Here is a 55911-nt window from a genome sequence, read left to right as displayed (position 1 = left end):
ATCTAATCCAATAACGTGTGCAGAGCATTCCCCTGAATCAGGATGCTTATTCTGCAGTGCCCACTGCTGCAGTCCGAAGCCGATCGGTTGTCCCGCCTGCTGAAGACAGTAGGCATGCACTACACCTGGCCATAGTCTGAATGACAATATTCAGGGGGAGCGAGGTTGAAGCATCAGTTTAGAGATGAGGACGTTACACTTGGAAAATCCCTAGTGATAGGAAGGCAAGCCATCCTTTGGATGCCAGCCAGACCGGCCACCGCCATCTTGGTCTCTGTTTTGGTGACTAAACAACAGCATAACACATTAATGCAGGTCTGGTCACAGAGACATACAGCAAATACAAAAGTCTCGGCTTAAGTCCCCAAGACCCACCTGAATTAAAGACCATTCTCCTTTGCCAATAGCCCTTTCCAGAAGTGGTCCCCAGTTCAGGACCATATCAAGGATTACCCCCTGGTACTTAACCTCGGACTTTAACTCTATGAAAGAACCTCTCAGTGAGAATGGACCAATACCCTCCAACACACGCCTCCTATAACGCAATGCAACTACGGCAGCCGTGACTGGGTTGACACTTAGGCCCACCCTTTCATACCAGTTCCCACCAAGTTCAGAGCAGCATTTACCAGTTCCGTGACTGTTGCGTTGAATTTTCCAATCACAAGAATCACAATGTCATCTGCGTTCCCCTGTGAAAAGACACACTGCTGTTCAAAGACACGCGCAGGTCGTCCACAAGAAGAGGAGAAAGGATGCTACTCTGGGGACTGCCCATAGCAGTCCTTGCACTGCTACTTGCCCCCATAAGAGTGGAAGTAACCATTCTGTTTGTGAGTAAGGCCATTATCCAGTCACATATTTGACCGCCAATGCCTCGTCTCGAGACCGCATTGGCAATTTCCAGAGTGACTTTTTGTCAAAAGCTCCTCCGATGTCCAGAATGACACATATGGCTACTTCTTTCGCTGCCAGTGTCTTCTCAATCTTGCATACCAGTTGATGCAGGGCTAAACCGCATGAGGAGTCTTCCTGGAGTTTGGGCATGCCGATTGGGATGTAGAGGACACTCTAAGAGAGATCCTTCCCAGCCATATCTAGAAATCATCTTCTCCGCGGTTTAAGAAGAAATGAGAACAGACAACTCGGCCTACGGGACTTATGTAGATCCAGGCTAGACTTCACTTGATTCGGTACACATACTACCCTGGATACTCTCCAGGATGAAGGAATGTATCTGACGGTAACAGAGGCCCTGAACAGCCTGTACAGCAGGAGAAGAAGGATATCTAACCCTGCTCCAAGCACACCGGTCTCACTCCGTCTCCCCTAGGAGCTTTATATGGACTAAACGAGTTAACCGTCCACTCAATACATAACACGCCCTATTGTGAGTGAGTGGTGCACCCTGTAGGTACCCATCCCCATCCACAGCTGAGTGGTTGATTCTTGATATATAAAGTGTGTTCCCGTCATAACTTTTAGACCTCTCTCCTTCAGTAATATATCTACCTTGATAGCCCCTGAGACCACTAAGCGGCGAAATGGGATTTTCTATCTATCTATTCTCTTTCTATTAGCTTCCGAAGCCTTGCACAATCCTGCACACTGTCAATGTCAGTGCAGAGTTTCTTCCAGGCTAGTATCTTAGTCTTACGAACCTTACGGTTTTACAGTGCAAGAGCCTCATGGTGCGTCTCCCAAGTACTCCAAGTTTTTGCTCTTCCTTAAAGAAGCCAGTTCAGAGCTACCTTAAACCCCTCTTGTTAATAACAGGACAACTGAGATAAAATGAACCCACAATCGCAGAGGTCAGACTGTTGGCAGATTTGTCCAGCTGTACAGTACAGTGTTATGAATCCGTTTCCTGTTACTACCGTCGGATTGTAGTTGTACCCTTAAGCCTTCCTTGTATGACGCCTAGTGTACATGTTTGGATTTCTATACTGAACTTTTACAAGTTATAGGTCTCCGATTTTAAAGCAGATATGAGCATGATCAGAGAGAATAGGCTCGCCTGACACATGCTAACCCTGTATCAGATAAACCATACCCTCCGTCAGCATTGTCACATCTATCACCTCCCTATGTATTCGTTTGCAAAACGTAGGGTCATTACTACGTTTGTGATCACTAGAGTTCGCCTTTACATACTCACAGACATTATATATTCAAGACGCGACTTACTTCTGCTGTTTGTGTTGGTGCTACCCCACGCCTCACTATGCGAGTTAGCATCGCAGCCAATAATTAACAATACAACACCACTCCTCCCACTATGATTCACCAAAGCTGCCATCTCTCTTGAGGGTGTAGAAACCTCATCATCATATGGAAGATATGATGATGAAGTCATCAGGGTTCCTCCAGTGCCAGCCCCAATCAGCCTAATAGTGGAAAGATCCCTGGTACAAACTTTCAGGACAGGAATGCTGTTCATCTTTCTTGCCCTGCGCCATGCATTCCTTAGGCACGGGTTGCTTTACACCGTGGGATTGGTGGCCCTCAATCAGTACAAAACCATGTGTGTGGGACGATTCCGGACAGTCCAGTCGAGTCCAGACCTGGAACCACTGCTGCGTGGCGCTGCAAAGGGCAGCAACCGGCACAGAGTGTACAATCGGGATATTAACCTAGATCCTGGGGTTCAGTTTACAACAGCACTATCTCATACAGGACGCGTTACAAGCGTTCATCCCACTCCGACATACCATTGGTTGGGTTCGGATTCCCCATTGGTCTTAAGCGGCACTAGACAGTGTCATCCCGGGGGAGTTACTTTCCCAGTTCATCGGGGATCACCCGAACAAAGAGATCAGCCCATCCCTAGACTCCACATATCCCATACTGAATATTGATAGGATGTCTCAACAAGGTTTAAACTACTAGTAGTTCAGTTTCATTTATTGATGAATGCTTATCACCAGATGTATATTTCTAATGAACACAAGAAATTCATTCCATTCGAAGCTACAGGCAAGTTATACCATTTTACCAGTATTTCCTTCGATGTCACAAATGGGGTACATAACTGTTCCTCCACCCACGCTGCCCTGGTGACTGGTGACTCCCACATAATTAGATTAGAGAGTTTGAGGACAGACTTAGAAGTACGGTGTAGAGACGACATATTTAAATGACGTCATGACAGTGTGCAGGGGCAGTGGCAGGGGGCGCACGACACGCAGACCCCGCAACGAGCCATCGACAAGATGAGTTTACCTCAACGATTTCACTGTGTGTAGAAAAGATAAAAACGATCACGAATATAATTAAGCTGTAGAATAACTCTTATCAGCTGTAGAGAAGCTAGGCTTTGTAATTAATAAAGTAAAAAGCATATTCGATTTGGTACATCCATTAACATACTTGGTATTAGGTCTTGCACAACTCTATCAAGCTCGACCCATTACGTTTCACTCCACTATTAAACTCTTAAATATGCCACTTTCCTAGAACTCTTGTTCATTAACCCTTTGTTTCCCAAATATAGTAAAGATGTTTTAAAATGTGATTCAGTGTTATTTTTCTATTTACCACTCATCAAAGGTAAATAATATATATATTTTTTTATTTAATTCATGGCTACATACATATTTTGTATATGGTACTGGTAAGTACCGTTGGGCTATGAGACAAGTAGGCTTAATTTTGTATATGGTACTGGTAAGTACCGTTGGGCTATGAGACAAGTAGGCTTACAAACAAACTTACAATGTCAAAGACTAAGAACTTTATTAGGTAAATACAATTTAATTAGTCATGAAAACATAAGGAAAATGTACTTTACTGTCTTTATATTCAGTACTTTATATTCAGTTTAGGTTACAAATGTAACCCATGATATTCAGAGAAGCAGTTTTTTTGTCGTTGCAACATAAATAAACGCCACAGTGACTGCACTTTGAATAAGGACGGGATTGGATTTTTTTCAAAGCACACATTTCACATCTTCCTCTAACTCCTTCAGTGAATGTTGGCCAGTGCACTCCTAAGTTACGTAATCTCACATCATTGTACACAGATGGCTCCTTGCCCCGTCGCTTGTTTGATGGTTGTTGAGGTGATTTGCTGGTGCGCTTCAAACTTCCCTTCTTACAGTTTACTTCACATTTGGACATAAGGCCCAGAGCGACATTTCGCCGAAAATCAAGTAATGGAGGCTTCTCACCCGAGATGCGACAATAGACCACTAAGCTATTCACAAAAGCTATGTCCAAGATACCCCAAAAAATCCTTTGCTACCATTTCTTGGATCGCCGATGAGCACCATAACTTGCTCGTAGTTGGTCAGCATGGTCTACACCCCCCATGAACTGGTTATAATCCTTGATTACTGTTGGAGCAGTTATTTTGTGAGTTTTCCCTTTATCATCCTTTCTATCTACCAATGTAATTTCACTTCCGTGGTAGTTTGATGCTAAGAAAACACTCTTTGTGTCCCGCCATTTGAAGAATGTGATACCATTACATGAAGTTCTATGGTCCATGTCTCCTCTTTTGAGCTTCTTATCCTCAAGGATGTTTTCAGGCAGTCCTTTTCTATTGGAGCGTATAGTCCCACAGGCTAGTGTTTTCTCAGATTTCAACTTTTCCAACAATGGTAAACTGTTGAAGTAGTTATCGAAAAACAACATCTTGAACTTTCCTCGTTCGTCCTCTGTCAGTGCTAATACTACTCGCTCACCAAGACTGCAATTCTCATATTTTGCTTCCCAAGTTTCATTCTTCCCTTGGTAAATGCTAAATTGTTTTATATAACCAAATTGGTCAGCTAAACACCATAGCTTGTAGCCTCGTTTGATCGGTTTTAGTGGGTTATACTGCTTCATAGTACTTCGCCCTTTGAACAAAATCATTGATTCGTCAATATACAGTTGTCGTGTTCCATGGTAGGATTACTTGAATTTTGTATTCAAAGACTCAATTAGTGGGTTCAATAATTTATCTTTGTTATTTGCAGAGATTTGATGGTTATCGTTTACATGTAAACAAGATAGTATGAAATCAAAACGGTTTCGTGACATTGATCTCTGAACAATTTTCACTCCTAAATCCTCTGACATGTTCCAGTAATGCTTCCAACTAGGCAACTTATGGTAGCCCATCATGAAATTGATTCCAATAAAAACTAAGAGCTCGTGTTCTTTTAGGTTCAGAGTTTTTCCTTTTTGTGTACCATATAAATTAGACTGATAGACTACTCCTCTCAAAGCACTTGATACGAATTTCAAAAAATAATCTGTGTGAGTCTGGCAGTCATCAAAAATACCCTCTACCACTCCTTCATCTAAATGGAATTCAGGGATTTGAATTGTTACATCTACCTTTTTCCACTTCCTGTTTGGTAAAGGTAATTTTGTTTTTACAGTACACATATTGGTCCCACTAGTACTAGGTATTGAATTTGTAAGGCAATCATTACTTACGTTAACAATGTCTTGAACATTAGGCCTACTTTCTTCTTCTGAGCAAATTACAGTATCATTATTTGATTCCTCTTCAACACTTCCTTCTTCAATCAAATTTTGGAAATTTGCTTCAAAAACGTCGTCAAATAAGTTACCAGTAGCCTTACGGTGTTCATCACGTTCTAAAACCTCAGAAAGATCCTCATCATCCGATTCAAGATCTGTGTCTTGATTATTGTCCAAAGGCAAAAGTTCCTCCAACACAGTAATTATTTCTCTGTCACTGAACAAATATTCAGCCATTGCGTTATTAGTATTTAAGTTTTTAATAGTCTACTAGTAACATTACAAAATAATACAACACACAAAACTGTCAATTACCACAATAAACATTAGCACAGTACATATTATCAAACATAACCTCAAATTAATGTAAGCAACAAGAGCGTTGGACAGCCCAACGGTACTTACGAGTACCACTCACTATTTTGCATATAGCAATCTGTTCAATTAAAAAAACTGTGAAATGAACGTTTTTACATCATTATAAATACATTATCAATCACTAAAAAAAAAAGAACTGAGAAAAGTAAACAAATAAAGGCCTGGGATGGATAAAGAAATTGGGTTGCTAAGTACTGGTCAAAACACATGCACGAGTCACTTTGTTTCACTGTCAGTCAGGTTAGCCACAACATATATTGCCTGGAAACCAAATTCCCTGTTCTTTAGAAGGTACTTGTGAGTACCAATGGGCTGCTGAACGTACAAACCCATTAATAACATTCACACATTGAGAAAAAAATACTGGTACTTGCAAGTACCGTCGCGTCGGTCAACAAAGGGAGCGTGCTCTAGGAGTTGTTGCTCACCACTCAAAATGGATACCACGTTTTCCAGAAAGAATTATAAAACTTTTTGACTGCACTTCATTTGACTTTGGGGTTACTACTGATATCGAAACCCCCAATTAAAAAAAAAAAAACAGAATGTTGAATAACAACTGTCAACAACGAATTTTCTTTGGTGGTGTGCATAAATAAATGCATCTGGCTTGGTGTGTTTTAATGTTAGTGTAATGTATATTGCTGTAGCTTTTACGGTACCTGATGTTTCAATGTATTAGTATTATTAGTCGCCACAAAATCTACTTGTTTCCGGTGAGCCAAAGGGTTTCTTTTACCAATAATTATGTATAGTAGTTTGCGTTCATTATACAGGGTGATTCATAAAGTTCTCCCCCCACTTCTACAGCACATTGTACTAGTAAAAATAATAAAAAAATGATATATAAACATAGGTCCGAAAACGCTTCGTTAGCGAGTTACAGCTAACGAAAGATTTCACCTGAATTCCTGGGTAAAGAGTAAAATAAAGCCGTACTGAACTTTTGGAAAGGTTAATTAAGTAAGAAATATCGTGGATTCTTATGTATTTTTACCTGATAAAGCTAATAAAATAGGTTTCAGAACTGTACCTGTAGTAGTTTTTGAGGGATTCAGGGTTAAATGCAAAACATTGGGGCACGAAACAATGTTTTTTTAAGTTTGATGTACAATAACTTTTTTTAATTGGTAATAAATACATAAAATCAACAAACATTAATTGTAGAGAATTTAATTCTGAGAAAATTGATATAATCAAAGTCTAAAATAAAAAAGAAATAAGTACCAAAAAATCGATTTTATTCAGTATAATACATTACTAGCTGTAAAGAAATGCAATTTTTCTGTGAGTTATAATTCGATTGTTTATTCAGCGAAAAAATGCCTTACTTATTTACATCAGAGGAATACGCTGATATGGTTTTTATTTTGGGTTACTGTAATGGTAATGCTAGAGCTGCTGTAGAATAATATGAACTACGTTACCCTAATATGAGGATTCCAGATACCAAAACAATTTCAGGAACTTTTCGTACTCTTCGGGAAACAGGATCACTACCAAGTACTAGAACCAATTATGAACGAGCTGTCCAACTTGATGATGATGTTGTTATTAATGCTGTTCATCGCAGTCCAGGTGTAAGTACACGACGTATTTCTAGGCGGATAGGAGTTTCGCAGTCAACGGTATGGAGATCACTTAATCGAAACAAATTTTATCCGTTTCATAAACAAAAGGTTCAACATCTACAGCTAGGGGATGGTCCGCTTCGCTTGGAGTTTTGCAACTTTTTGAATATTAATAATCAACTCTACAAACGTATTTTGTTTACGGATGAGGCACAATTCACTCGGGATGGTGTCAATAACACAATGAACACTCATGGTAAAAATCCACATAAGGTAGTGGAACAGAACTTTCAACACCGATTTAGCGTCAATGTCTGGTGTGGCCTTTTGCACAATCGGCTGATTGGACCTTTCATATTACCTGGACGCCTAAATGCTGAGTTCTATTTGCATTTCCTTCAAGAAGAGTTGCCGCAGCTGTTAGAGAATGTTCCTTTACATCTCAGACAAAATTTGTACTTCCAGCATGACGGAGCACCTCCCCGCTTTTCACGTGCCGTTTCTGCTTACTTAAATCATCAATTTCCTGGACACTGGATTGGTCGTGGAGGGCCTCACCCTTGGCCACCAAGATCACCAGATCTATCTCCATTGGATTATTGCATCTGGGGATGGATGAAAGACATTGTATACAAGACAAAAGTGAATTCTCGTGATGAATTAATTGCCCGTATTATGGATTCGGCTGTGCAGATACAGGGAAGTCCTGAAAAATTAAGAAACGCAACAAAAGCAATACACAAACATGCTGCAAAATGTATTGATAATGATGGCCTCATTTTCGAACATCTATTATAAAAATGTGCGTACGGTTGGCCCAACCTGATTAATTTTGCTTAAAACTAGTAATGTATTATACTGAATAAAATCGATTTTTTGGTACTTATTTCTTTTTTATTTTAGACTTTGATTATATCAATTTTCTCAGAATTAAATTCTCTACAATTAATGTTTGTTGATTTTATGTATTTATTACCAATTAAAAAAAGTTATTGTACATCAAACTTAAAAAAACATTGTTTCGTGCCCCAATGTTTTGCATTTAACCCTGAATCCCTCAAAAACTACTACAGGTACAGTTCTGAAACCTATTTTATTAGCTTTATCAGGTAAAAATACATAAGAATCCACGATATTTCTTACTTAATTAACCTTTCCAAAAGTTCAGTATGGCTTTATTTTACTCTTTACCCAGGAATTCAGGCGAAATCTTTCGCTAGCTGTAACTCGCTAACGAAGCGTTTTCGGACCTATGTTTATATAACATTTTTTTATTATTTTTACTAGTACAATGTGCTGTAGAAGTGGGGGGAGAACTTCATGAATCACCCTGTATACAGTAATAACTTTGTAATTTATTTCAAAATAAATAATTTTGTACATTGAAATATCTATGCCGTTGAAATAAATTAGTCAATAACATATCGTGTATATATAGTATATACGTTTACTATTTCTGAGAAACGTATTTGTTTATAGTTCAGTATGTATAGTGAACTCTGAACTTGAGTATTGGAGCTGTTGGCAGCTCTGTTTTGTGACTTGAGTGACTTAAGTTAGCACTGTTAGCAGATCCCAGTTCACGTAACAAGCAGAAAACTTGTTAAGTGCTTGACAGGGCTGTTAAATTTGATATTGGAGTGTTGTATGTGTTGTGTATGGATAATCAGAGTTTTCCTTGTGTTTTGTTCATGTTATTAAAATAGAAAAAGTAGAGCTAATCGGTTGGGTTTCTCCATACAGCCGTATGTTTTCTTCACTAAACAATCATTCTTTGAAGTAAACATGGCGGTCGCTTTTAATGGGTGTTTACATGGTTGGTGCATTTTTGTTGAATTAGAACACAGAAACAGTCTGCATTTATGAAAATATTCAATACAATGGGTCCACCAGGTCTGTGCATTATTATGAATACTTTTTATTTCTAATTTTTGCTAGTAGTTAATGAACTTCAGTCCCAAATTTGACTTTGGAATAAGAAAATTGTCCTAGCAATTCTGGAGATATATAACTAATTAAAAAAAGGATTTAGAAAATGTCCAATATTAGTTCACACAGTTAATATGAAATATAACAGATAAGCTATATATTTATGTCAAATAACAGTTTTTATAGGTGTACTTGACGAACGTTGCTCTAGTTTACAAATTCAAACTAAGAAGTTGCCTAGGTCTATGCTTGTAAGTTGTCTATCCTAATTACTACTTGATCTCAAATTGATATATAGACATTGTGATCTACTATCAGGTAAGTATATTGAATTCTGTTACATATCTTGTGATTGATCAATTTTCATAGCCTAGGCTACATAAGTTTACAACTGGATACCTCACCATAAAGTCATTTTAAGTCCTACATGAAATGTTTTCTTTCTGCCTAACAATTTATTTTCAGTTAAATTGCTGTATTTTCTCATATAATGTCAGTAAGCAGCCCACTCATTAATTGAATATGCTAGGCAAAATTCCCACTTGGACATAGACTAGTAAGCTACAGTTACTTGAACGGTACTTGTAAAAGTAAGTATAATATATTTGATTGCTTATTTTCATGTAGGTACAATGATGTGCTAAACATTAATATGGCAGTCTTTCTGAAAATCCCTAAAATACCAAATTTCCCAAATCAAGTGTTTTATATAGAAATCCTTCTGTTGATATTTTTTTATTAAGTTTACTATGCTGAACTATGTTAATTGTTCTATGTTTTGTTGATAAATTGAATAATTAATGTTAGTGTCTTTTATGTAGTTATAGGTAAGCACTTACAGGTTAAAGTTTTATTTAATAGACATATTCATTCTTGATAAAATTAATTTTAATGTTTGGCCCCTTTCAGAAAAGAAGTAAATTTGAAAGAAATGTGTCTTCTATTGGTTTAGTGAGCTCTAAAGTGTTGAAAAAGCGATATCAGAACCTTGAATGAAGGGCTCCAGGCAATACTTTAATAAGAGGCCAACACCACAATAGAATCATATAGTATATTCTTAAAAATAGTAAAAGGTTACTAACTGTTTTGTTTGTTACATTTTGTAGATACTCAACATAGATTGTTTTTATGTAACGTAATTCGTTTCAACATTTTTGTTTCTATAGTGTAGATAATCATAAATTTAATATGATTCTATTGTGGTGGTGGCCTCATATCATACTGCAGCCCCTTAAAGTGTGCATCAGCTGTGTGGTCTGTGATAATAGTCAGCATCACAGAGGCTATTTCTATTAATGTTCGGGTGCTATGTCTCGCTTCTTTTTCTACTTACTTCACTGAACCCCATTCTATTTGGATTTTCTCTTTGTATGTCCAGTAATGAACCCAAGCCTAGTGACATTCAGAATGGTAATCTGTTGTATGGATAATCTGCTTATGTTGTCACCTATAGACTTCAACTTCAAATGTGACATATTGAATTCTTAAGCATGGCATATGGATATATGTCAGTGCTATTGAAATAAATCAAATTGCGGTATTTAGTGTAGATAGATTTGTACTTAGTTATTTTAGTTTATTGTGTTCATTATAATTCTCAAAACTGCTGGGAATGTGCAATAATGTGTGTCATGTTGACAATAAATCAATATCTAAGGTTGTTATCTATTCATAACCGTTTTTGTGATGTGTGGTGTGGCATGTGAATATAGGCGTAAAGGAACAACCATTGTCATAGCTGAGCTTTTATGAAAAAGTATTGTTTTGTTTTTTATTACATGCTCTAAATAAAAGAAAATTAATCTAATTTTTATAACAATAAAATTTAAAAAAATACTAAGTGAATGCAACTGTTTTCAGGCCATATTTTGTTGAGCAATTAAAGATTGTCTTTCCCCCCCTCGTGTTCCACTTAATTTTTATAATTTAAAAGAATGTCACTTAGAGATTTAAAACTCTAAAACAGACACTAAAAAAGACGAAGAATATATTTTGTTGGTTTTGATTATGCTCCAGTCTTAAATGTTTGCCAGTACTTATAATAGTGTATTAATGATGGCTTAGAAAACTTTAATGATTTTTGATTAAAGCTTTCTTCAAATGATAAAACTACATCATTTGGAGGTTGAAGTTGGGTCTGGAGTTGAATTGGAAATTTCGTTCATTTTCTGGTGATAGGATCAGTAACTTGCTGTTACATAAAATATAGTGTGTTTTGAAAAAAATGTAGTAAATAGGCCTATTTGTCTAGTCCTGTAACTAGCAAGAAGAATGTTGTATTCAAGATAATTTCAATTTCTTGGCTAACAGACTATGAATGACTGACTTATTCTAAAATTATTGTTGGAGTGTCCTGTCAGTATGGCTTACTTTTTTGTAAAAGCATTTTCCGTATTACTAATGTGGGAAATTATTTAGTCTCTCTGAAACAAATGAAAAATCTTTAGCAGCACAATTCTTCTCAGTATCATGTAAAAAGTATTTTGTAAAATAAATCATTTTTAAAAGCACTTTTTTATGGTAGTGAAAACATTATACTTTTTGGACATAAGTAGATCTGCAAGGAAGTCAATAAGTGTCTGGTATTTAAATATTAAGGCTATAGAAAAATTCAACAATTTTATTGAAATTACTTTTTTATAAGGTTTTTCATATTTAAAAATTAAAGATTCAAGGTTAGAAGCAATGTGTTGTAACTTATCTGTTAAATGACAGGGAATTTAGCCTGTATAACAAGTATTGATTACAAAACAGTTGTTATGTAAACCTAATATTACACATCTAAATTAGGTTTAACTTATATAGGACTCTAAAATAAGTGTTCTGTTTATCTGAAAATAATTTGTTAAATGATTTTTTAAATTATACAGAAATAACATACAGAAAAAGTACATTAACTAATACAACTCACTATCACAGTACTTAACAAAACGTAATAAAATAGGTAACGAACAGACAGATGGATGGACTTAATGAGCATAAAATCAATAAACTCCTCCTTGGACCAAGAGGAACTCATGTACCATGTTTCAAGTCTGTAGGATCTTCCTGTCAGGTGTTATCACATTAATAGGTGGGCAGACAGACAGATAAACAGACTACCATTTGACCTTAAAATTAATAAGTATATCTTTGGACCATGAAGAACCCAAGTACTAACTTTCAAAATCTAAGACTTATTTATGAGGAGTTATCACACAGATAGGCAGGTAGACAGACAGACTGTACTTTCTCTTTTTTACCTCAAAATCAATTATTATGTTCTTCCTTGGACCAAGGCAACCAAGTTTGAAGTTTCTAGGATCTTTCTATCAAGAGTAATCCATCATAAAGACAAGACAGACAAAAACTCGATTTTAAGGAGAATATGTTGAATCTTTTATTAAATTTGTGAATTTGAGAGCTCAAATTTGAGTAATCCTTTAAAAACTTACAGCCTCTAAACAATAACTCAAAAACAAAATAGAAAACTAGTTTGCACAGGTTCTATATAGGACTGATCCATTTCAAATTATCAAAATTTATAACTCCATTTATTCAACTTTGTAGAATAGTAATGTTACTATAGTGTTTATTTAACTTGATCAATGTACTGACAAACTACTAATTCTGTAAAATACACAAATTAAAAACTTATGACTTTAATTGGAACAGTGCAAAGCAAAATTTACCTGAAATAATAGCATACAAATAATATAATATTTGAAATGTTTGAAAATTCATTTCAATATGCCATCAACTTCAATACATTTTCTGCTTATTTATATATTGCTCATGTTGTTTTACTGTACAAACATGTCCATAATAAACTGGTATATTGGTATATCCAATTACCCTGTACGACAGAACATAAGAAAAGAGGTAGTACATAGACGGACTGCTCTTTTACTATTTTATCATAAAATTAATGATAAAAACTTTCTAGGATAAAGAGGAACTTTTATACTAAGTTTCAAGTCTCAGGGACCTTTCGATCAAGAGTTATCAAACAGACAGACATACGGCCGGACTGTCGTTTGACATTTAGACTTCAAAATCAAAGGGTTCTCTCACGGATCATGAGGAACTTATGAATCAACATTCAAGTTTTGAAGATCTTTCTAACAGGAGCTTTCTCAACGACTTGCAGATGTACAGACAGACAGATTGCCCTAAGACCTTTTGACCTTAAAACCAATAGGGTTCTTTCTTTGATCATGATGAACGTATTACCCAAGATTGAAGTCTCTAGTATTTTTCCATCAAAAGTTATCACACAGACAATGACACGATTTCAATAAAGCACTATTGGGTCCTTAATGGAAGCTAGAAATTATTAATGTGGTATAAAACTACATTAATTTATTTATGCTTTATAAACATTTTTCTTGTCATCTCCATAAGCAGTGTATAGGACCCTAAAATTATTTAACTTATTCATTATTTCTGATTTAAGTATGTAGAAATGTTGTTACAAGAGTTTTGTGTTGCAATGTATAGAAGAACCACTAATGAATGAAACTGTAAATAATCTCTATCATGTGAAACAAATGATTCAATCAATTAATCATAATTAATTCCACACCATACCACTAATGCTAAATCATTATTGAAAGTTACTTTGATCATCACGCTAGAATTTACATCTAACCATATGTGTTAGTTTTTAAACTGTTAACATCGTCCATGATTAATTGTTACTACTTTTTGATAAATACTATTTACATGAAAAGTTTTGTAATTGATTTATAATCAAATTAAATTTAAACTTTCATTATAGAATAGAATGATTTTTATTGTATACTTTCAGTTTATGCTAAGGATAAACATGTTATTAAGTGTCCGTATTTCATATTCTGTCACATCAAATCATTATAAAAAACTCCTTATACTAATATTTGGAATAATGTTCTCATTTACATAAATATTACACTGGCTATAGTGGATACTTAGGATGTGATTTCCTATTGTATATAAAATGCCACACTAGTAGTTCTTGTATTTATAATTTCGTTAATATTGTTGATATTCTTCCTAATCAACGTAGCACGTCTTTACAAATGCCTTACTCTTTAGTCAAGAAACAGGGCAATCTCTTGAACTATTAGAAAGGTAACAAAAAAACACTAGCTATAAAGGTTCAATGTTCTTTACTTAAACTTATTCAACGAAATCAAAGTTGAAAAATATAATGCACTGTTCTTAGGAAAATTAAAACCTGGAGAGTAAACCTTTTTACTCATTAGAGGAATTTAATGAATGTAATCATTGTTTAGTGTCAATAATAACTTATTTTTAATAAGTTTTACTGTGATACTACCTTGTAAATAATTTAACCTGTGACCACTATGCATCTGTATCTTGTGTTAAGGTTTGTGAATAAATATATTACGGTTAATTATTGATTGATTGATAAATAAACACTATACCAGAATATTTTTCAATTAAAAATAAATAGATATATCATTATAATTTTTTACATCAATATGAAACAAAATGTCTACTATATAGCATTACTGTACACAGTATATGAATTTAATTATGAGAGCATGGACTGTGCTCAATATAGTAAGCTCCTATAGTAATTCAAAAAGAAAAAACTATTGCTGGACAGCTGTTATTGTATTTTCAACTTGCAAATTTCAAGTTTATCAAAAAAATATCAATATGTTTCTAAGAAGTAAAGTCTTGGAGTATTTTAATAGATTTTGAATACATTAGAATCATTGTACTGCATATATGTGTTATTTATTCTGCTATTCAAGTCCAAGTCGTCAGTATGTCAAATTTCTTGTTGGTACTCTAATAGTATCACATTTAAATGATTTTTTGAACCAGTCCATAATATGAAAATCCTCATATCAGTATCAGAATTGGCCCAAACATTAGGATTTTTAGGTAATAATTATCATTATAACATTGCTTTAGATTATTGTGAAGCTCATTAGTATTTCATTATAAAAGATTTAAATATATTAAGGTGGATGATTGAAATCTAAAATTAAAGACAATTTCTAATAAATAGCAAAAGTATGTGTAAATTAAAGTATGTCTTCTCATTTAAAATGTTTCAAATACAAGAGCAAACATGTGACTGAGTAATAAATTAGTCCCAGTAAATAACATGTTTATTTTCTGTAGCAGTTCTAAGTCTCGCAGACAGGGTTCTTCAAATAATCAGTAATTAATTTTTGATATGTCTTGAACTAAACATGTTTGATAAGTGCACCAATGTAATACACTAGTAGTGTACATGTTGCTTAGGTAAAAAGTTGATATTTAAAGTTTTAAACATTTAATTTTATTTTGTGATTTTTAATGCTCGAAGTAAAGTGTTGAATTTTTATTATAGTGAATGGTGTGATTGTTAGTTCTATGCTGCATTCTATAAACATAGTTTTTAGTGTTCTTCATGTGTTCTGTTGTGATATTAATCAATATTTTGTTTACTTTTTTTGTAAATTCCCATTTATAATTTAAATTATTTCATTGCTACTTGCATTTTTACATGGTTGCTATTCTCAGTAAATATATAGTTCACTTGACTGTCCATGCAGACAATCTCTCGATTGCAATTAACACGATCATCCCCAGTGAAAGTAGAAGGGTGTTACTACCCTAAAGGTCACCTTCGTTAGTTGTGCAGTCGACATATACACAGTTTATGTTATTCTTCTAGTAGATATTTTCTACGTACACCATATTTGGTGTGTGCTTTTTGTAGCATCTCAAATGTCTCAGTAATTTCTCAAGCAGTGCACACAGACTTTTATATTATTACATAAAAAAAATTATGGAATTCTCATGAATAAATAGACAGGCCTGTCATAAAATATTATTAAATTAATATTATTCTTGGGCTTACAGAAGTTAAATGTATGACTATTGTATTCATTTAGTGGTAAATCTGATATTGATATAAGGATTCTTGTATTGGAACAGTAAGCTTTTAAATACGATACCACAAGGCTACCATCAGGAAATTTAAGGATTAGCTCCACTGGTTTTATTAGAAAATCTATAATCTCAAGATAATGAGCCACATGCAATGACTTTTCTTATCAATGCATGCCACCTCATACTGTCTTAACCTAGAAGTAGTGTATCCACCAATTTTTTTGAGGATACAACCATTACCTACGATGTCACTTATTGTACTGTGAGGAAATGTTTGAGAACCATTGGCTAATAGCTAGTGTTGTATAAAATAACAGTTATTGATGTGTATAATTTTGTTTCAGCTATGCTGGTGAAGTGGTAATGAACATTTTTGGAGCTCTGATCCCGTGTGCACTACAGCGGGGCTGCTGGTCTAGCGATGAGCGCATGACGGATAGAATGGGAGCTGCGACGTCCACACCTCCTGGGGAAACTCCACCCCCTCACCCTCCCATCATGCCTTCTTCTACTTCTGACCAACTCTCTGTAGTTGTCAGGTAACATTATACTCCGTCATCTTTATTATAAAACTCCACAAATTAATGTATTTAATTTTATTAGGATTACATTTATGTATAAGTAATTGAAAAGTGTTGTCTAAGAATTAAAAAACATGCTTAAGACCAATCCAGAATAATGGATTTGAGATTGAATTATATAAATTTTTTAACTGCCACGAACCGATTTAATCAGCTTTGCAGTTTATTTCGGAAACCGCCAAGGGCCTATATTATCAGCCATCAAATTTGATTTGAAGTCTGCCATGGACCGATGTACTTGGCTCATGCATTCAGGCCAAGAAGTGCCATGATTAGATAGGTTTTGTGTATTTTGTGTTTTGTGTATAGGTTTCTAAACAGTTATGTTATATTGATAAACGTAAAATTTACGGTAAAGTATAGATAAAAAATCATTCTAAATAGTTGCTTTGTGTAAAATTACAAAATTAATGTATCTAAGAGTGATATAACAAAAGATTCAAGTACATCATGACGTGCTAACTTTATGCTTAAGTCAGTCGTTTACCATCGTTTGAAATTATGTTTAAATATAATTGGAAATAATTTTTTTAAATTTTTATTCCTTCAGTGTTTTAAGTATGAAGAATAATTTTTGTACAAAGGTTAATTACATTTTGTTTTTCTTTACTTACAATTTTTATATATGAATATCGTAATTGTTGCTATATTCTCCTAAGATAATATAGATTATAATTATAAAATATATAGTTAAAATGTAATACAAATTATAAATACACTTTTTTAATAATACAATTTTAAAATAAAAAGTTTAACCCATTGCGGATCACTGACGAGCTGGGCTCGTCACGCAGCGGCCGGGCCTAACGGCACGATGACAAGCTTAGGTCGCTTCTGCTTTTAAGTTTCCCTCCAAATAGTTCTATTAGTGTCTGATAGATCGGGCAATCGTCTTCATTTGTCAACTAAGAGTGTTTAACAATGGTCTATGTTTAGAGTTTTCAAAAGTTTTATAAATATCCTACAGATCGCAGTTGTATGTCGAAGTTGAAAAATCATTCATATGAGTTTACTCTCTGCTTTTTAGCACTTCTGATTGGGTGTTTTCCTCAGTTGTTATTATAATACTTTTGAGGTTAGTGACACAACTAATCGATGCAGACGTACATGTTGGCGGGTTTAGTCTAGACAATGGCCCGGATGTTGTAATCGCTTCGCCCGAGCCACTTTATTTAGATTATGATTCAGACATCATCCCTGCCACCCCGGAACCTTGCTCGCATGTTATCGTTCCTACATCATGGATACCCCAGTAGGCCCATGTTCCATCTGAACGAATACCTTCACAGCTGAATTTTCTAGTATACAATAGCGAGCGATACGATGTGGCGCACCATTGCTGTTCGTGCGGCCGCTGCTGTAAATTAATTTGTGCCCGCGCGCCAAAACAATACGATCCGCAATGGGTTAAGGAAGATTGTTTAAACTTTTGATTATTTAAGATTAATAAAATTAAAAAGCAAGAATAAGCTTTTAAAACTGTCCAAATAAATTTAGAAGAATTACAGATGAACAACATGAAACAAAAATTATGGCTAGGATAAGCAGATCTATAATCATTTTCAAAAGATGTCAATAAATAAGTGAATTTCTCCATAGCATTTTTCAGGTGTAGCTTGAGTTGTCAGTTCAGCAATGTTTAGTCAGTCAGCTGACGTAGCACTTTACGATTATCACGTGCCTAGCTGCATACGTCTGTGGTGGTAAAAATGTTAAATGACAGTCATAGGATAGCACATGAATTTTATTATCATTCAACCAAGCATATCCATAGAATGGTAATAAAAAATGTAACAAATAATGTTTATGAAACCCTATTATATATCCCATTGTACAGCTTACTATATACATATGTCCTACAGTTTTGTATTATTATGATTTGTTCACATGAAGATATTTAAAAATGTATTTATTTTTTTCTGGTTAATTAATTGCCTTTTAAATTCATAATTTCTACATTTTGAGACATAGTAATTAATTTAAGTAGGATAAACAGCAAGTTTGAATTATTCTGACATCACAGGGATCGGAAGAGAATAAGGGTTGCTGGATTTGCAACCTTAAGGAAGAAATTCATTAGAAAAAGGCGCTCCTCGAAAGCGATGGATCATGGACGGGTTATAAGAGAAGTGGTTTCTGATTGGAGTCCCTTGGAGGTTAGTTCTAGTCATAGATATTTACATTATTCCTAACATTAATTGAGTAACATTATTTTTTTTACCAGTTATTTTAAATATGTAGACTATATTTGTTGCAATATTCTCAAAACATTTCATCAAAGTGCATTTAACATTATACAAATTCTTGGTGCTTGTCAAGCATATATTTAATTACTCATTATTGAGAGAACATACATTAGTAACTCTTGACAGAGTAATGGCTCATGACTCCAGTAAAGTGCTCATTATTGTAGAAAATACTAACAGGTCAGTAATTGTGATCAAAAATACATTAGCATTATGATGGATAACATGGAATATACATACATGTATTATATATGCAGGATGTATGTTCTTTAGAATCTTTAGTCTCAGTTTGAAACCAGAATTTCAAATATACAAACTGATTATGTGCCTACTAAAGTTTTGATTGGTTAAGCAGTTAAATCTACGTAAGTAGTATAGTATACAAAATGAGTCCGCTATATAATTTAATATTGGCAGGGTAACTAAAATATCAATTTGTTATGCTATTAAATTTATTGTTGTTCCTACATTAGATGTAATACAAACATATTTACATTTGTGATAGGTGGCAGCACTGCTGGAAGAATATGAAGCATTGGCAAGCCTGAAAGATTTGTCGATGCAAGCCGAGCTGGCTCGACCACCCGCTGCCACTTTTAAGCAGGACTTGTCCACGTTATATGACTTTAAGTACTGTACAGATGTGGATCTGATATTTCGTGGTGCATGTTTCCCCGTTCATAGAGCTATTCTGTCTGCCCGGTGTCCTTACTTCCGCGACCTGTTAGCTGGCTGCCCTGGGTGAGTAGTGTTGCAGCTAAACCGAAATTTGGTTACACTTGCATGCACTTTGCTAAATCTCAGAATATATAATCGTAAGCTAGTATAAAGAGCTCTAAAGTATTTTTAGAAATAAGTAAAATTTGACTACTAAGCCTAATATATGATGCTCCGCTTGATTAATCCAAATTGATAGATTTCACAAATATGTATATTATATTATATAGAATATTACTAGATCCAAATTTGAATAATTTGTTGAGTATAACTTATATCTTTTGTATTACTTCTTTTACTATGAAGTTCCAATTATATGACCTAATTACTGCTTTTATGTTAGTCTATAAAAAATGAACTACAAGGAAATGAAGAATACACAAACATTAATGCATAAAGTTGGTGTGAAATGTTACATGATATTTAATAAAGTTAGGCAAATAGTTGCAATGAAAGAGAACCTAGTGATGTTACAGTGCTTCCAAATGGTTTTTATACAAAATGGTCTATTCTATTTTTTCCAAAAACTTTAAATTATTGACTGTACTGTTCTATTTTGTACCATACTCTACTTGTTCGACTAATATGAGAATGAATTTACCACAGGTATGGAGCCAGAATTTGTTTGGAGCTTCGCACACCAGGTGTGGACGTTGAAATGTTTTCCGCACTTCTCCGGTACCTGTACACAGGCGATATTAGTCCTAGAGACGGCAACATAGATTTAGCTTTACTTCGTAGACTAGGTGAGGAGTTTGGTACGCCAAATCCCCTGGAATCGGACCTGCGTTACCTGCTGGAAACCGGGGACTACGCGGACGCAGCACTAGTGTTCACCTCAGACTCAAGTGGTCATTCGGATTACCACCGTCCCGACTCGGCAAGCTCCGAGTACGGTTTCCGGCCTAAGCTGGAGCTGCCGTGCCATAAGGCCATCCTGAGTGCGAGGTCTCCCTTCTTTCGCAACCTCATCCAGAGACGCACCAGATCTGGTGAGGACCATACGGAACGTGCTCTCCACATTCCCACCAGGTACTTAAACATTGCAAACATCAACTACTAATGCTGTTCTTTCCTGAAAGTGTCCCCATCAGCGTACAAGAGAAAAGTATCAAATTGAGAGGGAATCATTTGCTAGAAGAATCTATAGGCAGAAATTAATCTTTACTCATTATCTCGCTGGTGAAAGAGGCAGTTATAAAGGGTACATCAGTTCTTCATGGAGTGCTATCCACTCTGTCAATATCCTACTTGTAAAACAGTATCCATATGCTTGTATTAATATTTGAGCTGTTTGAAATATTTTACAAAATATCCTTAAATAAATATTTTTTTCTCTGTCTTCTTAATTTTTCAACAATTTGTTTTTAAACTATCAGTTTTAGAAAGTTTTCGAAACACTGCTGCACCATTCAAAAACGTCTTATTTCTGGATAGCCCTTGTATGTGATAACTCAATAAGTATCATAAATATTCAGTCTTACATGGGTTATGAAGTAAATAAATTCTTTTCTCTTGTAATGATAATTATTGATTGAGACTACAAAAAATTCATCATAAACCACCGATAATCTGGTGACTGGAATACAGGTATCTTTTAATGGCTGTTCTTATTTTTGCTAGGATATTGTGTTCTTCAACTTAGCTTGAAGCGATGTGATAAATGGATCCAGTCTTTAGCTTTAGGTTATTCATAATAGGAGAAAATCATATTGATATTATACATATAATCTAATATGAATATTGCTTAAGTATTGTTTACACAAACTCATTACACAGACTCATATAATTAATTCAACCATACAATAGCAATAATTCTAAAAATGCTTAAAGAAGGAGAAAATTAGATATACAATAAATATATTTTGATTTTATAATAAATAGTTGATATTAAAAGTGAAATAGTTCATATTGCATTGATACAATAAGAAACATCAATATTTGTATACACATGGATTCTGTATATTCGTATTTAAATTTCTATTCCACTAAAGCTATAGTCAGCATTAACTGGTAGATAGCAGTCCAATGTAAATGAACATCACTGTGTCATTTGAAGTCCATTTTCCAAAATAGACTATATATAACCAGATTGGAATTCATCTCTTGTTATTGTGGACTATCACTGTAAACATAACTGACACAGGATTGTCCTGGACGAGAGTGTGATACCCAAGAGATACGCCAGAGTGCTGCTCCACGCAGTGTACCTGGACACTGTTGACCTGTCCTTGATACTGCGGGGCAGCGGCTGCGGGACCAGTGCTGGCAGTCTTGGGGAGGTTGGTTCACTGGCATAGTTAAGAATCACCCCTTAGTATAAAGAATTGGCACTTTTGTTTTCAATTTATTATTTGAATTAAAATGTGTTTCATTTACAGGTAGAAGAAGCATTTAATTCAAATCTGTAAACTTGTGTCATAAATAACACATTTTACAAAATAATGTACATAAACTAATCAAAACATTATGTTATTCCAAAAATAACATTCTTCACAGGTATTACAACATTAGGCATATGGTATAAATAAACAAAATGTTTGTATTCTTAGATACTTTTCAAAATTACTATATTTATGGTGAGTGAGAAAATGGAATTTCACCTAAAAAATTTTAGAATGTTTTTTTTTTACTAGATAATATTTTAGTCTTAGCTTGAATTTACAGTCCTGTTTTTCTCTGAAAAAACTGAGTTCAATTATTCAGTAATTTAATTTAAAGTGAGTACTTTCTTGGTATTAGGTTTAATTACCTCAAAATTGTGCTGACTGCAATTTCTCCCCCTCACCTGGTAATATAAATATTTAACATCGTAAATAATCTCTCTTTTTACTGGGTACAAACAACCCAGAAGCACTGAAGGCTTGGGACATAAGTACTTTGTATTTGTAGAAAAAAGAATTAGAAACATAATAGGTAACAAAAATAGAAATAGCAGACTTGTCCACTGGCTTTAAAAGAAACATTTGTTGTGACAGGTGGAGGCCCTGACACACACAGGACGGGTGCGGCCCAGTCCGCTGGAGGAGGCAATGGAACTGTATCAGATAGGCCGTTTCCTGGAGTTGGACATTGTATCGCAGGGCTGTGAGGATGTCATTCTGGAGTGGCTCACCATCGAGAGTCTTCCCGGAGTGTTACGTTGGGGATCACAACCTCACGGCTCGGCCTGGGTCCATCGGCAGGTTGGTCAACTTTGGAAATCTAGTTAACTTGGGTTTGCTCTTATCTATCAACACTAATAATTAATTATGAACAAAATGTGAATGAACAGCTGATGTTAGTAAATACCAACTTATTGGAAGTATTGAATTAGACTACACTGAAATATAAGATTTTTAAAACCATACATTATACTAATTGTTTTGAGCAAAGTCAGTTGACATGCTTTGTTGTTAATCTGTAACTAATAAGAGTGAGCTGTAGCTAGAGCTTCAATTATGTAAAGTAACTGGTCTCTATATCCTACATGGTTTCTGTACCATCAGTCAAGACATTTTTAACCCTTTGAGTGCCACAGCGTCGCTAATTTTGACGGTACGAAAAGTGCATAAAGTGCCAGCGTCGCCAATTTTGACGTTTCGTATTTCGATAATATTTTATATAGTACAAGATTATTTTGGCCAAATAATCAGACGGCTGTATTCAATAGGTTCCAAACTATCAATAAATATGAGTTTTATGTTGTTTCTCTACTATTTTATCTGTGAAACTTATGTTGTTTGGGTACTTATCAAGAAGTCACTATTTTTGGACGAGTTTTCCTTATCAGGGACAAAATAAATTACAGTATTAAAAACAACTGACTTTATTTAACCTATTTTGGAATTTACAAGTTATTACGACAATCAATTCAATCAAAAACTATAAGAACCACGTTTCATTATTCGAAAATGTCAGGTCATTCGTGTGTCTATTTGGAGACGATTTGGAGATAGGAACTATGACTCATCGAGTATTTTTCGATTCATTATGGAAGAAGGAACATATAATGAAGTTTATTTTGATCTCTGATAAGGAAAACTCGTCCAAAAATAGTGGGCTGTGATAACACCAAAGTATCTGTGCGATGATTCTGTCTTCCAGTCACGCGGCGTAGCGGATGAGTACCGTGTTGCGTAACGGCCTTTCTTGTTGTTTATGTGCCGATAACCAAGCATTTGAGTAAATACAAAATAAAATAGTAACTTATACAGTATTTACTGCATTTCTTTACAAAAGTAATGTGTGATTTGAGTTGTGTTCAAGCGAAAAACGTGAATTTTCAGTGTAAATATTATTAGGGTTATTATTTAGTAAATGTAAACTTTTATGTAAATATGTTAGCAAGTATTTGTTTCTAAATGTACTAACCATATTTATTTGTGTTGTATTAATGTTTTATTAGATTTATTGGGAAAACTACATCATTACTAAGTAATTTCTAAACTCTGACAAATGAAGTACAGTTTATAAAATGTTGGTACCAGGCAGCATTTTGTTAATACATATAATGCCATGTTTTTAAAATTCTAGAATAAGATATTACACATGGGTTTTATTTAGAATCATATGGCCTTTATCATGGTATAAAGAAAAAAAATCTTTAAAAATACCGTATACACACAAATTAGGTCGAAACTTAACTTTTTATACAAAAGTAAAAAACTTTTTTTATAAATACTGAAATTTTTATATTTTTATAAATCAAATTTTATTTTTAACGATATGTATCATATTCTGCATTTAATAAGAAAAAAAAACAACAACAAAATGATAGAAATCTGTTTGGTAGTTATTTTACAACAGCTTTTTTCCCAAAAGCTTACAAATACGCGAAAAACAGCATGGCACTTTATGCATATGCCTTCGGGAAATACCCGTGGCACTCAAAGGGTTAATAACACAATAAAAAAAAGTACAAAAAGTATTTCTGTACTGATTTTCACATTGACTTTTGGACAATTGACACTTAATGAAGAGTTGATGGCTGCTATGGCTTTATTTTCATTTTCTATTGTGTAAAGTAAACATTAAAGAAATAATATGAGTACTTGTAATGTTTTACATTGTGCTCTATAGTTGGACTCGATTAAACGCTGTACTATTCTTTTTTATGTTATCTGTATGCAAACTCTGCTTTTATGATTGCTCCCTCAATATAATATTGACTACAACAGAGTAGAAATATCAGTAAAATACTATTTTAATGATATATTACATAGTGTAAACACATGACAGCAAGGTAGAGTTGCAACTGTAACATATTCTGTATTTAAAGTAAATAATAATTGTTCATTATATTAATCTCAGAAAAGTTAACCCTTAGAACACTAAATATATATATAGTTATGTATTTCCTCCTAGTGTGCTAAAAATAATTAGTTTAAAGTTCTATTTTAAATAAGGTTTCTAAAGTTAATGTAGTACAAAAAATATAAGACCTGGATGTTTTAAAGATTTGTATATTTTTGTATATGTTTTATAATGTTACTGATGAATTGATAAAAGTTTTCAACATCTGGTTAGCCATTTTTATAGTTTAGTATAGTATAAAACCAAAAGAAATTTACTGCAAACACAAATACAATCATAAAGAAATGAAACTCCTATCAGTAGAAAGGAACAAAGCTTAAACTGACGGTTTTAAGAGTTGCACTGCCACTGTTCCCATATGGAAAACTTGTTAAACACGCCAGCTTACAGTCCAAAATGGCTGTTACAATACAGCTACAAAAACCAATATTGTAAAGCACCATTCCCAATGTCACTACTAAGCAAGCAAAATTAAAATCTACTCTCTTCCTCAGTTGTAAAAACTTAATACATAAACATGTACATAGAACCTACAATGTGTGGCAGTGGATTAGCACTCAAAAATATATGTGTCATACCTGACAACAGTTTGAAGTCCAGATAAATGAAACAACCCAGGTGTTGTCACTGCACAGAAGTCAAGAGTGCAAACAACATGTCACATCTGCACCAGTGGAATTGGAACACTAATGGGAAAATGAATGTCAAAATTTCTTATGGTATCATGCCACGTTATCTGAAACAATCAGACAGGAAGGTGATCGGGAGGGGGAAGGGTAAAAGCCATCTGTTTCGGTTGTAAACCTCAGAAATCAATGTTGATATAATTATGTCCTTTTGCAGGCGAAACACTTTCTGAGAGAAGAATTCACACAGATTGCCCAGTCCAGTGTGCTACACCAGTTGGACAAAGGTCACCTCATAGAGGCGCTCAACTCTCACTTTCTCCAGGCTAGTGAGCTGGAGGTACTGCAAGCTGTGTTGAAGTGGGGAGAACAGGAGTTGGTCAGGCGAATGGAGGATAGAGGTGTGTACCTATTGTTTGTACTATGGGAGCAAAAACCTGTTAAGGTCAGAAGAATTTGTCTGTACTAGTCTAATTTTATTGCAACAAGCAATAGGATTTTAAATTTTTCTATAATTGTTTTGTAATAAAAATATATTAATCCATTTAATAAGGCATAATACAGGTGACAATTGTTCAATAATACGTAAGTGGCATGATATTATGGAAATTGTTACATAACAATAACTTTTTTCTTAAATTCTCATTGGAAATAAATATTGATCTATATATTTAAATTGAACATTTATTTGGTTACCATTCAAATTATGATTACTTACAGAGCCGAACTTGCTAAGCCATACGGCACACTCAGTGACACGCAAGGGGGTGAAGAAGCGAGATCTGAGTGACGTAGAACTGCGTGAGATATTGTCTGAGCTGCTGCCCCTAGTCAGGATGGATCACGTAGCTCCCACATCATCGGAGACTCTGGGACAGGCCATCCGGCGGGGGTTGGTGTCTACTCCCCCGAGCCACATGATAGGCTCAGATACACGGGACAGTGTACGTCTCAATGCTTGGGTCCGTACCAGCCCCAATAGCAATGGTCTGTTTGTCAGGCCCAGACTCTTTATGCCTTATTATGAAGAGATCAAGGTACGCACTGTAAAGATTTATAGGTTTTAAATTGTTATAGTATAGAATCCTATTTAAGTGAAAATTATAAGTTGGCTACAAGCTTAACCCTTTTAGCCCCGGCGTCCGATATATCGTCTCGAGAATTTAATGTAACTGGCTAATAATATGTATAAATGCCATCAGTTTCGGTATAGTGGTCGGTGAAGAAACGGGCTACATGCAAAAACAATAAACCTTCCAATTGGCATCATATTTCGTCGTTGTTGAGCGTAGTTTATTTGTCGATGTCAGCTGTCAGACGACTTCAGTTGCATTTGTTGTATGCTGAGTTATAACCTCAATTAGTTTGCGTGATTGTAAGCGGTTGTTTTTCGTGTAATTTATTGTATTATTAGTAAAAAAACATAGAGTAAACGTCTTAGAGAAAAGTTACCAGTGAGTGAAAACACTTTGATAAACAATATTATTAGTGGTGAAGGTGCTATTTTTGAAGACAATGAACTGAGTTGTTCATATAAAATGTATATATTGTAAATATTGTATTATTTTTTTTACTTTTTTGAAACATTAAACAAGTTTTAGTGTTACAATTACAATTAGTTTGTGTTATTTTACAATTGTTATTATTTCAAAAGTGCAAAAACAAGTATACATATCTGTATACTTTTACTGACGTGTATGTGGAAATATATGAAGAAGTGCTTATGCAGCAATACAATGAATTGGATATATCTCCTGTAATTTATCTAATTTATCAAGGAAAGTTCTTCAAATTTTGTGTGTGTAGTAAGAAATATGTGTACAACAAAATTGCTTCATTTTTCAGGGGCTACAATTTTTTTTTCTACCCTTTATTTATGTCCAAACTATAAAAAATAAAAAAATAATTTTTTTTTATGTATATATACGCTAGAAAAAACAAATCATTCTGTAAAAGTACTTTTTAACTATTACATCTAAAAGTACACTTATTTGTGAACAATTATCTTCAAAAATAAGAAAACTAGATGTATTTTCCCTCAATTCTGCACTACGGTCCCTTATCACCATGGGCTTTCTGGCAAGTCCATGGAAAAATGGCTGGGGTTAAAAGGGTTAAAAATTTTGATTTGTTTGGTTAGAATTTTGAACATAAAGAATGCTCAAATTAGAAATTTGAAAATTTAACAGCTCAATAAAAAAATACTCTATTAGTGTTCCTTCCCACACTACAAAATATTTCCCTTTACAATTGTCTAGCTGACAAATATGCGTCCCACACGTTTTTTTCTCCACAAACCAGCTACACAATATGAGCTGGTTGGTATTATCAAAATCGACCAGTGACAAAAATGTATAATATCAGTACAGTAACTTAGTATAAAATTATTTTGGTTTGATGTATGATGAAGATTTGAATTTTTATATATGGTTTATATAGATGTATGACACACTTGTGTGGCACTTAGTTCTTGGTTGCATTATGTTGAAACTTGTTAGTTGATACTACTGTTATAAACATTGTACCGACAACTAAAATGACACTCAACCCTCCACACACCACTAATAAATCCATTAACTTTCCTATAACGCCAAAACAAGTAAAGAAATTTTGTTTCTTTAAGTTTAAAGCTAATTTTTACTATGGCTAAAATTATAAAAGGTAAAAGCCAAAAGAGTGTAAAACAGAGCATTTGACTTAAAATAAGGTATTTATTGAAAAAAAAAAAAAAAAAAAAAAAAAAAAAAAAAAAAAAAAAAACTATTTACAAAACTGTTTATTTTAAATACATTTCTAATTTCATTGTAAAAACACAACACTACCACACGATGAAGATTAATAACGGGAAACGTAGTAGACCTTTGTGCTCGTGACAACCGAGAAAGCAGCGATACACGCCACAGATTTGTTTGGTTACGACTCTGTAGGAGACATAGAACTGACAAGCAGGTGGTCGTAGCTAGACAAAAGGCGCCTGCAGAGTGAAGGCTGTTTATAAATACTTCCTTGGCAAACGCAATAAGCATGGAACATGCACGAGCATTTCAAAGGCCTTTTGTGAACTAAAAAACTCTCCACGAGACGTAATCTATAATATCAGATAACTGTATTTGGCTTTTTGGCCAAAGTCTACCATTCTGATGTATCCTTCTACGGCGTGGGAAGGGTTAATATCCTTTGTCTATGTTCATGCATCACAGCACGTTTATTTACAGACAACATCTGATCAACTTAAATAAACTATTGACCATTAAAATGTGTTTTGTCACAATTAGTATATACAAATCAATATGTAATATATAAATTAAGTAACAAAGTATCAAGGTTTTTGTTGATGATATTTGACTTGCAGTTTATATTTTCCATGTTGCTGCATCACTGTTTGTCCTCACCTCCATGTATCTGTTGTCTCTATGTAAACAAATAGTTATTGTTAATTTTTAATAATTTTACTTTGTTAAATTGTGTATAAATGTAGCCTCCATATAAGAAATATGTATTTTTAAATCTAAATAACTTTTATCATAGAGAGAGGGGTGTGAAATTTTTTGGAAATGAAAACCTATTTTGAAAACTCATTTTGTGATGTACAAAGCAGAAGATTCAGGATTTTATTCATTGTTTATCAAATATAACTATTACATGAAACTTTGATAAATAATTTTAAATAAGGTATTATAAACATTTTGCTAAATCTAGCTATGTACAGTGTTGATGAATTTATAGTCTATTAGACAAAACCAGTTGGCTGTAAATGAATGACTATTCACAGTAGATTGTCCAAGTTGGAACTGTTTATAAATTAAGAACTGTGACAATGCTATGTATGTTATTGATTTGTAATGGCTATAAAGATTCTGAATAATAATTTCCATTTCTAAAGTAATAATTCCTTTATTATTTCTTTGTTAAAGGTTTTTATTGTGTATGTTTCCAAACAATAAAATATACTTCCGTAATTGGAAATATTTTTATTTTATTCAGTCATTATTATGTTATTTATCTTTGATGACATAAAATATAACAAATATTTATATAATTTTTGACTTTAAGAAAATATAGCAGCAAGATATTTTACTGTGTCGGCTCAAAACATCAACAGAATTAGTTGAGCTTTATTATCAGGTTAACCCTTTTATTTATTTGGCATAGGAATGCCCTGCACTATTTCTACTGCTATAAGTCTTGTGCTGAGTATTAAAAACTAAAACCTGCTCTACTGGATATATTGCAAATATTATTTACATATATTCTTTTTTGACATAAAAACTCTTGATACAGGCACTAGTAGAAGATCAGTTGGTGCAAGAGGTCGAGTTGTTGAGGTTAAGACGGGTGCGGTATATACCAGACATACCAGACACTCTGTACATGGTACAAGACAAGCCAAGACCTCTGGGGGTTGATGTGCTGGCTGCATCCATCCCAGGTAAGTGTTACGTCCACTAGTAGATCCGTAAGTATTGAGGTTATGACTGTTGCGTTAACAAGCCAAGATGTCCGGTGACATTGCTTGTCTGAAATATTGCTGGTCTGTACACTTTGTTAAAGAGGTCTTGTTAGCCGAGTTTTTTCATTGCATGTTGGGGGGATATTTTCTCTTCATCATCTGGTAGCCTAAGAAGTCCTTCATCTATATAACTATCCATTAGACTATCTGCACATTTTTTATCTCATCTAAGTGGAGTTAAATGTCATATCCCTCCTATTTGTATTTTGTTGCTGATTATTTGTAAATAGGCTTTCAACAGCTTTTGATTCATTGATTCAGTAGATGCATCCATACTTACACACAGGTTAGTTTTAGGTGCTTGTAATTTATTTGAAAATCTGTTAACAAAAATTAACCATAACATGAGGAAAAATAATAATCACAATACAAATCTAAAATTGTTTTCATTCATTTGAAACATCACTATGCAATGTAACTACATTAAGCAATAATGTAAACAATATTAACTCATTGTCATGATCTAGTATTTTTCCCCTGCAGTGTAAATTTAGGAAATCAGTTGTCAACAAATTGTCAATTTTAGTCATTACACAAATTCACTGTGAACAACACACTGATGTAAACAAACTAAAATAATATTTGGCAGCTAGCTATCGAATGTCAGTATGACAGGAAAAGAGTGTTATCGGAGATGTGAAGGCAAGCAATGCCAATTGTGTTATTTGTACTTTCTTACTCTGTTGCAGATTGAATCGTTTCTGAAATAAACGGCATTAACAATATAAAAACTATTAATAGGGTTGGGATAGAAATTTGCCTAAACACAAGTAAATTAATAGTCTTTTATCACTTGACCTAAACATTGATATATCTTTCTTTAGTTGTCCTTAAATAGGTTAAACAACTATTAATAGAAGTGGTTAGCCTTGTTAATCTAATTAAATATTCTTAGAACTAAATCAGTGAATCATGAATTGTTAAACTTCTTGTATATTGTTAACTATATTGTAAATATGTTAACTAAGTAAATTAGTGATTTCTTGGATAATCTTTAATTGTTAAGCAAAGGAGGGCATGAGAGACTGCAGAAATTTTTTCTCTGATACAAATTTAATATTAGCCAAGGTTGCATTGTTCTGTTGCTAACACCTCAAATAAGATGTTAAAACGAAGGGAATGAGCACGAGTCCAAAGAATAGTACGAAACAGAACTGCAAGGGAGATTCTCTTACGTGATCCAGAAGCAGAAAAGCTCCTTCTGTAACTATGATGACAGAGTATTGGGGTCCATTCTTATTGTTGACTAAGATTACACATTATCTCAGTAGTTTTACCCATTGCTTGGAAGACATGACATTTCTTCTTCCAAGATCTGGTGATATGTGAGGAGATTCTGGCTGTTAAGATATTATCTCTACCAGGAACATCACCAGGGATAAAAGAAAAGTATTATCTTTGAAGAAACACGGCTAGCTTCGTATTGGTTCTTGAGGTTTAGGTTTCACAAATTCCTTTGATAGTCTGAGTCGTATGTGCTATTACGAATGCTCTACTGTGTTAGTAAGGTTTCAAAAGAACATCTTTGAGTAGTATAGTTCCATGGTGTTTGGATTGGAGGTCTAATCATCACACATATGTGGTTCTGAGGAACATATTCCAAGATGTGGAATTAAAAATCCAAAGTCAGACATTTTTTGGCCTTTACTGATGGTACTCTCTTGTTCCATCATGCCATAGTGGGGATTTCAGACAAGACTGAACTGAGTGGAGCAGACATCATCAGCTCAAGGATTTTCCTTTAATCTAGTCAATGCTCTTTCTCTCTGTGATTGACTTGACAAAGTGCCAAATGTGTATTAAACCAAGGGTGGGATTCTTACATAACAACTCATCTGTTCAGTGGAATCACCACAAGGTTTTTCCAATGCAGTTGTATTATCATAGACAGTTATTCTATCCATTTATGGAAGTTTGGTAAACAGTGGTCAGTATTTTAGATAGCAGTGTTCATATCAGTCCTCTTCTTTCATAATTATTTGTAGAGTACTTAATGTAGAGTTATTACTCAGTAAAACTCCTATTTATGCACTTGGCTTTAACTAAGAAATTAATTGTGTTATACTTCTATGAAGATGCCCCCAATGTTGTAAATTATGTTTTTATTCTTCTTTTATCATGTAAACAAATTTAATCAAATTGTTGATTTCTAGTGTTTATATTCACTTTCAGACTGATATTCTATTTTTTTGAAGTAGACTGATTTATTTAAATTTTGTGTAAATTTGGGTTTTTCATCAACCAGAATTGTTCTTTTAACATTGTCAATTGCAAAATTGTAGAAAGCCAAAATATTTTCATTTATACAATTTTTTTATAGCAAGCAACCTTAATAATAAATCAAATTTGTACTAGTTTTGAGCACTAATAAACAAAAGAAAACAAAGTCACTATCTAAAAAATTGTTGTTCAGGAATGCAAAAATTATGTTTTTATGGCTTTATGATGCTTAATGCTATAATAGTTGGTCTATTTATGATTTGTCTGTGAACCTTTGGTTACAAATTGACTTGTCAAAATAAATAAATTATGGTTTTAAACTAAATTTTAATAAATAGAAACGGCTTTCGTAAAACTTATCCCTTAGTAATACCAAATTTCTTGCTACTATTTGTTACATTTTATGGCTTGAGAATTTCTTTGATTGTCAAGTATGGTTGTAAAATTACATGAATTGTAATTTTAAAAAATTGTATTGTACCGATTGTATTAAATAATAATTCTGGGGTAACTGGATTACCGGCGGAAGGAGTAGGCCCAGATGAATGATAAGGACTGGACTGTACAAAAGAGGCTGCTATCGGCGAGGCGCGCATCGCAGATGGCAGTGTTCGATAACGAAATTGAGAGGTGGGGTGAGGTAGACGTACCGTACCTCCATCTCAGTTCATCAGAAGTGATTGTAACGAGTAGAGTAAATAGTGCTTAGAGTAAATCTTTTTGCTAATTGTCATCGAACCTGCGGGTAAGTGAACCTTTTAGCTGGAGTCCATCAATATTCATTCTTAGTTATTTTGGAATAATTTTGGGAAAGAAATATTGTAAAAATTAAATTTAATGGGAATTTAGGAACTTGTCCTTTTGATCTGTGCAGTATAAAACTTGTTGGTGCAGTGAGCACATGTATATAAAAATTTATGTAAAAATACTAAAAGAGTTTTGTGGTTGTTACAGATGCTTTCAACAATATTTTTTTATTTATTAAATCTCTAACACTGAAGAATTTTTTTATTTTTAAATCTTTAACACTGAAGAATTTTTTTTTATTGTCTCTAACACTGAAGAATTTTTTGATTTATTAAATCTCTAACACTGAAGAATTTTTTTATTTTAAATCTCTAACACTGAAGAATACTTTTAAAGTAAAGTAAAGAAAATTAGTAACAAATATAATTGAATTTTGAAGATAAATTAAAGTGAAGAATTGCCAGATCAGATTAGAGTGTGAATGTTTGAATTTTGAAAATTGAATAAAAGACAAGCTGTAAGAACTTTGTACATTTTTGGGAGTGAAGAATATATTACAAGTTTGAATTTAAAAGTCATCAAGAAGTTTTAATTTTAATTCCAATAATTATTTTTTAAGAAGTTTTATTTTAGTTTGAACTTTATTTATTTCAGAAGATTTACTTTTATTTTTAAACCTTCACAAAAATTTCTTTTAAATTTCAAAGCTAACCCCTCATGTGCCAGTAAAACGGTACAGTATGATTATGTAAATAAGTACATTGTGAAATTGTCTGTTGCCAGTACCAGACCCAGCGACTATGACTGCCATGCTGAAGAGAGAACAGAAGTTGCGTCAGTCACCAAGCTGTCAGCGAGCCCTAGCCTTGCCACTGTCTTCCAGACACGAGGTCCTGCGTCAGATCAGACTCAGGGTTGTCCGAGAGTTCAACCTGCCTGATCCTGTCGCTGATCTTTTAGAGGTGAGCAAACAGGTTGGTTGTTAAACACTATTACTAATCATCTACATAAATAAATGTGAAAAGTTGCAAGCACATTATTTGAAAAAGTCTGGACCATTTTGGCTATTTTTTGTTTTTAAATGTTCCAAGTAATCCCAATTATGTTTTTAGGAAAGAAAAATTGGAAAAGTTGTAAATATATATATATATATATATATATTTGATTCAATTAATTCGATCATATGCGCACGCGCACACACGAGTGTGTACACATTAATTAAATTTATATGAATGGCAATAGCCTAATACATTGAATCACAAAAAGTACTTGTTCCGTTGGGACTCGAACCCTAGGATCTATGGATTGCAGATAATTGTAACAAAATTTATATCTAGTAATTTAAATAGATGTTGAGTATTGAAAACTTTACAGGGATTAAACCACTAGTCACAAAACTATTGCTGAGAATTCAAAACTTTGAAGATTGTTTTCTGCAATTTATAGCTTATAAAAGCTGTAACATTTTAATGAATTTTAAAATTTCAAAAGTTCAAAAATCAATTATATATTAATCAATCAGTAATTTAATATGGAATATTTTCTCACCTGCTTTTGAAACAGTCTACTATTACTTGTGTAGTTGTAAAATATTTTGTAATGTTGCATGAATTTATCCCTGCAGTATTGTGTGTGAAATTAATGACAATGCAGTTAACACATTAGTGGCAGCATATGCCTTACAATGCTGTCAGTGGGAGACTGGTTTGTCTCATTCAGTATAGAGCGGCAGATCATTTACAACATGTGTCTGGTATGTGTAGAACGCTGCATGTTACTGTGCCGAGGAGGAGGAGGAGGCTGTAGGAGGAGGATACGGCCGCAGTGGATTGCCCTATGCTAGAGTCCCTGTGCCTCCTGGTCCTGGACCCCCGCACAGACCTGACCTGCCTGCCATTATCACCGAAGGGGACCTGTACAGAAGCCACCCTCCCACACAGGTACCACACTACAACTCAAGTTGTGTTATGAATATGGTGCGTTAAAATAAAAATAACTCAGTTGGAGATATGTAATATTGTATTCTTATTCAAGTTTTGAGAAATGTAATGTATGTGACAAGTCATACCTTGGAGATACAGTAGATATGTAATTATTCAGCTTAGTAACATTTAGTAATGTATTATAATTTAAAGTTCAAAAATAACCGTAGGTAAGTAACAAAAGAAAAAATATGGTGTTCATATCTGTGTTTATGCATCCTTGCACCTGTGTGCGGGGATGAGAACTAATTGGCAGTAAAAAACCAAACGATTACTAAAATGTGGTTTTGTTATATTTTGTTTCAACATAGCCATCACATAAATTTAGTCACCATAGCAGTGTTTTGAAATTACAGTGTTATAAAATTCTGCCACCTAATATTTCAACCAGTTAGTCACACCCTCCTGCAGTTCCATGTTGTCATCAAAGCGCTGTGTTGCAAGCCAGGTCTTCATTTGTAGAAACAGGTAGTTGTCGCTGGGTGCTAGACTGAATTATAAGGCAGATGTGGAACACCTCCCATTTAAAAACGTCCAGGACTTCTCGAGTCCGATTTGCTGTTTGTCGATTTTCGGTACCCATCTTACACAAAATTTATGGTTCTCTCATTAATACGTAACAATTTCATGCCAAAACTCCTTGAAATTTGAGGAAAACTAAGTGAGCATTCTGGTATTGTGAATCAGCGGTCGTTTTTAATCTTCTCATCGACTTTAGAATCAGTTTAATCAGTCACAATGCTTGGCCATCCACTTCGTTCGTCATCATATTAAATATTTTTAAACCTAATGCATCACTGACACACTTTACCTTCAGTAATCTCATCGTTCCCATAATCTTCACAGAGTTGTGATAAATCTCAATTAGTTTATTATACTTAGCCAACAAAAATCATTTTACTGACTGTACTTCACAACTCACGGGATTCTTGATTGCGTCACACATTTATGGCTACAGATCAAAACGTAATCCTCTTTCTGGATAGCCCTCATACTTTCCAAAAACTTCCAAATTTACATTAACATTATAAGTAATAAATATATACCTATATCATTATCAAGTAAAATAAATATATTTAGGAAGGCCATTTTATTATCTATTAAATAAAAGAAAAAAGATGTCACATGTAGTTCCTAAAACATAGCCAATTCCCTGAAACTTTAAACCACTTTAAAATATAGCCAGGTATTTTCAGTTTATTTTACCTAATAGTCTGAAAAGGGAACTATCAGTCCAAAATAATTGCCACAGCTTGTGAGCCAAGACAAGCTTTATTTTAAGCAGTTTACTGAAAGTTATATGTTCATTTAGTTTTATAAAGACAACAGTTTGACTAAGAATGATGGTCCAATACATAAATATTGGTTCCAAAATTATTTATGATATGCTGTCTTGTGTAAAGATCGTTAAAGTCAACATTTAATAATATATTTGATTGATTATAGATTATTAATACAGATAATTAGTTATGAAGATTTACAGCGTAATGTAATATTGTGTTGGTATTGTTTGCAGTGCTGCCTGCCGGCTGACAACGATGGTCACCTGTCAGACATCATGCCAGATGTGGCGATGGCCACCGCCTCCTTGAGTCAGCTACAGCTGCAGGACCAGCACCTGGTGGAGTTGGAGCTGGACCTGGGCGATGGAACCACTCACCCCCACCTGGTGCCCCCGTTTCGCCGAGCATATGCTCCTCCACCTTACCATCGGCCCCACCCTCCTCCACCTCACCGCTTTATATAGCAGTGGAACAGCTGCTGAGGTCCACTCCCTTCAGGTGAGTGAGTGCTTATTCTACAAGATACTTTCAGATATCATCCATCTGATGAATTTCACTACGGAAAGAAACATGGTTTATACCTGCCAGTAGAATTTACACTGGATACATTCATTTATCTTATGTTTACTGTATTGCTCACTAAGTGTGTATTCAATGTTTAACCTGATCTTCATTCATACGCTTATGTGGTTAGTGTCATGACTATATCCAGGTTTTCCCATTTACATTGCACAGAAAAATTACTAATATTATTCTAATATGAATGTTGAGTTTAACTACATCACCTTCCACTTAATGCAGCGTCTAAAGTCTGATGCTCTCACAGTTTTAAGTCCTGGAATCAGTTTGGAGCCACGTTGGTCTGAAGAGATCCAAAAAAAGTTGGCGACAAAGAATTTCAAAGGAACCCTTTGCATCGTTTTGACATCAGAGACACCTAGATTAAAAAATCAGATGTAATCTAGGTAAAGAGGTGTTCTTATTGTTTCATCAGATGCACAACTGAGTGCATTACAATGTGTTAGACACAATCCCAAAGCATAGTGGAGCAATCGAGTTTTCTACATGTAACGTAGCCTCTCTGTAGAGAAACATTTTCAGCATTGTAATTTGGACTAACGTTGATTGAAGGTAAGCCTCCCCAACAAAGCTGAAATGTTTCAAGATTTGTAAAGTGTTAGTAATTTTTCATGATGGTGTGAATGGGAAATCTTAGATGATAGTTTAAGCTGATGTTCAGTTAAAGCCAACAGCCGGTACTGATAGCCATCCTCATTTTGGGACAAACTAGTAATAAAAAGATGTTGGGTCCCGTCTGGTTAATAACTGTGGCATATTTATATTAAAATCCATAAAACAGATACATTTAGTTTCTGAAAGTAATAACTTAATCCTTAATTGGCATACACTATTTTAATATGATCATTTGTGATGTTGAATTTTTAAATTGGTTGTGGTGCATCAAGTTGCTTCTTTGTTGAGCTGGTGTCTTATTTTCTATTCATTGCAACTTTGTTGAGACTTGATAGTTCATGTTACATTAAGTTACACCAATTTGTTAAGAGCCTTTACATTATTATTTTATTTCAAAGAAGTTACTTTATGTCAAAGAAGCATAAACAGATGTATATTTGTGCAGTGCAGTGTTTTTTCAAAACCTAGTGTCTGCAGTATTCTTAGACTTGTAAAACTAAGATTTGTTCATGATCCCTTCTACAATTTCAACTATTTTGTTCATACTTTTAATTAACATCTGTGTCTGTTGTCTTTTTGTTAAGTTTGTTAATACTCTAGTGTTTTTTCAGGTGAAAGAGCTCCGACAACTGCCAAGAGGTGTTGTGCGCTAATGTTACAAGTGTTATGTGCACAAACATTCTGTACTTAACGTATGCTCTGCTGTATATACTATTTATACATTGTTCTATATATGTTGTATAGCTCAGAAACTATTATGCAATCCTGTGATGTAAGGATGTCGCAAGATGGGGACCTTCAGTTCCTTTATTGTATTCTTAGTAGCAATTTATAATTTCTCAAAATCTATTTAGATTTCTTGGGGATTTTATTTATTTGTCTGCTCAATTATTTTTTTTGCTTTATACAATCACTTGTAAAGTTTGATTAAGTTTATTGAATACGTTGTTGATATATATAAATATATATTATTTAAGATGGTTTTTTTGAGAGTTAGATATATTTGAGTATTATTCACTCAACATTACATTCCATCTCTTTTTGCCAAGATATTGATCTTATGATCGATTGGCTGTTATTTAGTCTTTATTAATTTATGGTGTTTTAAGGAAAGTAAAAGCTTTAAATAATTTTAGGAGACGTTTAATTTTTCTCAAAATGAATCTTATTAATATATTTAATATAATTTTTGAGATACCGCTTGAATTTTTATTTCAAATTGAACTCATAGATGTTGACTCATACATAATATATCTGTAGATGAATTATATCTCTAAGATGTCAGTGGGTTTGAATTTTTGTTTGAAACAACAATTTTTAAGTAATTGGAGTCGGAAATATAGGTGTAAGTAATAAAAATAAGTGTAAAAAGTAGAATAATATATTTTGAGAACTAGAATCTGTCCTCCTTCAGGTGTCAAAAGAATACCCTTTGAACTTGGATTTGAAATTATGTGATTGTATTCTCAGCTTGTGGAGGTCACTCTTTAATGGCCCTTGCTGTTACGGCTGTTCAGCTCATCACACCACTACATGTTGCTCTGTATTTGCGCAGTTATAAAATTCAATCCTTATCCAGTTGTGGCTGGAAAGTGCTGCAATCTATCAGCCAAATAACTAACTAAATTAATATTTCTCTATTTGCAGCATATACCATGCAAAATAATTCTTGAACATAGTTAACAAATGTTTTTTATAGTCAGTATCAATGTAGCTGCTATAGTGTATCCTTTCAATTTATTAAAATACTACAGCATATAGTGGAGCCAATTAATCTCAAAATATGGAAATTAGATGATAGGTTAATATCAGAGACGTACTTGAGACCAATTACTTGGTTCTTTTCAGAGCAAATAATAAATAACCAGTTGATAAAGTTTTAACTTTGAAGCTAATAAATAGTAAATTGTTTGAGAATTTTACTTAAATATCAGTCATTTAAAGAGCCGAGAGTGAAATACTGCCGTTTAAATACGAATCAAAGTGATGTACATGGTTACGCAGACACCAAGTGGTGACACAGATCTTAGCCAAGCCACTGTCTGTGGCTGTAGCCCGCTAAGCTGAGAGGAGAACTACCTGTAATAAGCGATGGATAAGTTTGGACCATACTAAACGGCCTACCAAATGCAAAGAGTTAAGTATGCATAAAAATGCTATAAATAATTGATAACATTACAATGAACTTGCCAAGGTCAAACTTGTCAATGTAATAAGTTGGTTGTCAATAAATCAAGCACATTTTTGAAAGTCCATAACAGTCATGGAAAGCACAAATCATACCATTTCACACCAGATAATGTGAATAGTGATGGGGAAATCATTGTTACATCTTCAAAGTCACCACTTTCACTTCCCCCAGTTTGTGGTGTTCACAGGATATGTCTTGGTTCTGACATATTTGGAATATCAGTTATATGACCTTTGGTGTATATATGTTGATCAGCAGATACTTTTTGTGCATGCTTAACTTTATGCCTTGGGTGTTTGACTCATAAAGAGGAAGATAAATTCCAGATCTCTAAATGTAGTGTTCTATTTTTGTATCATATAACGATGGCAAATGTCCAAAATCCTGTTATCCTTTTTATTCACCCAGCATTAAAAATAAACATAAAACAAAGTGTTAAAATTTATGGCACCAAACATTTAATTGAATTTACCACCAGCATCGTTCTTAACATAATAATTTATAATATTTTAACTTATTATATGCCAATGTACAACCAACAATTAATTACTAATAATTTTGCTACAGATTTTAGTGGGTTTGAGGGTAAAATTTAATAATTGTAAAAGCCTTTCTGGTTTTCAGTCTTTTACATTGTTAGAATGTTCTGTTATTTTGAAAATCATGGAATATGTGGTACTCAAAAACAAGAAGCTGGCGTATTAACAAAAATTTTATTTTCATTGAAAAAGCGCACCCCTGTAATTAATTGAAATTTAAACAAATATAGGCTCATATAGGACAAGTTTTAAATATAAGGTGTTTAAAAGTTGAAAGTCATTAAACTGCATATAGTCACACAGATTTCACTAGTTGCACATATCCATGAAGTAAATAATCCAAATAAGTAACAAAAGTTCGTAGGAAGCTTAAAAAAATAGGGCAAAATCAAAATGCCTTAACATAAATCTTGTGAAATGGTTCATTGGTTAAATAAAAATGAAAATGATAAAAATCTGTTAATTTGTTTTGTAAGTTGGGTTAGTGAAATGTTCCACACAATGTATAACAATTGAGTATTTTATGAATTATGTTTAAGAATGGTTTTAAACAAACAAAATGAATACTGAATATGGTTGGCAGTGCTTCCTAAATAGATGTATATAAAACTTAGTTCTTTTGTTGAATATGTTTAAGAAATCACAATTGAAGAAAATGGCTATTTTTGGAAATTAAACTCTCACTTTTAATAATAAGTACTACAGCCTTTGTTAAATAATTTTTTGTATTTGTATATGTGGAGTATTTAAGTTTGAAATGTCCTGTAATTTTATAAAACAAAATTCTCAATTATTAAACATGAGACTAATCTTATAAGGCTTAGAGGTTCTGTGGATTCGCTATGGAACTATCAATTATATATTGTCCAACCACTCAGAGCTCATATGTTGAACTATTACATACTTGTGTCTATGTAAATTTCCATCTTGGAACTTACTTAATTACTTAAAGATTGGAAGTGACACAGGAGATTCTATTTTGATTGTTTCAATCTATTAATTGTATACCAATAACTGAGCATTATGTGTTTAAAGAAAATATGGAAAACATGTGTATATGGCAGTTTAAGATTTTTCCAGCCCACCTTACAATTTCTAAAGTGTACTCAAAAGTAGAAATGAGTCTATCCCCTTTATACCATTCTTACCAATATCAAAATTAAAAACAAATTATCAGGAGTAGCTTTTACACCTTTTTGAACATGACAATTTGCTTACATGACATCATGGATTTTTAAAAGAATGTTTGCAATATTGCTCTTGTATGGTTTTTTAGCTAAACATACAATAAATAAACCAATCTTTTCTACATTTCAGGTAAGATTTTGAATGCCTCAATTACAGTTGCCTAAGTGGAAAAGTTAAGCACTATGCATAACAAGGAATTGAGTCGACCAATTCCAAAACTCACTAACTCCACTTTCCTAAATTTTACAGGATGAGCAAAAAACTATAGTGGTTAAAGTATAACACTCAAGTAATTATTTTATTGTTATGAATAATAAATCCTACTACTAATTGGTTAAACAGTAAGAAATTAAATGTATTTCTTTTGTTGAACTAGAAAACAACAGTTAAATATTGGAGTTAGAGAGTTTTGGAAATGGAGATTGGTATTAGACAGTTTTGTTGCAGTACGGTTTTGATTTAGGTAGTTTTGTTGCAACATTGTGTTTTAGGGCAACAAGGTTGGGTAAATATTATAAAACTTGTAATAATGAAAAAATATGTATTTAAATTAAACAATTTTGTATGCAATTAAACTTAAATACATTTTGTTGTTTTAAATTCATTTTTTACAATGCAAAGTTGCCCTCTAAGATTAAAACTTCATCCTCCATTGGATCTTCATGTTCATTAGGATCATCTTGATTAAGTTCCTGGTTTTCCCCATCATTGGTAGTAAATAGATCAGCGTAGTACCTAAGAAACTCCAGTTGATCCCATTGTTCCCCATAATGTTTTCGTAGTAGTGTTTTTACATCCTTAACTTTTGCAGGATTAACCTGAACAGAATTTGGTTTCATCTGGGGGTTTATGTTTCTCAGACTACAGCCTTTCTTGGCTATTCCTCTGGACGCTCCTATATCGTTTTTATAGGCTACTTCACCCCTTACTAATCCATTTCCTTTTTTGCCTCTTGTTAATATGAATCGTTTACAAGTGGAAAACTTAAAGTGCCATTGACCTGGCTTCTTTACTGTTGATCTGCATACTTCCATCCAGTTTTCAACATCAAAGTCCAAACCTAATCTATTGACCGTTCCACTTTCTCTAAAAATGTCAAAGTATGTGTTTGGATGGGTGATGCTTTCAACTTTTCTGACTTTTCTCTCTATTACCCCAAAAACTCTATCGGGTGGGATGTAAGAATGTCCTGGAACCGGATAGTGAATTACAATTGTCTTAATGTGCTGAGGTGCTTTAGTCAATAACCAGTTTAGTAAAGCTGTAATAAGAATGGTATTTTTATTTTGTCCTCCAGCACCATCTGCAAACAATCTAATTGTATGTACATTTTCTGGATAGACTGTTTCTGATAATCGATGGCGAACACAAGAAGCTATTTCGCTTGAACCTTTCGCACCTTCCATTTCAGTCCAAGCATAAATGAAAGTGTTTTCAACTGTCTGCTTTGACAAAGAAGAACCGAGACACATTGTAAAATTATATACATAAAACTGTCGTAAGAAATAAGCAGCTTGATCAGTCAACTTAGGAAAAATTAGATTTTTTTGGCAGTCGAATGAAAACGTGATTGTCCCAGCCTCTTCAGATTGCAATAGCTCAAAAAACATCTTACCTCTTTTTTTGTGAACTTGTAATTCTATTTTCAGTTTCCCCTTTTCTTCAAAATCTACCACAGATAGAATCTTCTCTTTCAGCTTAAGACATTGAGAACACTGGTCTGTTGCTGGTGACCCAAACCCTACATTATAATTCTCTACAAATATTTTCCTAAAGTACTCATACTTGACTTTAAACTCATTTTCAGTAGTGTTGTTGTACGATTTCCACAGATTAGAGATACTTAAATGACTTGCTAGGTACTGCCGTCTGGATTTCCCTCGGCAATAATGTGACTCTACAGGTTGTAGAGCCTCAATAAAGGTTTTTACTTTGGATAGTTTTTCCTCAGACTTTTTAGAACGATGGTCTCCACCTCGAAGTTCTTTTGGCGATTCGCCAGTTTGAAACACAAGACGGCACAATCTTTGTACTCTAAATTTTGAAATATTTAAAATATCTAAAAAAGCCTTTTGGCAAACTTTTACCAATTCACTTCCTCCTTCATTGCGGTATGATGGTATGAAATATTCAATAGCCATACCTCTTTCAGAAGAATGAGGACCTTGAAGCCGATGTCTTTTTGGAACTTTTCCTTTGGCGTACCTCAGTATAAATTGATCTTGGTCAATTTTATTGCAAGATTTGTAGAACCCCTGATGAAAACGTCTTATGTCCTGCATATTAAGACGGGAACAGTCATAACAGTGCTTGGATCCGTTAGCTCTTTCACGATGTCCACAAGTTGGAATATTTGGGAATCCTTGAGCGGAGTGTCTGAAACAAATCATATTCCGTAAGCTAATTAAATAACCAGTATTTAAAACAGAAATAAAATACAAGCCGATATCATAAAAACAATCAATGCTGTGAAAATGTTAGTGTACAGTTAAAGGGTTTTAGGTTATGTCATCATTGGATAAACATACAAATTTAATTATGTTGTCCTGTAATAAATATAGTTTAGCTTACCTCTTCTTTTTGTCCTTGGTTTTCTTCCAGTTATCTACTCTTCTTTTTCTCTTTCTCGTGGAATTGTCAGGCATTGGTTCAACATTACCGCTTTGTAATAAGGTTACCTCTGGATCAGCCATATTGTACAAAACAGAAATAACTAATGAAGTAAACAAACAATTTCCCAAGATGCACTGCTGTACAGTGTAGCCAATATATAAACACAAAATAATAACTATTTTGAAGGAACTGCCCACTTTCTGTTTGAAGAATATGTTGCCAATGACTATCATATGATTAGGAATTAGTCAGTTTTGTTGCAGTACTGCCTTGAAGTGTGCTAGTTGAAGCCTGGAGTTAGAGAGTTTTGAAACAGTAATGGAGGAAGATGAATTAGCGAGTTTTATTTCAGTAAAGGGATTGGATTTAGAGAGTTTTGTTGCAGTTGCAGTTTTTTACATTGATATTTCCATAAGAATTAGAGAGTTTTGGAACAAGATCTTTTGCTACCTTATAAAACTCCCCAAATACTGCCAAATACTATAAAAACCTCAATTTCAAAAATTTTGGAGTTAGTGAGTTTTGGAATTGGTCGACTCAATTCAGCAAGTTGGTTTCACATCTTTCTGAGCAACAGGAAATAGTTTTAGAGTTTTTGGGTACACCAATAATACACTTGTATTAAAAACAAATAAGGAACTTACAATTAATACAAAAGAAGCATGTTTTATATATATATGGTCCAATGCTTTTGCATTCCAAACAATCTGGTCCTAAATGAAGAAAACCGTTTTTACTGCCAAAAGCAGGAACGCAGATACTCCAGGTGTTTGGAGTATTTTATAGTACTTTGGTATTTTAATTGGCTCAAGTCTAAGATGGAAGTTGCATTTTTATGAATTATGTAAGAAGCTCTGTACAAAAACCCTTCTCATTTGTAGTCTCAGACAAATAAGTACTCCAGGGGTAACTAAAATAGTCAACTTTTTCCTTTAATTCTACTTAAAGTACAGCATAAAGTCCTGGAGAGGATATAGAACAAATCTATAAGGAGTTCTTACGTCGCAAAAAAGAACTGTTGTACTGTTTCCACCATTATAGTTTGAGCAATAAAAAAAACATGCTGGAGCCAAACTGTTTAACATGCTGCCAAGTGTAAAACATACCACTGCACAACAATTTAAGAGAGTACATGACAGGTTGCTGGAAAGACATTTCTATTCCCTAGAAGTTTAAGATTGAACACAGAAGGTAAACTTCACTTGATTCCACCCAAAACTGCTAAAGCTACATTTTTGGTTTCAACATTGTATAGTAAGTCTCTCAAATTTTACCTGGTAAAGTAATAACATGTGCTTAGTTAAATTTTTTTGTTAAACAGAATAATGTAATAAAGTGAAATGACTTAACTTGTAAAATATAAAGATTTATTGGATTTGTAATTGGTCCTAGACATATGAGCCCAATTTCCTTACCATACAGTTTGATTTACAAAGAAAGATATTGACAAAAAGCAAAAAATCTAAAATAATGAAGGTGCACTATTGGGCGGTGTGAAATAAGTGGGTAGGAGTGACCTTTGCTTTAATTTTTAAATTTATATAATAGGGGAAGTAGCTAAAAAAGGATATAAACATTGGCATTTAAACTTATTGTTTTCCACTTTTGTAGGTTATAAAGTCTTGAACCAAAACATTAAGTACCATTAAACCAAGTTGGGTATTTCCAGAGTCAATACTGGTGGGGAATTTGATTTGTATATTTTATTGCATATCGAATTGTAGGTTTCATTGTACGTAATAACTCCATTGTAATAAGTGTTCAAGCGGCAAGACAATAGAAAAACTATTTTAAAGTTTCAGCACAATTGGTTATTTTAATTATAGAAAGTTTGTTACTGTGAAAAGTTTGTCACCTAAGTTAGTTCTGTATTTTAAAACTGTGCAATTTATCATTCATCCTGTATAAAATTAATTTTAAAGACATTATTATGTAGCCTTAAACCTAAAACTGAATAACACACTTCATAAGATTAAGAATTTTATAAAGAATATTTTAATTCTTTAATTTTTTATTTGTTTAAAAATTACTAGATTATTTTGTTGTATAGTTTTATAAATATTTCTCTTAGAATCAAAGTAGTTAAGTAAGACTTCTTTGATAAATGTTTCATTGTTTATCGTAATAAATTTTGAGTAGTAGTTTTATCTCAAAGTTTAAACTGAGTGTACTTTACAGTTTCTGCGATTAAAATAAGTAACAGTAATAGTTAATTAGTGTTTGATTTTGTGCAGTTTTTCAGTGCAGGTTGTTGTAAACGTAGAAGGTCTAGGATGTTGCCAGTGTGTGCAGTGTAGCCGTACTGTTAACTTGTTCTAAGGGACCCAATCATCGTATTGTAGCTCTTTCTGTATCTATTGTAAGTATATTGTACCATAATATGCGTCAAATGATTATAAATAACGGAACGTACATTTTTGTGTCGTTGGCATTATGAGCCAAAACGTGTTCATTGTTGTTAGCATTCACTTTTATAAGTTGAGTTCTATTTAAATAGCCTGGCAAGTGTTTTTATTTCAGTAAAAAAAAATGTATGTATTGGGTAAAATTATGTTGGTTTAATATAATGTGATTTAAACTTTTAAATTAGTTTGAATTTAATTCAAGATCTTAAGAGTCAACAAAAAGTTTTGCAGCAACATGAAAAAAATATCAGATTTAAAACACTATTTCTTTTAAGTGTTATATGTGTTAGATTAGTAACAAAAATAATCTCTTTCAATAGATATATACTTTTACAAGAAATGCTGGTCATTTCCATTATTCTGTGCTGCAGAAGTACATTTCTTTAATCTATTTAAGTTTACAGGATGTCTTATTGTGTATTGTTACAAAATTGAAGAAAACTTCTATGATTGCTACAAGAAGGTTAAAAAATTGTGCTCATATTCATTCTTGAATATGTCTTAACTCTAAGATATAAAGTTTTGTTTATAAGATTGTAAGATAGAGTGCTTTATTTTATAAAACTAAATTTAAGCTCTTATTTTGATGATTACTGTTGATTAATAATTGTTCAAACAAATTTAAAGGCAAGTTATTTATAACTTTGATTTCATAACTTTTTTGGCATGGTTACATATATCATCAGTACAGAGAATTTATGTTATAGCGGCTTTAATTTATTCTATTTTTTTATTATAACTAAAATTGTTTAATTGACACACAATGCGCATAAATTCACAATTGATCGAACAAGTACACCATGATTAAGCATGCCACTTCCCACCATACAGTTCGAGGACTTTACCGGCTCGCGTGACCTTGAGTGTGTGGATAGGTGGGAGAGGTGGCGGGGTAGCGTTATGCGCTGCGTCCCGAAAACATTTTCTACGACTTATCAATGACAGCCTCCTTTCTCAAAGTCGTATTGATGGGATAAACTCATCTCACTCTCTAAAAATCAGTCTGTTTTGTGACTGCTGAGTGAGGTGGTTTCTGGAATTTTGTTTTTACTGATAATGTTTGATGATCTAAAGTCGAAATTGAGAGGTAGAGTAATTCTTAAAACCGTGAATAATGTTTATGAAGGAAAAGACAGACCATTAAAAATTGAAGGTTAGTAATCAGAGCAAAGCAAGTTTTACCACACAAAATAGCTGATAACGTAGAACAGTTATTAGAGAAAATTATTAATTGAAAAGCCAGATATTCAAGAGAAAAGGTTATCATATTACAAAGCATTAAAACATTACGGAGAGCAAGGACGCCCTGTAATAAATTTAGATGAGTCTTTTATACAATCGTCTCACATATCTAACCAAACTTGGTATGATGGCTCAAATAAAGGGTTATACGTTCCGATTTACAAGGGCGAGAGACTGATAATTATTTACGCGGGTAGAGAGAAAGGATTCGTGCCTAATGCTTTTACCTGTTGAAAGTAAGCAACCAAAATGGGGACTACCACGACAACGTGAATTGGGAAATATTTGTGAAGTGGATAAAGGAAAAAGTGTTGCTGAATTTAACTATGAACCAAATTCACTACCAATCGTCGATAATGCAACCTACCACAAGAAACAAATTGATAAGGCTCCTACTTCAAAAAGCATGAAGCAAGATATGAAGGTGTGGCTTTAAAAAAACAGAATTCCTTTCAGTGACGATATGTTTTACCTGAACTGTACAAACTTGTGCAGCTATATAAACCAAGACATGCCTGGTACGCCTTGAACAGAATTGTTCAGCTGGAGGGTCATGACGTCTTACGACTTCCACTCTACCACCTAGACATCAATCCATTAAGTTAATTTGTGTTTAAGTCAAAGGTTATGTGGCTAAAAGGAATACATCATATCTATATCTCAAGCTAAAGTTCTCTGAGAAGACAAGTACCAAGTATGGATGTAGAAGAGTGGTCAGTAAAGTGAACATGGAGAAATCAGAAAGGATTTTGCAGCCGCAGAACCCCCGATTGACAATATTATAGAATCATTTATTGTATCAGTTGGAGATGGTTCGGATACAGACAGCAGTGACAGTGGCCCATAAGAGGAGGACCATTTCAGTGGGATTAAAGAACTCGAATGAAAAGCAATCATTGTAGGTTACATTTGTTATTATAAAATTATATTTATTCCAGTACTTTAATTAACGAAATATTATTGAATTCACTGAAAATTAAATAATTAGAGAAATTCAAATAATAGCAATAATAGGAAATATATTGTTTTTCTTTATTACATTTTTATAGCTTTGTTTAACGTATTTTCAAAATAACTTGTTTGTTGATATTAATTGGCAAATCGAAATTGTGAGTTTAAACTGACGTTAAAAAGATTATTGCGCCTTCATCTCAGCGGCTGGCATGTAAACGCAACCCGCCATACACATAGCGTTTATTTGTTAAAAGGGTAGTATTTGGGTTCCGTGAGCACAGCTGAATTCCTCCTTCTGTACCAGCTGGCATGAGGAAGATTGGCTGTCACATTTCAGACCCAGGCAAATTAGTCAGATCTGGATCGATTAGTCACTTATCCATTGTGTATATATATATATTCTTGATCTGGAATCAAGGCGAAATAAACTATGGAACAAAAATACTAAGACCAGAATAAATTACAATGGCCATAATTATATAACTTTTGGACAGATTTTCTTGATTGTGGCAAACTTAACATTGGTGTTGGAAATATAATTTACTCAAACCAGCAGTGCTCATACATGTGTAAAGCCTATGAAATTGTATGCTGGCACAAGGAATTGTTACTTATATCATAGTATATTGTAAAATGAAATTTTGGAAATTATTCTACAGATATCTGGTTTTATCAGGTGATGGATAAGTTTGGTTATATTTTATTGATGTCTTTTTAGGTAGTTATTGTTTAGATTGGTTCATATTGATAGTTTTGTCCTCATGTTTGATTATTTTAGTGGGTTTCAGTCTTCCACTGAAAGTTTAACATTTAGGAGATTGTGGATCATAATGTTACATGTAGCGAGTTTGTGTCCCCACCATTGGTGATGTGGGTAATGAATTGTTTGGTCAGTACTAGAACTGTTGTGTTTCAGTCCGTTGTTTGGATAATAACTGTAAACTCAAGATACCGTTTTGTGGAATTTTTGTCTATTGCGCCTTTTAAACAAGGTTGGTATCCTATTGATTTAACTTTTACCCCTTATCTGCCCTTAACGTTGTGTTAACACAGGCGATCCGTGTTATCTCGTGCCAAACAGCTGCTTCGCTACACAACACCTGGTAGCTGTAAGATGATACACATTGGCCTGTAGTTTTGATAATTGTTTAACTACAATACTACAAATCCACAGTAATAGTAGTGCTGTTTAATTGCTACAACACTTTGGTGATCAACTAAGGAACTATATGAAAACACACGGTGGAAGTTTTCCTTGATGTTAGAAACAGAATGTTGTTTCCTAGTTTTTTCAATTTTGTTTGTGAAGTCTTTTACTGTAATTTTTTATTTTCTATTTTGATTATTGTTCAGTCGGTATGGCAGGAATTGTTTGTAACAATTATAAGAAAGTTTTATCCATTTTAGAATGATCCAGATGTGTTGTTAGGCACTCGGTAGTGTGTAACTTTTCTGAGAATGATGGCGATCAAGATGTGGATTCAATTTATTAACCACTATCTGAAGTGGTGAATCACAAGATTCTGGCAGCAAATTGATAAATGAAGATGTTGCTCAAGATGATCATGGTGGACGAAAAACAGGCTACATGTGTTGCGGGGACGGTTAGCGGGCTACCCGAGTGGCAAGATAACCCGTAACAATGTTCACCTTGAAGAGTAGGAACTCAAGAGATGACTCGGTACATCGGGTTAAAAATAAGTTTATTGAAAATAGTCACTTGGCACAACTCTGTTCACAACATGTAAAATGAAAACACCTGTATAAAATTACTACTGAGAATAAACTATTAACACTATACTTTGTGGTACTTATGTTTCACAATTCCAACATCTAACTATTCTGCCTACTACCGCGACCGGTTCCTTGCTGTGCAGTCTGCGGAGACTGATACAAAAACTGTGACCGTTCCTCACTGTGCAGTCTGCGGAGACTGATTACTGCTGCGCCTCGCAGGGCTTAAATAACACAACCCATTAAGAGCGATTATCGCTCTGTACATATCATTGTCCAAAGTGCTAATGATCTGTAGATTGCTGTGTGAGCAGTGACAATAAATTTGTTAATGATAATGTTGTATATCTATTACTTATCTAACGTCTACTCTTCTCACGCTAACACTATTCTAGTTATTGGTACACATTAAATAATACATACAATCATGGCTACATGTTCTTACATACTAAGAGTACCACCGGGTGACAGCATCATTGGAAATTAGGCACTTAAAGAGTTAAGTTACTATACAATAGATTTCTATCTTAGTAGATGTAATCATGCCAAAAGAGTGCTGGACCCAGAATAATTTATCATTGACATACATGATGATCACAAACACATGAACCAAATACTGTCAATATTGAGTTAAGGGAGCAAATATGAACAACAATAGTAAAACAAAGACTTGTTATTCTAATAGACTATGTTTAAGTGTATATGTTACTAAAATGTTTCGATTACTTTGAATATTAATATCAACAAAAACACTTTGCCAGCTATTTATTTATGATTTGTTGTTATAAATATTGAACTGTGTACAGCTTTATATAAATACTAAGATTGTTGAAAAGACCAGTACATGGCCTGTTGTTTGTTTCATTTTGTTGGCTTGTATTTGTTTGGTCCGGTTGTAGTTTTTATTTTTTATTTTGTTATAGGTTGTTGTTTTAGCTGGAAAAAAATCAAAATATTTAATAGGAACTAATGCTCTGTGCACTTCGGTGAATTTAATAAAAATGTGCATTTCAGTTTAGTTCCAACAGGAAAAACAAACAATATAAAATGTTGTGGATTTCTTTTCAACAATTAATTATTGAAAATAAAATGTACAAAACATTGTTCTTGTTGGTTTTTTGTATCACTTCACAAAGTGTGTATGGAAATAAACATTATTTTAAGTAGGAAAATTTAGACTACAAAATTATCTAATCACTTGATCATGTGCTCATTTATTTGTTTTAATTTTTTAACGACATTGTATAGAAAATATTTGTTAATTTATTTAAATATTAGTTTAATTAATTAGTCATTGATAAATTTATGTATTTTATGTATTTTATTGATCATGCAGGTCTGTGAGTACTTTCAAATTTAAATCAGTTATTCTTTAAATTAGAAATCACATTATATTTTTTGAAATAAGTAACTATTCAGTCAGGTAAGCACAGAAACTAATTATATGTTATGGTATGTATAGCTCAGTAGGAATATTCTGAGTGTATCTGGTGTGTAGATGTGGTAGCAAAAAGAACAGTTATTAAGAACAGTTTGTGGTTCATAGCATTAAGTTGAACCCATTCATTAAAATATGGTAATACAAAATTTAAGTCGCCCTGCGTGTAACACTGATGTATACTGCAGAAGTAGTTGGCTAGTATAGTATTCTCAACGCTGCCATAGATCAAGCATGAAGAATTTAAATAAATATTGTACAGTATAAATGAACATTACATACAAAACACACAGTGGCTAATATTCTATTAGAAAAATGTGATAGTGAGCGTATTAATAAGTTTGTTTAACTATAATTATGAACTCAATCAATTATTAAAGCCCCCATACACTATCCAGCTTGGTCCGGTGAACCAGACTGCAGGTTAGTTTGAAGTTGGAACATACAAATGTTTGGTCTGGTTGGCAGCACAAGACCCAAACACGATATGTACACAGTTTGCGTGTGTCTACATCTGAGCTGAAAAATCAGAAGTTCACCCAACTCAGTAGGGTACGGTGCGCCCATCATCATAAACAATCAAACCCCATCCTAACCTAGTCTACCATCCGACCAAGTCGGACAGTGTTTAGGGGACTTAACCCTCATTCACAATCATTGGTTTGTCCTTTCTGACAGGCCAGACATCAGTATATTCCTTCTGCTGTACCAAACATTCTATAAGATCTTAAATCTTAATTGGTGTGAAACGAATGTCATGTTTTAAATATTAAATTTAACTGATTTTTCCAATTTAATTTTAAAGAGGAAATTATTTCATTAATATGAAAAATTATATGGTGAATATCATCAACAATATTTCTTAAAAAAAACAGCAATAATGTAATGTATGAATTTAGTTTTAAATCAGATTATAGGGTTTATATAATATGTTAATAGGAATAAAGTTTTCAAGCTTTACACTGTCACGAATTTAGCGTATATATGTTTTACTATTCTGTTCATATAATACTAGTCTTGTTTTATATCACACATAATCTTGGTTGTCTACAGTGTGACTGCTTTTTGTTTTTGTTTTGTGTATTTTTTTAATTCAATTGATACATTATTTATAAAATTTAATATAAGTATGTTTTATTGAGATAACTTGATTTTTATGATGGGAAAATACTTTAATGCTGTTTTATATTGTTTTAAGTAACAAAGAATGAAAACTTCCCAGATATACAGGCTAATATTGTGTTTATAATCTGTATATTTATCTCTCACAGCATTTACATTTTTATGGTCAGAGATATTGTATATTTATTATATACGATGATAATAAAATATTTTAACTAACATTGAATAACAACAGTGCAATAAAGCTGGATCTTTCGTTTATAAGTTTATACTGAATGTCATGTATATTGAGACAACGCGACATTGAAATGCAAGATTGCCAAGATATTGTATAAACATGAATGTAAATGTACACAAGTCAGCACTCTGTAATTAATGCTAAACACATATCTTAAAATCAAATAAAACAATATACTAATTTATTGAGTTTGATTGAAAAAATTATTATTATGTTCGTATTGGAATGCCAAATTATAAATATGAAAGATTGTTATTAAAATTCATCATTATATGCCCATTTGTATTTAATTGTTTATTAATTGGGTGTCCTTTTATAAACTCTCTAATAAAAAAAAGTGAAGTGTTGGTCAGTTAGATGTTTTGCGTAAAGTCCATTTTCTGACAAAACGGTATAAATGAGGAAGGCAGGGATTCTGCTAAATCGATAACATAACACTCTACATAATACTGTTTTATAGTTCATACTAATGTGTTAATATGTGTAGGACTACATGCACATAGGTTATACACTTCATGCAACCTATTCATTCGTACTGCGTTATTTGTTATGTTTGTACTTAGGTCAACATGTTTTTTTTATTATGTTACAACAGTAAACTTTTTTGTGTTGCATTATTGTGATTTCACAAATCTATATTATACTGTTAAATCTGGTGGAGTTTATTCTAAACGTGTGGCTGACAAACACTTCTTGTTTTTCTACATTTTATAGAGTTAACAAATTGTAATTGATTGTACATTGAAGTAGTTTTCAGTTTTACTAAAAATTGTAACTAGTATTCATTGTGAAAATAATAAAATTGTAATCACTACAGGTCAGTCTGCAGCATAAATAATTTGTAATCTTTATCACTGTTGTTACTTGTGTATTTTATATTCAATTATACTGAGAAGTATTCTCTGAATGTCAAACATAGAGGAACTATACAGATTTTACGTGAAAAATCAAAAACATGATCAGTTCTTATATTTTATGTACAACATTTTTATTATTAAGCCTTATTAAATCTTATATAATTTTTTAATAAATTGTATGTAGTAACTAACTTACAACTTATTATCTTATTACAGTACATACATAGTGCTGCCACATTAAAAAAAAAATATATCTCTCAGACTTTCTACCAAGTAATTTTTAAGTATTGTTTTCACCAGCTTCTGCAGGAAGTACTAGTACCTGGTTGTGACTTGTAGAAGCACTTTGTGGGTGTAACACTTTCTAGATTATTATTTAAAGAAAATTATGTTCAAAATTGAAGGTAAATATAAAATATTGTTTCTCTTTTTTTAACGTTTAAGAAAACCACTTTGTGAGGTTGTCATTGTATATTACACAACAGTGTTCTCTGTAATATTTTGTTGATATTTTACACATTAAGAAAACTTACATTTACTACCTATTTTTGTAGATTGGCAGGGCCGTAGATCTCAATCCTGAATGGTTTTTTAAAGGTATTTGTCGCTTTTTGCTTGCAACTTGTATCGAGCAATCATTTACCGTATCACGTATTCCACTTATTATGCTTATATTATTAATATACTATTGTAATATTTGAAGAATTTGAAGACTTAGGAAAAGAACAAATAATGTAAAAAGCATATTGTATCAGGCTGTGGTGAATATTGTTATTTTTTTTGTAATGATTAAGTCTATTCTGTGTTGGTCTCGGTTTATGTAAGTACTTAAGTTAACACTAATTAGTACTTTTCATTGAGTTGTGTTTCATCAGCTAAATATCAAATGTGTATAATAAAGTTATACTTTTTTGTACGTATGTATTTAATTTATTTCACCATCCAAGTAGAACTTATTGTACTTTAAAATCGCTTATCCTAAATGCTGCAATAAAATTTTGTGATACCTCTAGTAGCAATTGTGCTAAACAATTTTTTTTTTAAGCTGGACAAACTCTAATATATGGTGACATTTAAAAAATCGTAGTATTTTGATGGATAGGTATAAATTTTAAAACTTATGTTTTTGATACGCTAAATACATTGTTGCTCTTTTTAAACTACAACTTCTGTACCTAGTCCTCCTCCCTAGACTAATGGTTATAGTCTCGGCTCTCTAACCAAGAGATCACGGGTTCAAGTCCCGGGGAGGTCCACCAATCATGTACTTTGTGCTTTAATAAAAAACCAGTGCACTTCAAAGTCGGCATAGCTGACGCTGAGGCTTAAATGAGATAAAAATAAAAATAATAAAAAAACTTCTGTACTTAAATTAAATGTGAAAAAAGTGTACAAACTGTAACAAATAAATTATTGTTATTATGATCTAAGTATAATCCTGATTACATCAATATGTAACGCTGTGTAATTTAGGCTAGTAATTCATAACGGATTTAATGTCAGATCAAATTTAGATACCCAGTTTAAAGGTAAACCCATTAACTACCCAGTAGAGCTATAATAGCAAGATTTAAATTAATATTTAACTTGTTTATTTCTGTGTTTGAACATATAAAACAAATAATTTACAAACATTCAACTTTTTATTGCAACTTTCAAAAGTTATAATTTACAAATTTATGATCCAATGAAGAAGACTGTCCCTGATTTTGTGCAAGGTAGGAGAAAGTGTATTGATTTTGAGTGTGTAATTTTAAA

General features: G+C 33.2%; 2 protein-coding genes across 3 annotated transcripts; one reads left to right on the top strand and one right to left on the bottom strand.

Moving 5' to 3' along the window:
* Positions 1 to 8987: 8987 nt before the first annotated feature.
* On the top strand, positions 8988 to 55069 carry LOC124360179 (BTB/POZ domain-containing protein 7). 2 transcript variants are annotated; one of them, XM_046813563.1, is made up of 14 exons: positions 8988 to 9319; positions 16576 to 16770; positions 18836 to 18968; positions 19564 to 19799; positions 20382 to 20807; positions 21922 to 22057; positions 22754 to 22960; positions 25914 to 26097; positions 26417 to 26733; positions 29978 to 30125; positions 33957 to 34135; positions 34937 to 35113; positions 36672 to 36936; positions 38244 to 55069. In XM_046813563.1, the coding sequence occupies exons 2-13, from the start codon at positions 16595 to 16597 to the stop codon at positions 36900 to 36902; spliced, it is 2550 nt and encodes an 849-aa protein (XP_046669519.1). In that variant the 5' UTR covers positions 8988 to 9319; positions 16576 to 16594; the 3' UTR covers positions 36903 to 36936; positions 38244 to 55069. The 2 variants fall into 2 exon arrangements, with proteins under 2 accessions (XP_046669519.1, XP_046669518.1); XM_046813562.1 differs by having other exon boundaries at positions 33957 to 34147.
* Positions 41964 to 44396, bottom strand: LOC124360180. The gene is made up of 2 exons (XM_046813564.1): positions 44122 to 44396; positions 41964 to 43926 (listed from the first exon to the last, which is right to left on the bottom strand). The coding sequence occupies exons 1-2, from the start codon at positions 44394 to 44396 to the stop codon at positions 42159 to 42161; spliced, it is 2043 nt and encodes a 680-aa protein (XP_046669520.1). The 3' UTR covers positions 41964 to 42158.
* Positions 55070 to 55911: the final 842 nt, after the last annotated feature.

This window comes from Homalodisca vitripennis, chromosome 4 (genome assembly GCF_021130785.1).
Source record: "Homalodisca vitripennis isolate AUS2020 chromosome 4, UT_GWSS_2.1, whole genome shotgun sequence".
NCBI lineage: Eukaryota > Metazoa > Arthropoda > Insecta > Hemiptera > Cicadellidae > Homalodisca > Homalodisca vitripennis.
Note: the sequence above shows the minus strand (reverse complement) of the source record. Positions and strands in the feature narration are given on the sequence as shown.

Bases quoted from the DNA above. Each gene is read 5' to 3' on its own strand.
- LOC124360179 (XM_046813562.1), top strand. From the start codon at position 16,595: ATGAACATTTTTGGAGCTCTGATCCCGTGTGCACTACAGCGGGGCTGC. The intron at 20,808-21,921 runs GTACTTAAACAT...TAACTGACACAG, and splicing joins GCTCTCCACATTCCCACCAG to GATTGTCCTGGACGAGAGTG. The intron at 35,114-36,671 runs GTACCACACTAC...TATTGTTTGCAG, and splicing joins GAAGCCACCCTCCCACACAG to TGCTGCCTGCCGGCTGACAA.
- LOC124360180 (XM_046813564.1), bottom strand. From the start codon at position 44,396: ATGATAGTCATTGGCAACATATTCTTCAAACAGAAAGTGGGCAGTTCC. The intron at 43,927-44,121 runs GTAAGCTAAACT...GATTTGTTTCAG, and splicing joins ACCAAGGACAAAAAGAAGAG to ACACTCCGCTCAAGGATTCC.